The 71,259-nt window shown below is 50.2% G+C and overlaps 1 protein-coding gene across 7 annotated transcripts; it reads right to left on the minus strand.

Annotated features, from left to right (window-relative positions):
* Positions 1 to 389: 389 nt before the first annotated feature.
* On the minus strand, positions 390 to 40,487 carry CMKLR1 (chemerin chemokine-like receptor 1). 7 transcript variants are annotated; one of them, XM_057527420.1, is made up of 3 exons: positions 40,229 to 40,487; positions 4,794 to 4,869; positions 390 to 4,176 (listed from the first exon to the last, which is right to left on the minus strand). In XM_057527420.1, exon 3 carries the CDS (start codon positions 4,171 to 4,173, stop codon positions 3,076 to 3,078), a length of 1,098 nt encoding a protein of 365 aa, XP_057383403.1. In that variant the 5' UTR covers positions 4,174 to 4,176; positions 4,794 to 4,869; positions 40,229 to 40,487; the 3' UTR covers positions 390 to 3,075. The 7 variants fall into 7 exon arrangements, with proteins under 7 accessions (XP_057383403.1, XP_057383405.1, XP_057383409.1 ...); XM_057527422.1 differs by having other exon boundaries at positions 40,178 to 40,487; XM_057527426.1 differs by lacking the exon at positions 40,229 to 40,487 and adding an exon at positions 31,852 to 31,909.
* Between the last annotated feature and the right edge of the window lie 30,772 nt (positions 40,488 to 71,259).

Here is a 71,259-nt window from a genome sequence, read left to right on the forward strand (position 1 = left end):
CCTCCCCCTCCCCCCTCCCTCTCCATCCTCCCAAGGGCTGAAGAAGCTGGGAATTCAGGCAGCAGACCCAGTTCCGTTTACTACTGTGTGACCCTGAACAAGTGAGGTCCACAATCTGAACCTCCCTTTCTGCACCCCACAAGGTGAGTCTGATGGTCCTCTTCTCACAGGACCGTTTTTGAGGGTTTGATGAGATTTTGTGCCTGACACATGGTAGATGCTTGATAAATGCCAGATCTCTTTTCTTCGTTGTCGTTCTCTGTTTCCTTTGTGCTTCCCTCCTCCCTCCCTCTCCCCGACCCTCAAACAGCATCTTCTCCTCTTGTCCCTCTGCCCACAGCCCTGTGCCCCCTCCACCCACCCACCAAACCCAGGAGGCAGCACTGAGGCTCCACTGGCGGGTCCTGGCCCTGGAGGGAGGGCTCTCGGGCACAAAGCGTGTTGGCTGCCTGTGGAGTCATTCAGGTGAACGTGCTTTGTGAACTGCAGGGCCTTTGTGTGTGTGACCTGTGGGGTCGTCAGAAGAAGCTGTAGGGACAAGGTTGAAAAGGGTGTTATGGTGGCACTTAAGCATTTGATGGGGAACTACAATCGGAACAGGAAGACTTGGTGGGGCAGCCAGAAAGAGCGAGCCCTGGCTCCGAGGAGGAAAACAGCTGGTTTTTATTTTGCTCCTGTTCATCAGCTTTTCCAATGACAAAATGATTTCCTGGCTTCCCCAGCCTGGCCTGACCTGCACGCAGCCCGGAAGGAACAAGAAACTGAGCCCCAAGAAACAGCACGATCCTCCCCGAGTGGCTGGTGACTGTCTCTGGGGCCTGGAACACGTCCCACTCCATCTTGTGCCCTGGATGCTTCCCCTGTGAAGTTGGGAAGGGGGGTGACAGGGGCCGCTGGGCAATATTTAAAGCTCCCTTAGCTCAAGCTAAGTTCAGATTGCTCAAAACAATCGGAGGCCCCAGTGGGGTCAATTCAGAGCTGCCTCACAAACACAATGACCCAACAAGGGAAGGAACAGTTTGTCTCTTAATGAGGTGTGATTCCAAACAGCCCGTGGCCTCGGGAACTTGCCGTGCGGCTGTGTATACGTTACATCTGTTCACTGTATGTTGTTGAAGTGGCTTCGCAACAAAGAAACTTGGAAGAGAGCAGAATATGGACACTTGGAGGCCAAAGGGCCCTCCCGCCAGGCCTCTCTCCCTACTGCCCTCCCCCGGAGAGCTGGGGGGACACAGGAGGTGGGAGCCAGGGTGGGTAGCTGTGAATGGATGCCAAGGGAGCTGGGAGCCAAGTACATTTTCTTTGCCACGTTGGATCGTTTTTGAAAACTATTTGCAAAGCTGCCTTTAAAGCCCTTAAGATGTTTACATTAATCTGCTGAGAGATGCATATATATTTATGGTCAAAACCCCAAGCCTCTGCGGCCTTATTTGAGCCAGACAGACCTAGGTTCAAACCTAGCCAGACTCTAACAGAGACCTGCTGGGTGCCCTTGGACAAGTTACTTAAACTCTCTGAGCCCCAGATGCCTCATCCATAAAAGGGAAGTGATAACTGTACTTAACTCAGGGCTGCTGTGAGGGATAAATGAGATACACATGTAAAGTGCTTAACATAGAAGTGCTAAATAAATGTAGGTTACCAGGATAGTCTAGAATATTCTCAGTAGATACATTCTCCATAAAAGAACAGAGTTTCTGGGACCAGACGGAGCTGGGTTCAGACGGGTAACTGTGCCCCTGGCTAGCAGTGTGACGTTGGGTGTGTAACTTCCCTTCTCTGAGCCTCAGCTTTGTCGTTTGTAAATGGGACAATGACACTGCAGCAGAGGGAGGTGTGGATCCCAGAAGAGACAATGTGACTGCACACAGGAGGGGCCCTAGGCCTGTGGGCCCCCCTCGGCCCTGCGTCTCAGGAGCACAGTCTAGTGAGCCAGGCTCCAGATTCTGCTTCGAGCTCGGGGACTGAGCCCTCGGACTCAGATTCAGCCCGTGAGATGCTCCCAGGTTGCTTCCTGCAGCTGATTTTGGACTAGCCTCCAGCCAGGCTTTGAGGAAGTTGAGAAGGAGTAGATGTCCCCCACCGTCCTCCCATCTGCCTCCTGCCCTGGAGTGTTTTCTTCTGAGCATCTCCAGCCAGAACCAGTGGATCAGGGAAGAGGGAGGAATCCCTGTGATGGGGTGGAGGCTGCTGGTGAAGCTGCCCACCTCGAACCAGCCCAGGGTGACAAATGCAAAGTGAGAACAGGGCTTGGGGCAAGGGGCTGGCATCACCCCCACCCCCAAAGTAGCTACGGCCCAAAGCACCATCGCCCTGGGAGGTTCGAGGGTGAGTTGATTCATGTCACGCACCCTTTGAAAGGTCTTTTCTTTCTTCATTCCTTCCCCCAAACCCCGAGTCCTCATCATAGCCCTGCTTCTCTTGCCCTCACAAAGAGCCCCATGGCTCCTCAGGACCTGTTGTCTGTCTTTTCAGCTGATCTGAAAGTCAAATGCATGGTCCCGGGAATTCCTGTGCTCATATGTCACCTTCTCTTCCCAGGGAACCTGGAGAAGGTGTGTGCATTTCCACACGCCCTAACCCAGAGGAATGGCTTGAGTGGCAGGATTTCTGGCCAGCTATTGATAGAGGGATATGAGCGAGGCGTGACCTACATCACACTGGGTTTGCTCTGACCTCCTCTGCTCACACAAGGAATGGACCTTGAAAAGTGTTTGTGTCATTCCTGGGAAGCACTCAGGTAGGTAACTGATCCCTCTGTCTTATGCCCATCCCAGTTCATGGCAGTGCTTTTGAGAATTCTCCCTTTTTTTGCTTTGCATCAGTCAAGGCTGGTCTCCCAGGATGCACAGGATGCTGGTCCAAGGCTGAGCCCCGTGGCATGCTCTGTCCGCCGTGCCCCTGGAAGAAAGGAGTTCTGAGCCCTGGATTCCCAGTTCAAAACACAGTTCAGCCCCATGCAAAATACAGCAGGCATCTGTGGGTGCCCAAGATGTTCTTGCCGTGGTCTCGAGAAGGCATAGCTTTGAGCCTCCAAGGTTGGGAGTATCCACGGGGGGGTGTTCCAGGCGAGGCTCAGAGCATGCTGGTCTCCCTCTCGTTCATGGATGACATCTTGGTGAAACTTCTGTGGCTGGGATAGGAGGAGTGGCCTGTGTCCTCACTCAGAGCATTGACCAGACGGGAGAAGAGGGCCACCTTGAACTTCTTGAAGTCCTGACCCACGAAGACGTACAGAATGGGATTCATGCAGCTGTTGGCAATGGCGATGGCAGTGGCCAGGGGCACACCCAGGCTGAAGACGGAGCCAGGCATGGTGCTGTGATGGAGCTCCAGAAGGTACAGCGTGTGGTAGGGGCACCAGCAGAGGAAGAAGGTGATGATGATGGTCACGATGATCTTGAAGGGCTTCTTGGTCTTGGCCAGGCGGTTGCGCCGCAGCTTGTAGACGATGGTGAAGTAGCAGGCGGTGATGATGAGCACCGGCATCAGGAAGCCGCAGAGGAAGCGGGTGATGGTCACCGCCACGTGCCGGCCAAAGCCCACAGGGTCCGCCTGGGGATGAGTGGGCCACGAGGAAGAGCTGGTGGCGGACAGGCTGAAGTTGTTAAAGCAGGATATCTTCCCGTGCAGATGGGCTGTGTCCCGGAAGACGAGGGATGGGGAACTCAAGAAGAAAGCCAGGACCCAGATGACCATGCAGGCCATGTAAGCCAGCCGGACGCTGCGGTGGTTCTGGGACCAGACGGGGAGGAGCACGGAGATGCAGCGGTCGAAGCTGATGACAGTCAGCAGGAAGACGCTGGTGTACATGTTGTGGATGAGCAGGAAGTTGCTGATCTTGCACATGGCTGTCCCGAACACCCAGTGGTAGTCCATGGCAGCGTAGGTGATGTGGATTGGGAGGAAGACGTTGAACAGGAAATCCGCAACGGCCAGGTTGAGGAACCAGACGGTGTTCACCGTCTTCTTCATCTTGCAGGTGGCAATGATGATCACCAAGCCATTGCCCAGGATCCCGAGGAAACAGATGATGCTGTAGACCACCACCAGGAAGATCCTGACCACCCTGCCTTCCAGGGGAGATATCTCCTCCAAAACCACGATGGGGTCGAAATCATCAGAGTACACGTACTCGTAGGTGAGGGAGATATTGTTATCCTCGTCCTCCATGCTCTGCAAGTGGAGGCAGGGGTCATTAGGGGAACTTTGATTAGAACTGGCTTTAAGAGGTTGACCACTGCCAGCGCGACTGACAGTGCCCTCCCTGGCTGTGAGCAAGGCCAGTTGGGTGGCTTTGCTACTTTATTTACTTGACTAACACCTCTCAGGCACCTCCTATATATCGGGTACTATTCTAAAGGGTTGTTGTATGTAAACTCTTTTCATCCTCATAATAACTCAATGAGGCTGTTATAAACCCCATTTTACAGATGAGAAAACTGAGGGACAGAGAGCTTAAGTCACGTGCCCAAAGTCATACAGCTGGGAAGAGGCAGAGCCAGGAGTCAAGCCCCAGCTTCAGAGTCTATGGTCCCTCTGGACCACCATGTTTTTGCTGCCTCTCTGGCACCCTCCCCTTTCCCTTACAGTCTAGTGGGAGACAGATATTCATCAAAAAACTCCTCAAATCATGGAAAAATCGCAACAAAGGAGAGGTGCGTAGTGCTGTGAACTTGGTTCCGACCATATTTCCAAAACCCAGGGACAGCTGCACTGACAGTGCACCCACCTCGTCCTCGTCCCCCACTGATGCCCTTTGGAGAGATGAGTTCAGATCCCGTGTCCCTTACCGTTCACTGTTACGATGTCCAAAGCTCTCCAATGTGGGTCCTTGGCCAGTCAGTCCCCAAACACAGCTGGAAACACCTGCAGGGAAGAATGAGGAACAGCAGTTGGCTCTGGATCTAAGAACCAGAGGTTTGGGAGGACCCAGAGCCAGAGGTTGAATGTATCGCTGTTACTCCCACTTTCCAGAGGAGGAAGCAGAGGCTCAGAAAAGCTAAGTGATGTGCCCGAGGTAACCCAGCTGGGAAGTGGTGGAGCCCCCTGAACCCAGATAAACAGCTGAACCCTTCATCCCAACCCCCATCTCCACCGACCCCCCACCCCAGCACATCCAGAGATGAGAGCCCGATTCAGGGGTGGGTGCAGGGGAGAGAGTATGGATGGCTCGATACAAATCCACTGCCAGGGCAGGACCCAGAAAACACCATTTCAGGCAGTGTTGGGGACACAGGAGACAAGAAGAGGAACTGCCCAGAGCACCTACTATGTGCCAAGAACTATAATTCCCTCGTCACATTAAATCTTCCCAGAGGTTCTTCTAGGCAGGTGATACTACTCTTGTTTTGGAGCTGCGGAAACTGAGGCTCAGAGAGAAGCATCCTTCTCACTGGGCATCCTCTGGGCCCTTTGGTACCAAGAATTGGGCCCTGGTGTCACAACGGTCCAATGAGACAGACACAAATACATTCCCTGAGCATCTACTGTATGCCAGACTGCCAGACAGCTGAACTGGTACTTCATACAATCCCCATAACAACTTTGTTGGGTATTTTCCCAATTTATGGAAGAAGGAACAAAGATTGGAGAGTTCGCAAGCTTGGGAGGTCTTGGAGGAGGTGGTCTCATGCATCGTTCACACCCAACCTTGGCCACCTGCCAGCTCTGTGGCTTTGGACACACGACTTCTCCTCTCTGAGCCTCGGTTTCCTCATCAGTAAAATGGGAATACTCACTACTTCACAGAAAGGATGTAAGAATGACAGACAATCAGGAATTTGGAGCATTTGGCTCAGTGCTGGCACACAGTTAACCCTCGATAAATATTAGTGATTACATTGCAACCCAAGGGTAAACAGCTGAATTCCGAGCTAGAATTCAAACCCAGGGCGCTGACAACCCAGAGCCCATGCGCTTTCCACCACCCGTGTTTTCCCCATCTGACAAATGGGCTCTAAACCAGATGTTTCAGCCTGGCGAGACTGGCAATCAACGCTTTATTACAAATAAGTCCAACCCTCCTCCATATAAATTCATCATTGGTGCTTGATGTGCTTGAGGTGGTATTTTATTGCATAGAAGTCATCTTTCGCTTTCTGTTAAATAAAAGCCGCTTGGAAATTTCCATTGAGGACTCTGGTCTCAAAGGAGTGGGCACCATCCCACTCTGCAGCCTGGGAGAAGAATCCAGAGGTGTCCAACCGGGGGTCCCCAAGGACTTCCTGTGGGATGCGGAGAGAAGACGGGGAGGCAGCAGCTGCCCCCTCCCCCGACTCCCACAACTGGGGGAAACGTGACAGGTGTTCACGATAATAATGTATATGCTGAGCATGTAATTCAGATGGTCTCACTTTGACCCAGGAGGGGCCACAGCGAGGCTGAAGGAGATGAAGACCCTTGCCCAAGGCATCTGGGCAGGGGGTGGGAGAGCCTGGATTTGAACCAGGTCTGCAGAATGTGGGATCTTGCCCGCCACTCCACGCTGCGAAATCGTGATCTCATGACAGCCACCGAGTGTGTCCTTGAGGGAGGAAGGAGCATGTCCGCGTTCCCTATTCTGGGCTGTGCAGGATCCAGGGACGAGGACGTGGCTTCCCAGGGTCCCTTCCCACAGGGGCTCACGGTCAGTCACAAGGGACAAGACAGAGGTGGTGCTGTGTCCTGAGCAAGGCCAGGCTGCCCCCCAGGGAGCCCCGCGGAGGGGCATCCCCTAACCTGGGCATCGGAGGCTTCCTGGAGCAGGTGGGCTATGGGCTGAGTTTTAAAGGACAGTTGTGAGTTAAGACGGGAAGGAGGGAGGAGGGAGGGCATGCCAGGCCGTCTCCCCCGCCCCCCATCCCCCCTCATTAGCGGGCGGGGGGCGGTGTCTGAGCCCCCAGAGGAGGGTGAAGAGTAGCAGGGTCTCAGGACCCAGCAATTGGCACTGAAGCAGTTGCAGAAATGCGACGTCACGTCTGGCTCTCCCGCTGGGCTGGAAGCAGCTCGGGGTCAGAGGTCACAGGTCTTTTCATCTTTGAGCAGGGTGGAGGCCAGGCTGGGCCTTCACAGGGTGGTGCTGACATCCCCCGGCATGCCTGTCCGACTACTCCTCACCCCTCATCCCCCCAGGAATGTCAGTGTCCCCCATAGATGTGTGCCCTTCCCCTCCACTCCCCCCTGCCTGAGCCCCTGGGATCTCGCTGCAGGGGGGCGTCAGTCACAGGTTTGCCCTCAGCCTCGGCCTCTGCTCTATCCCGACGTACATCCCTCCTGTCCTGTACTGCCCCCAGCCTGGGCAGTACAGCAGAGCAGTCAAGGACACAGACCCTGGGGCCCAGCCTAGCTACCAGCGTCCAAATCCTCCTCCTTCATGAACACCCTGTGACCTTGAGCCACTCAGGTATCTTCTCTGCGCCTCAGTTGTCTTATCTATAAAATGGGTATGATCGTAATAGTTCAAATGGTTGAGAGGATTAAATGTCACATGCAAAGTACTGAGAACAGGGCCTCTTATGGGGTAAGCACTATGTTTTTACTGTCATTATTACTGTTGTTATTATTATCATCATTTTTCCCCCTCAGTCTTCTACTCTTAACTCCCTCCTGAAATGGCCTTTGCCATTCTAAAATGGCGGGAGGGGCCAGGAAGGGCAGAGGACCTGTGCATCCTGCCCGCTTGTCTCCCCAGCTCTGGGTTCAAGGGCAGGTCAAGGGCGATACAGGCAAGAATTTGCTTCTCTAAGCTCCAGTCTCCTCATCTCTCCAGTGGGGTAAGAACCCTTCCCTCATTGCTGTTGGAAGGGTCATAAGAAAGGACAATGACTCCTTTGCCAATTGTAAAGAGCTGTAAAATTCTCATTGTTCTTATTCCTTAAACTCTCTATAACCAGGAAGCTTAGGAAAAAAGTGGGTATAAGTATATATACATAATATGTGTATACTAACATTGTATACATAATGTTAGTATACATTATGTGTATACTAACATTGCATACATAATAGGTGTATGGCTAACATTTATTTGAGCACTCCCTATATGCTATTGTGCTCTGCAATAGCCTTACAAGGATACATTAGCTTGCAGGTAAGAAAACTGAGGTTCAGAGAGGTGAAGCAACTTGCCCGAAGCCACACAGCTGGGAAATCTGACTCCAGAGCCTGACTTCCAAAGATCCCAAGTGAAAAGTCTCTTGTGTTCCCCCTGCTTCCCTGAGAGATTAGGAGTCCCAATCCCACCTCTCTGAGCTCTCTAAGCCTTAGCTTTGAACCCTGAGAGCCCAGACCTTCATCACATTCTTGATCCTCCCATGGAGCTGCCTTCCCCGGTTTCCCTTTGCCTTGCCTTCAAGGTCCCTACAAGCAGCTGCCACAGGGAAATCACATCTATGATGCTGTATTAGTCCTGGACAATGATGCTACCCACTGCCTCTCTCAAGGTGCCCTTTACGAAGCTCCCTGCCCAGTGAGAAATGCCCTAAAAAACTCAAGGTAAGGGGCTTCCCAGGTGGCGCAGTGGTTGAGAATCTGCCTGCTAATGCAGGGGACACGGGTTCGAGCCCTGGCCTGGGAAGATCCCACATGCCGCAGAGCGGCTGGGCCCGTGAGCCACAACTGCTGAGCCTGCGCGTCTGGAGCCTGTGCTCCGCAACGAGAGAGGCCGCGACGGTGAGAGGCCCGCGCATCGCGATGAAGAGTGGCCCCCGCTTGCCACAACTGGAGAAAGCCCTCGCACAGAAACGAAGACCCAACACAGCCAAAATCAATCAATCAATCAATCAATCAAACATACGCATCTGATTCAAGATCCTCAATTTAAAAAAAAAAAAAAAAAAAAAAAAAGAGAAAAAAAAAAAAAAAAAAAACTCAAGGTAAGGAAAAACATTGTTTCCTCTGAGGAACTAGGCTGCTTCCTCAATCTTAATAAACAAAGTTCTACAGAGGATCACGTTTCCCTTTTTGATGTGGCCATAAGGAAGCTCAGAGTCACATCTGCAGGTCAAAGGCAGCAAGCCCATTCATCCTGCTGGTCTGCAGTTTCTGCGTTGGTTTGGGTTGGCTCTGATGTCTACATCTAGCTATACTTTATGTTGGTTTTAGTTCCTTGTGATAGATAAATCGGGGCACACTCTAGCCCAAACATTGTACCAAGCTTTTTAATGACATTCACTCATGCATCCCCAACAAACCCCAGCAGTAGTACTGCTATTACTCCCAATGTAAAGGTAAGGAAGTAAGGCTAAGGCACACAGTCAGCTAGCGGCCAGTTCACGCAGGTTGCTGTGACTCTGTGCCCTGCTCTTAACCATCTTGCTTTCCAGGAAGTGGAGCCCATCTTTCCATGTCTGTTCACACCCTTGCTGATGCCCCAGGATCCCCAGCTCCACCCTCCCGGGAAACCTCCTCTTTGCTCCCCTTTTTTAGCCCCTCAAGGAACCCATGTTCCCCAGTTTTCAGGACAATCTGGCTGAGGTCTGGGGCACAGATGGGAATCGTTTGCCAAAGCTGACATTGTCCGTCACAGCCCAGGCGGGCAAGCGAGCCTGTCCAGACTGTCCTTCTTTCTGCCCTCGGCTCCCCAGGGAGCCCAGGGGACAGATGAACTGTCCTGGCTCGGCTCCCAGATTCTTCCTGTGATCCCAAACTTACACCCATTTGGAACCGGGGCCTAGAGCTGGTCTGCTCTGAGGCTCCTGACACAGACTCCCCAAGCCCGTCTTGGCAGTCCTTTCTTTGGGACAGTTCCCATAGGTCCCCAGAAGGGGATGCCAGGGAGGAGGTGGTAGGGGAGGCAGGGGACCCGCTATGACAACGGAGCAAGTTGCTTCCCCATCTCTGAGCCTCGGTTGTGCCATCTGCAAAATGGGAATGATAATAACCCCTGCCCTGCTTACTTCTCAGGACCGCTGGGAGCACGTGTTAAGGCCCTTCAGCTTGTCCCAGGCTTGGTGAGGATGATGGAGAAAGACCCAGTCTGAGTCAAGGCCCTGGGAGGTCTGAGAGCTCCACTTTGTGGAGAGACAAAGCTTCCCGAAGTGAAGCAACACATTTGCTACGTGGCATCTGCCAAAAATCAAAAGCACTCTTTTTTTCAGAGCATCCCCGTATCTCAGGTCAGAGCAGAATGTGGGCACCAAGTGGGTCCTCAGGATATTGCTGTGTCCTCACGTGGTCTTCCCTGTGTGTGTCCTAATCACCTCTTCATATATGGACATCAGGCAGGTTGGATTAGGGCCCACCCTAATGGCCTCACTTTTCCCTAATCACCACTTAAAAACCCTGTCTCCAAATATAGTCACATTCCCAAAGTACTGGGATTTAGGACGTCAACATATGAATTTGGGGGAGGGGATACAATTCAGCCCACAACACCTACATAGTTGTCATTATTGTTAGAACTTAACATTGCTATTTGCTGTTCCTCCAGATCGCTCCCTCTGTACTGGGATTGCTATCTGGAATGTACAGGGAACGCCTTCCTGCAAATCCGAAAAGACAGCAACCCCAGCAGAAAAATGGGCTAAAGATATAAACAGGTAATTTACAGGAGGGCAACCTCCAAACCCAGGTATTAGACAAACTGATCATCAAAGACATGCGAATGAGAACTGTGGAAAGGTTCTAGAAAGCTGGGATGGAGACCCCCTGGGGCTGGCACGGGCTTCATGCCTTGCTGCGGGTACCCGTGAACCCCTGCGTGCCCCCCAGCCCCTGTGCGGTGTTTGGAGGGGCATGCCTTAGCTTTGGTTCTCCAGAAGCAAACCTCACATAAGCCTTCCTGCAAAGGTGATTATTAAGGAAGTGTTCCAGGAAAACCCAGTAAGGGAGTGGAGAAGTAGGGTTAGGAAAGGGAGGAGGTCCGACAAGGGGGCAATGCCAGGCAAAATCCTGGGGAAGGCGGCCTTGGTTCATGCTGGGGTCAGGGAACAATGGAGGTTGAATTCCAGGAGGCTATTTATATCCTTCCATCCTGTCCTAGGAGGGGCGCAGTCCCAGGCCCTCCCAGCGCCTGAGGGGCAGTCCTCTGACAAAGAGCCACAGGTGCGGGCTGTCTTAGCGAGAGAGCCCACCGGGAGGCTGTCTGTCCAAAAACAGTCAAAGATCCAGGGGTCTCAGGCAGTGCAGAGGCATCTGCTGACGGCTGGAAGCTGGAAGCTGCTTACGTCCGGTGTGGGAGAGGCAAAAAGCTACACAGCTGTTAGAGGCAACAGATTAGCAAGTGTACACACAGCAAAAGAACACAGCAATTTAAAACCACCTACCCAAATAGCACATAAGTACACTGAAAACAAGCATCCAAAAGCAGCAACACAGTAACACACGTTTTGCAAGAACAGGGCCAAATAATGAGATACACACTGAACAGATTAGAATGGCTCCTTGGGAGCAGGGGTGGGAGGGAGAGGGAGAAGGAAAAGGGGAAAAAGGAAATGAATGCAGAGAAGAATGAAAATAAGACAAATGCGGAGGCCTCTGAGACAGATGGGGATGGGTGGAGGGGTGTCATTATGTCAGCCTTCCCTCCCCTCCTGAGGTCCAGAAAAACCCAAAGCAAACAAATACACACCCCAAATTCCTGCCCGGGGTTCAGGCTTGGGCAGTGACCAGCCCAGGCCTGGGTCACTGAATCCCTCATAAAGCCACATTGGGCAGGGGAAGGACCAAACAAGCAGCCTTGTCCCTGCCCGGGGCCTTGAGAGCCCGGCCCTGCCAGCCCCCTCCATCAGGCTGGGAATGAAGGTGGACGAGCCCACAAAAGGAACAGCATCAACCCAGTCAGAGGTGGCTGTGCGGTGGCCAAGGCCCGATTCCTCCTGCCGGAGACCGGATGGACCAGGCAGAAGATACTGCGCAGATGGTCCTGCCCTGCCCACCTGGCCAGGGCAGACAGACCTCTGCTGGGGAAGCGGCGGGAGAGCTCAAGGCCACATCTGGTTCCTCCCACCACAGGGAGCAGAAACCTCAGGCAGGTGTTCTTTGCTTAGTTTTTATTAAGCAAACGTGTATAGAGCCCTCACCAAATTCCAGGCACGTTTCTAAGCACTATTACAGAAGAGGAAATTGTCCCAGAGAGGTTAAGTGCCCAAGGTCACACAGATAGCTCAGGTACGCAAGATAGGCCAAACTCGTCATTCCAGACAGAGGAGGAAGCTCAGAGCCTGATGAGCTGCCAAACCCACTCCCCTTCCTTGTCCACTGCCTCGCCTCCCCGGGACGTTCCAGAATCCTCTAGTCATTGCCCCAGGGGAACCTCCCAAGAGTCCCCACGAGGTCAGGGTGTGCGTTTTATAGGTGGGGCAAGACGAGGCTCCCCTGGGTTTCCCCCAAGCCTCGCTGCCTCTAGGTAATGGCCCTAAGGGGAGCATGTCACATCCCAGGTGCTGCCGGAAAAGCCCTTTGGCGGGCGGGCTCATTCATTCATCCATCCTTCAAGGATGTGTGGAGCCCGCTGCCCCCTGGCCCTGGAGAGGAGGCTAGGGTGCCATGGGCATGGCTCTTCTCACCTGGACCTCCCCCTAACCCTGCAAGGTCACTGTCATCAGTCCTGATTTACCGGGGGGATGTCTGAGGCCAGGGATCAGTGGGAGAAGGGTCATTTGCCTGCGGTCACACACCTGGTTAGTGGCAGTGCAGGGATTTGAACACGGGTCCTTAGGAATCCAGGGCCCCACCTCCTCCAGCTGCCACCTGCTGGCCTATGTCCCCTGGGCTCAGGGGACAGCAGGGCTGAGAGCCATCTGGGCGGCAGACGTGGCCTTCAGCTTCCTCTCCGTGTCGTTGCCACGCCCCTCTGCCAGAGTCTGCAGAGGACTCGCTCCCTTTCTGTCCGAGTCTGGTCTCTCCCTGCTTGCTTCTCCGTCAGCCTCTATCTTGGTCTCTCTCCCTTTGTCTCGTCTTGTATTCTCTGTCTGTCCCTGTCTCTGTGTCTCGCCCTGCCTCTCACCACTCTGTGCAGTCTCCTTGTCTTCTCTTTGTCTCCCTGTTCCCTCCCTCTCTCCCCACCCTCCCCCCTGAGAGGCCAAGCCACCCCTCACCTTCCGGCATCACTCACCTATGTGCCTCGCGGGCTACACCGCAGGCTGCCACCCTCTCTCCCAGCCCGCTGCCTTCCGGCTGCTGCCTTTCCAGCCTATGGCTAACCGTCTCCTGGCTGCAGGCCCCAGGCCGAGGGCAGGGGCTTTATCAGGGCCCGTGGGCGTGGGAGCCCATCGGGGAAACTGGAAACTCTTCCCCCCATGTTTGGCCTGGCTCCTGTCCCTGTCTCCCACCTCCCCCATGGCCCACCCTGACAGTCCGCGGGGCCGGGCGGCCCCAGATGCCTCTCCTCCAGCTTTCTGAGCCTCCAACAGGCTCTCGGGAGCTGGGAGGCCCCTCAGAGGGCATTCTGTTTTGTAGCCGGGGAAACAGAGGTCCAGGGGAGGGACTGACCCTCCCTGAGCCTCAGAGAAGAGGGCCTTAGCCTGTCTTGCACGTGATGTATCCCAGAGCCTAGAAGTCGGCCTGGCGCCTCACACACCTTATGCCTCACCACTCCGCGTCCCCCTCTCGGCATAGATTTGCAAACGAAGCCTCACTCAGAGAGGTGAAGGGACTCGCCCCCGCTCACACAGCCTTTCAGCATCAGCCCAGGGTTTGAACCAAGGACTCTCTGACCCCCAAACCTTGGCTATTTCTACTTGCCCAAGATCACAGCCTCAGCCAGCAGGTGAAACATAAGGGGGCCTTCCAGGCATCACTGTCCCCATCACAAATGGCCCTCCTCAGCGGCGTCCCCACCTCCCCCAGGCCCTGCCAACCAGCTTTGGTCCTGATAGCTTGGCCTCTGCCACAGTCCCCTGGCTGGTCCCATCCACCAGTCCCTCATCCTTCAGGGCAGAGAGAGGGGGGCCTCCCAGCCCCACAGCCGGCTCCAAGAGATACTCAGGGCTTACCATCCCTGGATCCCTAGCCCTGAGAGACTCAGGAATCTCGAAACCACACAGCAGCAGCCGTTCCAGCCACAGCCCTGGCTGCCAGCGCTGGGACAGAATTAGCTCTGTGTTGGGAGAAAATTTCCTCCCTGGTCCCACGCCCACACCCGGGAGCTCTGGCTGAGTCACCGTAGTGGGGATCGAAGGCACTGGCTGCCTAACAGCCTGCCCCATTTTCTCTGGGTTGGGATGGGGCTGCGCTTGGGCTTAGGACTCTGCAGCGGTGGGCAAAAGCAAGGAGCTTATGCCCTTCAACGTGGGCAACCTGCTTGCTCAGAGGCCCCAGGAAACCTCCAGTGCCTGATGGGAGCACAGAAACAGGAGACCGCCTCCCCCCCCGCCAAATGTCCACTCCGCTGCCTGGATCCCCCCCATTAGAATGATCCATGCCTTCTCCCCAATGTGCTCTGTCCTCAAATTCACTGCTCCCTGCTCTGTGCCCTGCAGGCTGAGCTGTAGGAATAATATTATTAACTACCTGCCCTCTGACCTCCAGTTGAGTTAATCCATGAAGGCCCAGCAGGGGCTGCAGGACAGGAAGAAAGCAGGTCGGGTGTTTATTGTCCCGGTGACCTCCCTGCAGGGTCTCCATGAGTCGGTCACAGCTACACAACCTGGGTCCCAGTAACCAGTCCCTCCCTGACCCCTCGGCCTAAGGGCAGGAAGGTCTCCTTGTAGCTTAGACCTGGGGTCTAAGATACAAGGATACATCATTTATGCTGTCCACACTTTCTAAGTCCTCCCTTGCCTAAGCACTCATCAAGTCCCCATTTGAGTGGGTCATCTGTTTCCCGCTGAGACCCTGACCCAGAATCCAGACTCTCCGTGTCTCCCCCTCCGACACCCACACGTCTGTTTCCTAAACAGCTCACAAATCTGTCCATCATTTCTGCCCGCCTGGGTGAGTGCTAGAGACCCCTAACCAGCATGTCACTTCCGCTATGATTTCATTTTCCACCTAGTAGCTGGAGAGACCGTTTCAAAATGCAAACCGCATCACAGCTCTGCCCGCTTAAAAGCCCCTGGCAGCTCCCCTTTGTTCTTAGAACAATGCTCACTCCTTACCAATGTCCCGGAGGCCCAAGCAGTCTGGCCCCTGCCTACCCTAGGACTGAGCCGAGGCTGGCCCCAGAGAGAATCCTGACTCGGAAGCAGATTCCTGGCCCAGGTAGAGTGCGGACTCTTCCTTGCAAACCCAGCCCCACTATTTTACTGCAGACCCAGCAGCTATTCCAGCCACAAAAGACCCCCAAGATTATTTGGATGTACGTCTCTCTTTGGACATATGTCCAAGATTGTTTGGACATATGTTGTTTGGACGTATGTCTCTCTTTGTTTGGACGTTTGTCTCTCTTTCCAGGCCAAAAAGCTATTCTGGCCCCCACCGTGGGTCCAATGCACAAACACTACGAATTCTCCCGGCCACTCAGCTTACATCCAAAGCGGTCAGGGAAATAGCCTGGGTGTCTCCCCCATAAACAGTGCCCCAGCCCCTGGAGGTGGCCTGTAAACAGATTTTCTCCCATGCTTATAACCCACTGGACTGGGAGGCCCAGCACCCCATTCGCTTAATCCCCTGAAGTCAGCCTTGAGTCCACTCACGCAAATAATCCCCGAGCTGTGTACACAGAGTATCTGGAAGGCAGCAGGCACAGGGGTTTTACGTGAGCCGCTCAGGATGTGGTTGGAGGAGGCTGCCAGTGGTGGTCGCCGTCTCCCCAGTGCTGGCAATGCCCTCAGTGTTCTGCTCATGGCGTGGGCTTGGAGCCCAGACTCTGAGTGGCTCCTGGGTGCCCTGCGAGTTGTCATAGTTCCAGCCCCTGTCCCCCTAAATCCAGGCCAGCACAGCCCACCTTCAGCCCTGAGGGCCAGGCTGCATCTGATACCGCCCCAGAGCATGGCTTCTCCTCCGGGTACCTTGGGACGCGTGGAAGGGAGCAGCCAAAGGAACTGTCCCCATCTTTAGTGCCCCAACCTGCTGCGGGAGAGAAGGGCAAGGAAGCTGAAGACTGGCCTCATCTGCTTCTGCAGCCCTTCTTTGCAGCCCCTCCCTCTCTCTCTGTTACTCTGAGAACCTTACCAGGCCCCTGAAAGTCACTCCTGGACATTCCGGTAAAGAGCTTTTGACCCTAGAATGCCAGGGTTAAATATTATAATAATCACCAAAATATCAATATTTTATTGAGCACCTACTATATATGCCAGGACATTGAGAAACACCTTATGTGTATCATCTCACACAAACCCAGGGGGATTATTATGGCCATTTTAGAGTTGAGGAAGCCAAGGCCAGAGAGGTTAAGAGTCTTACCCAAAGTCACGTGGCTAGTGAGAGGCAGAGGTAGGATTTGAACCCAGATTAAGAATACAGTGCTATTTCTTTTATACCTTACAGGATCTACTTGGCAAATGTCTTTAGATAAATCCCTGACCATTTGGGGCCTTGGTTTCCCCAACTATAAAACAAGGAGGTTGGAGTTGATGGTGTCAAAGGCTCTCTTCCAGCTTTAAAATATGCCATAATTGAATGGGCCAAGTGTCTGTCTATTCCCAGCCTTGTGCCCATAAGAAGATAGCATGGCTCAGCTCCACGCTGTGTGACCCCAGACAAGTTGCTTTACTTCTCTGAGCTATAGTTGGGTTGCCTATAAAATGGCAATAATAAAACCTTCCTTTCAGAAAATCCAGGGATCTGGATGAAGTGATCTCTTGGGACCCCTTGCAGGTCTAAGATCTCTGGGATGGAGGTTCAAGGTTAATTTACAAGCCTCCCCACCACCAAGACCCCAAGTCTGGGGTCCTTACTGACTGTGACAGTGTTGTCTCAGACTCGCCCCCCCTCCCCCTTCCCAGCTGCACAGTGGCTAAAAGCCCATACTTGAAAGTCAGCCAGACCAGGTTTAAAGGCCCTTCCTCATTCAGTGACTGTGGACATATTACCTCTCTTCTCCAAGCCTCAGTGTGCTCATTGGTAAAATGGGGCTGATATTATTACCTCCCTCCTAGGGTTACAGTGAGCATATCACGAAATGATGATGTGAACGTGGTATCTGGTGCACAGCAGGTGCTCAGCAAACGTTTGTATAGAAAAATCAGATGGTGACGTGTCTGTGAGATCCACTAGCATCCCTGTCTCATGGAGGGGAGAAAGCCAGGCCGGATATCCAGTTTGCAGATTCTGAACCAAAGCAAAGGGCTGTGTTACCAGGAAGCCCACGGAGCTCAAAGATGAGCCTGGATGGTGTCTGGAAGTAGAGGAGGGCTGGGAGCCAGCCAGCGGTTGCTCTCAGCCTCCTCCTTCCAGACCAGATGCCGCCCGGGGCCGGATGAGGAAACGGTGGCTACTGCCATTCCCTCCCCCTCTCGGCCCCGTCTCCCTTCCTGGCATCCCCACATCCTCTGCCAGAGCTTCTGCAAAGCATTTTTCAACTTGACTATAGTCCCTCGGTTAAAACAAGCATTGTCCCACTTCTGTCTGCACAGGGCATTAAAGCTTAACAAGGAAGTGCCTGGGCTATGTGGCCTCGGGCCCATTCTCCACATCTCCAACCTTCCGTTTCCAACCTGGCGCATAGAGATGGCCCAACATACTGTGAAGATGAAGGAAAATGATCTACATGAAGCACCTAGCAAAACAGCCAGCCGCTCATAGGGCCTCAGATGATGCCAATTCCCCCTTATGCCCATTTAACAGGTAAGAAAACTGAGATTCAAACAAGTTTCATGATCTTTCCCAAAGTTACCCAGAAAGTGAGCAATGGGTATAATCAGGAGCTCTAGGCTGGACTTTGGGCTTCTCCTCTCCTGGTTTTCCCTGGGATCATGTTCCATATCACTTAGAACTAGATTTCAATTCCAGCTCCAGCACTTAGAGACTGTGTGACTTTGTACAGGTTGCTTCACCTCTCTGAGCCTCAGGCTCCTCATCCATAGCATCTTTCTCTAGGAGTTGTGAGAATACAATAAAACAAGGCTGGTAAAGTGCTTGGCATTGTGCCTGCCAGGATCACAATTACCAATACTATTAATACCAGTAATTAGTAATATTACAGGAAAGGGGGGGGGATTTATCTCACAGTGGTGAAACTGGAAAATATGTTTCCACCCTCTTGGTGCGGTCCTTTATTTTAGGATCCAAGGAGAACTTGGCAGGACACAGCCTTTTCTGGAATCCCCAGAATGTCAGGGAATGTTGGGTAAATTGGAGACACCAGGAGGCTGCAGCGTCAGGTCACGGACCCCTTTCCAGCCTTCTCCCGTGTCCCATCTGCTCGTCGCCTGAGCAGCCCTGAGGCCCCAGCACATCTAGACAAGAGCAGCCCTGCCCAGGCCCCTCACTGTCTGCCCAACAGCCCTGTTCACTCCAGGCCACTTTGTTTCGGAGACTTCCTGCCTCTGGCCTGGAACGTTCTCCTCCATGGCCCTGTCACAGGAGGAAGTGTGCGCAGCATGGGCCTGGGGTTCCAGGAGTGCGGTTTGGCACCTTTGCCTGGGAGAGGTCAGAAAACAGAAGCCCTCTTGGAGGGTGAGAGAGGGGAAGGGAGGGCGAGGTGGGGTCCCTTCCAGACAGGCTGACTCAAACCCTCCAGGAGGCTGAGAAACTTCCGACAAGATGGTCTTGACATTGGGCTAATGGAAAGCTCAGAAGGCCAAGGATTCTTCCCTCCAATTCTCCAATCCTCCTCTCTCCCTTCCTCCATCCTTCCAAGAAATATTTATTAAACACCTATTGTGTGCCAAGCCCAGATCCAGATCAAGATCCAGGGGCTACAGCAGGGAATAAAATGGACACATCGCTTCCCTGGAGGGGCTGGCATTCTCAAGGGTGAGGATTGGGTAACAAACAGGTAAACAAATTTGTAATAAAGAAGACAATCACCTCTAGAGCCAAACTGCCTGGGTTTGAACCCCTGCCCTGCCACTCACCAGCTGTGTTACTGTGGGCAAGTCACCACACCTCTCTGTGCCTCAGTTTCCTCATCTGAAAAATGGGGGTGATAGCTCTTTCCTCATAGGGTTGTTATGAGGATTAAATGAGTTTATGTTGGTAATGTTTAGAAGCATGCCTGGTTCATTGGAAGCACCATGTAAGTGCTGGAAAAATGAAACGAATATAACAGGTGGTGGTATATTCTATGAACTAAAATATAAAGAGGAGTGGGGCATAGAGATGGGGGTGGGGTGCTATTTTAGGCAGAGTGTTCCGAGAAGGCCTCTCTGATACGGAGACCTTTGAGCAGACTTGAATACAGGGAGAGGGAGACATATCACTATCTGATGGAAGAGCACTTCAGGCAGTGCGAAGGGTAAGTGCAAAGGCCCTGAGGCAGGAGCAGGTTTAGCAGGTTCAAGAAACAGCATGGATCCATTCATTCAAACATCCATTCAATAAGCAGCTAGTGAATACCTTCTAAGTGTCACACTCCTTGTTGGAGACTGTGGGAGTCTATGCCCCCAAGTAGGGGAGGTGGGTGCGGGAACATGGCATAGTCAGTGCTCTGAGATGTCACCTAAAATCCAGACTTCCAGCAAACCAGACCTATTGGGCCTGCATCACAGACAGGATGGGGTTCTTGGCAGCCTCCCTATCAACCCCTTGACTCTGGGGCAATGAGTCTGCTGTGATTCACCATGGAGCCTGCCCTGGCTCTCTACTGTTGTCGAAACAAGAGCAAGATGAGAGAAAGATGAACAAAATCATTCTCACTTTCAGTTTTAATGGGAGAGTGTGGATTTCTTTGTGGGAGTGGAGGATGTTCCGATGTTAGTCAATCGTGTCTCCTGCCTGACCTTGTTGCTGGCTGAGTCTGTGGCCCTGGCTCTGTACAAAGCGAAGGGAAGGTAGCCAGGGAAATCAGGGGAGGCTTCTGGGAGGAAGTGACATTTGAGCTGAGGCTTGAGGGGTACGAAGCCTTTGCTTAATGGAGCAGTGGAGGGAGAAGGCATCTCCGCAGAGGAAACTGTGTGCAAAGGTACAGAGGCTGGGTAACGTGAGGTTAGATTGTGTGTGGGTGTCTGTGCGTGTGTGTCTGTGTGTATGTGGTGGGGATTTTGCGGGGATGGCAGGAGACATGGCTGAGAAAAGAAGAGGGGTTCAGATTATGAGACCTCCTGCAATCTACCAAATTTATCCTGTGGGCAATAGGGAGCCATGGGTGGTTTTTAAGCAGAGGGATGTCCATTTTTCTAAACAACCCCAGCTCTAACCCAGGTGGCTCATACAGAGACTGCATTGGAAGAGGGGAGACTGGAGGCAAGAGGCTAGCGAGAGACCTGATGAGCTGAGTGAGAATCCCCCACCAGCTCCAGGTCCACTCAGAAGTGGCAGTTTTTGGAGGCTTCAGAAATCAAGGGTCCCATCACAGAGCCGGGGAGTCTGGCAATCTCCCCATTTTCTTGAGGGAATTCTTCCTCAGCCGGCATGGGCACATTTGCCTCAAGAGCCGTTTCCATGGCAACTGCCAATTCTCCAAGAAAAATCTTGGATGAGCAGAGGAGTAGGGACAGGATACACCAAAATGAGTCTTCATGGAAGAAGCCAGGTCACACTGGCCAGTCCCAGGGGCTGAGACCCAACCCCAGCCACAGAATCCCGGATGCCACAGACGAAATCTGGTCACCATGGCAACACTGATTCCGCATCCTTGGGTATCACTGGGGATGGGGAGAGACAGGAGGGAGGAAATGCCAAGGGGCAGCCAGATCAGTAGCTTACAAGGTATGCTAATCCTAGGATGGGTGTGAGAGGCAGGTAAGTGAAGAACATGGGTGCAGATGAAAGAGCAGCCTCTGGGGTCTGATTTTTGGATTTAGAAAGGCATCCCCTACCCAAAAATTGATGCCTGGTAAACCCTGTTGCTAAGCCTTGAATTCCACCATTAGAGTTCTACTTTTAACTCCCCCACAATTAACTGCAGTAAAAGTAATAATGGCCTGGGGGCCAACACCCCCCCCCCCCACCGCCATTCACTGGCTCAGGCTGGTTGGGGGCAAGGCTGGAGCGGTTGTGGGTGTGGAGAGAAGCGAGGGAGAGAATAGTTTATGCTAAATGATGGGGGTGGCGGGACATCTCAAGGATGCAACCTGATCCCCCCCTCCCCATCTTCCACTCCAGCAAACCTGAGGAGTGCATTGAGGGCTGAGCTTAGAGACCAAACTGACAGAACCTCCCATTGTGTCCCTGGTTTGCTGTGTGACTTTAGGCAAGCACTTTCCCTCTCTGATCAGGCCTCAGTTTCCACATCTCTAAAATGGACAGGTTGGACTGAGAGAGGAAGACTTTGGAGTGGAGGAAAGAGAGAGTAGGAAAGCAAAGAAAGTTGGGGTGCAGTGTGGAGGAATTATGGGGGTTGCAGAGCTATGAAAGACAAAAGGCAGAAATGTTGCTATTATGTAACCATTAGCTATTCCTTGAAATAGGATTTGGGGGGAAGGTTAGACATCCAGCCCATCAAACTCAGGCTCTCACTGAGGCCAGACGGTGGAGGGGCTGAGTGCTCAGCTGGGGAGCCAGGCTGCCTGGGGTTAATCTCAGCAGTGGGACTAGGGGAGGATCATTTACCTGCCCTCTGCCTCAGTTTCCCTATTTGCAAAGTGGGGGAAATAGTAATACCTCTTGCACTGAACTATTCTGGGATTAAATAACTTGACATACGTAGAGCGCATAGCATAGGTCCTGGTTCTTGTTATCTCACTATTGATGAAACAAGGCTGAAAGGATCTACGTGTGTGCGCATGTGCCTGATCCTGACGTTACCAAGTTCCAGGGAAGGGATGTTAAGGGGAAAAGGCAGCCCAGATCAGGAGGCTGGGTGGAGATAAGCTGTAAAAAGAGGAAGGGAGGGCCCCTGGCTGTGAGCACTGAACTCTGTTCCCCTTAGCCAGCCCGAGGGAGGTCAGCGACATGCACACACCCACCCAGGACAGGGCGGCAGGGTTCATGGGAAGCTGCCGGCTGGGTTCAGGGAGGGGCCACAGGGGGAACCTTGGACCCCAAGTCCTTCCAAGACGACCCACTCCCTTGTGCCCCCAGGAGCCCAGTGTCCCTTGAACGCGTGGCGGTCAAGGCCTCTGGGCATTTGCTCTTACAGGTTCCTCTGCTGGGGGTTAGAGGAACCTTTTCTTGCCCTCTTGCTCCTCCCAGCCTCACTACACACTGGACAAAAAGACAGGCAGAACAGAGAGCAAGTGGTAAGAAGACAGAGAATGATCCTGCTGGCATGTGCCAGACGTCCGGCTGGATGCTTTGCCTTCCTTATCCCCCCATCGCCTGACCAGCTCCCCACCCAAGGCGGGGATGGTTATTATCCCCACTTAACAGGTGTTGAAACTGAGGCTCTGAAAGGAGCCTGGTCAGGATCACCAGACAGCCCTGGTGGAGCCAGGACTTGAACTTGGATCTGTGGTCTCCAGAGCCCGTGCTCCAGTGCACCCCGGCTGCAATCCACACAGCTGTTTACAGTGTTCTCCTGTCCTTATCGCAGTGCTTCTAAGCATCCTGGGTGGGCTGCTAGCCTCTTTCACTGCTAGGCCGTGACAAGCCTTCAGGCCGCATCCCTTCCTCTCCCTCCTTCGTCCCCGGGTTCCCAGGTGCAGCCCTGGTGGGGGAGGAATCTAAACCACTGAGAGGCGGGGGGTGGGAGGTGGTGGTAACAGTGGCCCTTACTTGTCAGGCGCCGACTGTGTACCCAGTGCCTCTACTCAGAACAAACCTTTAAGGTGGGTATTTTCATTGCCATTTTGCAGATGTGGAAACTGAGGCCCAGAAAAGCAAAGCCACTAGCCCAAGATCCCACACCTAGGAAGAGGCAGAGGTAAGATTTGAACCTGGGCTGTTCTGACACAGGGGCCCACACCTTCAATCACCGTGACTGCCCTCGATGTCCTGCGACTCGCCGGCTGGGGACTCCACTGTGTGCAAGGCCCTCTGTTTTTGCGCCCGCTGACTCCCCCGTGCACAGGGCAGGCAGGGAAGCCGTGTCGCACATAGCCACAACCCCACCTCAAAGAGCCCTCAGTGACCCGACTCACCCACCTCTGGCCAGTGCAGTCGCCACACGCCAGGCTCCAGGGCAGGCAGGGGGCTGCAGAGGCATGTCCAGCCAGGAGGAGCCCGGAGAGATCCTGCAGGGCTGAGCCGCCCCAGCCGCGCCCCACCCAGGCTGCCAGCACCAGGCACAGGGCCCCTGGGGCACTCAGGCAGGCTCTGGCCCCTTGGAATTGCCTGGCTCCAGCCCAGGCAGCTGACGGAAGGGCTGGCATTGGTGGAGTGTGTAGGAGATCCCCACCCTGTTCCCAGGCTTGGGGGGAGGAGGGACAGGCTGCCCTCCCCCTTGACCCTGTAACTGTGCTGTCACCTTTTCCCAAGGAGAAACTCAGCCTTGCCCCAGAAAGGGTCTCGCTGGGAAAACTGCCCCCCACCCTCAGTGGAAAAAACAAGACAGCTGAAGCCCAGAGGAAATGTCAGAATCCTTAAAAGCCACTGCTGGAGAGGCTATAGGATCGAGGGGTCTGCCACCCCCATGTTACAGAAAAAGGAAACTGGCTCAGAGCAGCAGAGGGCTTAAGCCTCACGTAGCTGCAGCAAAGCCAGGTGCCAAGGCCAGCCTGACCCCTGAGATCTCGGGCCATGACTCAGTCTCTTCATCTGCAAAGCGGGCCGTTGTAAAGCTTACGTGAGATCACAAATGCAGGGTATATAGGTTGACCAGTCATCCCAGTTTGGGGGTGTCCTGAGAAATAGGACTTTTGGTGCTAAAACCAGAACGTTCCAGGCAAATCAGGACAGGTAGGTGGCCCTGCCTATATAAAAATCCCAGGTCCAAAAAACACACCCCGTGGCTGTGATGTTTAAAGGAAGCTACTTCTGGAGTCGCATAACACTGAGTTTGTATTCTAGCTCTGTCATCATTTTAAAAAAAGCAACAACTTTGTTTTATTTTTTCATTCAGTTAAATTCGACAAATCTCTGCCAGGCACTGTGCTAGGTGTGGGGATGCTGTAGAGAGCAGAATGGGCAAAAACCAGTGCCTGGTAGAGCTTAGAAAGACACAAGACATCATCACACAGGCAGCAGGAAGGGGAGCCCTCCTGGTAAGCTGCTTGGTTTCTGAGGCTTGGTTTCACCTCGAAATGGGGGACCATCCACTTAGAACCTCCTGTCGGGCATCCCCTGGGCCCTCAAGTCATCACTCAGAAATAAAATCATCAGAAAAAAACCTCTCCCTGGGTTCTGCTATTTTCCAGAGAAGGTTGCCCTTCTCTCTCTTCCCCCATCCCCACAGCAGAACTTTTAGAAAAACCCATCAAGTCATTAGAAAGCTCTTCCTTTTTTTACTAAACTGAACTCCAGCAACCTGCCACATTCCCCTCAGCCTGGGTCAGCCCCCTGGAGTCACACAGGATAAGCCGGCCACCTCCTTCCCCTGGCAGCGGCCACTTCCTCACTTTAACCTTGGCCAGCACTTCCTCTGCATCATTCTTAACCCCTTACCTGCTGGTCCCTACAGCTGGGACCGCTCTTTCCCCGGGCAGGGAGAGGGGTGTTTGCAGGCTGCTTTTGCTTGCAGGTTTGTCAAATTTTTTGTTTGCTTATGTACCGGCTTGGTCCCAAGGGAGAGATAAAGCTCCAAAGAGGCTCATGTATCCAAGGGAACGTAAATTAAAAGTGAGAGTGGGGGCTTCCCTGGTGGCGCAGTGTTTGAGAATCTGCCTGCTAATGCAGGGGACACGGGTTCGAGCCCTGGTCTGGGAGGATCCCACATGCCGCGGAGCGACTAGGCCCGTGAGCCACAACTACTGAGCCTGTGCGTCTGGAGCCTGTGCTCCGCAACAAGAGAGGCCGCGATAGTGAGAGGCCCGCGCACCGCGATGAAGAGTGGCCCCCGCTTGCCGCAGCTGGAGAAAGCCCTCGCACAGAAACGAAGACCCAACACAGCCATAAATTAAAAAAAAAAAAAAAAAGTGAGAGTGAAAGGAGGAAGGGAAACATGGGTGGAGACAGAAAACGGAGCCAGGGCTGAGGGGAAAAATGCAGACAATAAGTAATGTCCTAAATACTTAGCCTGGGTGGGCCACACAGTGGACTCACAGACTCCTGGTCTGGAAAAGAAAAACCAATGACAGAAGTCACGTGCCCCTTGGCTCAAAACAGACCCACTTCGGGGAAGGCGAAACCTTCGGGGACCAGGAGCAGAGGGACCCTGCCCGGAGCTCCGTGTGGAGAGGACCCAGCGTGATGTGCAGGCCAGCATCCTCAGCGACATGCTGACGGCAGATGCAGGCTTGAGGTTCCGATGTTTCAGGAGAGGCTTCCAAACACTGGCTGCCTGAATACAATACCCCCTCCTGTAAGCTGGCAGCTCTGCCCCAAAAGGCCATTCAGTAGGAGCTGCTTTCCCCAGACGTGCCAAGGAAGGAGTGACTATTTGCTTTGGTCTAGACATCCAGGGTTATGCATTGCTTAATGGGAAGAAATTTCTAGAATGTCTGGGAAAGGGCCTGAAGTGTGTGGCCCTCAAGGCATTCTCACTGATGCCGTTTCTCTGAACTGATGTCTTGATACTATAAGCAGCGGAGAGCAGGACATTATTCTCTGTGACAAATGCTAGAACCCAGCCATGCTTTCCACCAGCCAGAGACGGGCCTGGGGTGTCATGATGCTCACTGCCCTGGGCTTGCTTGTCTGTTACCCTGTTCTATGGTAAAAGGATGCTGACAAGGACACTCACGACTCCTACAAGCATGGGTTTTCAGTCATTACCTTCTCCAGAGGATCTCTGTGTCCACTGAATATTAGCCCATGAGGACATATTTCTTTCCTACAAACACTTCATCGAGGGGTCAAGCATTCAAGGATTCTCTTGGAATGAGATGGCAAATCCACTGTGAGACATCAGCTGGACCGGCCGTGGCCACAGGGGCCACTGGGAGCACATGTCAGCCACCAGGATGACACGGATGCTGGAGGAAAGAGTGGGTCCTACATAAACCTCAAACATGACCCTCTCAGACCAGGTTCAAGGAGACCAGAAGGAACTTTCTCCTTGTGACATCGAGGAAGCTGGAGTCAGGTAGAGTAGGCTTAAAATCCCAAATATGTTCTTGTGATGGTCAAAGAGATAACGGTGATGAAAGCCACGGACATTAGCGTTTATAATATCTCTTCACAGTGGCACTTGCTTTAGCCTAATGGGCATCCAGTCACAATTCTAAGTTGGCTTTTTAAATTTAAATTTTTGACTAAGCTACACAACTCCATCTACTTGGTGATGTTCAAAATTATCTAAAATTATAAAAAGGTTAGAATGCAAATCCTCATTCTATCCTGCCACCATCTACCCAGTCCCCACTGTACCCAAATCCTTTTGTTTCTTATGTCTCCTTCCAGAGTGTCTTTAAACAAATACAAATATATATCCAAGTTCTTCCCTCTTTTGCATAAAAGTTGGTCTATTACACACACTATTTTACAACTTGTCTTTCTTACCTAACAATATAACTTGGAGATGATTTCATATCAGTGTGTAAAAAGCACCCATCCTTTTTGATGGCTGCATAGTATTCCATTATTGGATTTGCCTTCATTTACTTAACCAGTCTCCTGGGCACGGGCACTTGGCTTGTTTCCAGTCTCTTACTGTTAGAGTTCATCATCGTGTATGTGTTACAGTATTACATGAAATCATTGTGTGTGTGTGTGTGTGTCATTCCCCACTTATTCTTAATAGTGTCTGGGGCTCTCAAACCCTTTCTTTTATGATGAGCAAACAAGTCTTAAGCCCTTCCTTTGCACTGGCTATGCTGTGATTTAATCCATCAAAAAAAAAAAAAAGCTTCAGAGCCATGTAGACTGGGATCAGAAATGAATTCTGCAGTGTATGAAACTATCTGCAGAGTGTGGGAGACAAATTTAGGCCCGAGGCACCCTCAACAACCCCAAAGGGTAGATCTGGAGCCTGTAGGTTCCCAGAGAAGAAGGCACTCAGGCTGGAGGAGGCACAGAACAGGGTAGTGACAGACCAGTCAGCAGATTTCTGGGGTCGACCCCGAGCTCAGAGCCTGGAGCCTGAGCCCATGGGAAGCCATTTTCTGGAGCTGGCTTGGCCGCCTTGAGCAGCCCCCAGCAGCTGCCGACTTGAAGCTGTTTTCTGCTTTCATTCTGTTTTAAAATAAGGCCGTGATCGCATTCCTGGAGTGTGGAGAAACCTCTCCCCTCCATGAACGGGCCCTGGCCATCCCCGCCCCTCAGGAAAGGATCCAAAATAATTTTCCACCCATTTCTCATGAAGAACAAATCTTGGCGGGCAACAGAGTGCCCACCCCACGCCCAGGCACTCCTTGTCTCTCCCTTATAGGACTCACATCTTCCCAACTTGGGACGGGCCCCAAGTGGCTGACAGAAGAGCCTTTGTCTCCCTCATCCCTCTTCCTCACCCTCCTGCCAAGAATCCTGGCAATGTCTCACTGGTGTAGGTTTCCAAGGGCCCCCGCAGTTTGTAGCCACAAGTGGGGACCCTTGAAACCGCCGTGATGCTGAGCCGTGGGAACCATCACCGTGAGCCCTCAGGATCCTTCCCATCTCTCACTTTGCTCCAGCCTCCCAAGGGCCCTGATACTACCCTCACCTCACAACTGAGGAAACTAAAGCTCAGAGGGGGGTCAAGCAACTTGCCCAAGGTCACACAGTTAAAAAATGGAGGAACCAGGACTTGAACCCAAAGCCATGCTCAACGTGTGATAGTGAAGAGGGCAGGCTCTGGAGCTGGGCAATCCAAGTTCAAATCCCAGTTCTGCCACTTACGACTTGTGAGACTTCTTTGTTGCTTAAATTCTCTGTGCCTCACTTTCCCGATCTGCAAGACTGAACAGTAATACTACATACCTCACAGAGTTGGTATTAGAATTAAATAAGAGAAGGAATACAGAGCATCCAGAACAATGCCTGGTCCACGTTAAGTTCTCAGTAAATAATCTATCACTGTTTCTATTATTAGTGTTGTCAAGTATGATTACGATTCTTACGATTGCCTGGCATTGCCCCAGACATGAATGTGGTACAGTCATAAGGGAGTGTGAGTATACAAAACCTCGTCTCAGAGCTTCTTTCACACTGAGGTGTAAATATCTGCTCACAGATTACATATTTCTCATTCATACATTCAGGAAACCTCACGGAGCCCATATTATCTGCCAGGTAGCAGGCAAGCAGCTAGGAATACAAAGATATAATTCCAAGTCCTAAGAAACCCAAAGCCAGGTTCCTCCTCCCTCTGCTCCTCTTTCCATGGCCAGAATCATAGATACTTACTCCACTTTGGCCTTCCTCTCCCCAGCTCCCACCTTCTAAGGAAATGAACGAGCAACTTGAAATGAGCCCACCCCTCAGGTGAGGTCCACAGCCACACTAGCTCCGCCCACCATCCTGCTCCCCTCCCCCCAAGCCAGGACACCCTCCCTGCTGCGAGCATTCATTCATTCATCCATTCTATAACAGGAATAGAAGCTGCGCCCTAGAAGCTCTAGCACAGTCACATTCAAAGAAACAGTCCAGCAGCCATAAGCACTTATAAATAATTCAAATTTTACTGCCATCTCTCAAAGAACCACAAAGAATATTGTAGTAGGTGTTGGTAGCCCAGATCCCCTTTACCAGAGGGGGGCACCCATCCCACAGCTGCAGAGAACGCTAGATATCACAGCTCACCGTTGCCCCCTTCTCCTGAGAACTGCCCTCAGCCAAGCAGGAGCTGCTTCTCCCCGACTGCCATGGGGTACAATTCAGGCTCCAGAGTCCACCCACCCCCCTGGTAACAGGCTGAGGCTAGTCTCCACCTGAGACCATATTCTTGCTGACCTCCTCCCTGTGCCCGATCCCTGAATGCAAATTTAAGTGTGTGCCCCCCACAAACCCACTAATCAGGATAAATAATACTTTCATGCAGTATTGAAAAATCGAAGCTAATGCATAAAAGGCACGATGAGCAAAATATCAAAATGTTCAATAAAGATGAGATCCAACCCTGAAATGGCATGACCCTGCCTCCCTTCCCTCACCAAATCCCAGCCCTGCCTGAGACACACCCTCACCACCTCCCCTTCACCAAATCCTCACCTCAGGCTCTGCTTCTGGGGAGCCCCCGCCTAAGACAGATATCCAGCTCAGAAGCCACAACAAGCCTCTTGGGACTGTCTTTTACTCATTCCTCTCCTGTGTATCCACCACCTCGACAGAGGCCCTACGACCCCTTCTCAACTCCTCCCCACTCAGCCCCCTTCCCACCAAAATCTCGCCCTCTGTCCCAGCCAGAGCAGGCTCCCTTCACCCCTTCCCAGCCCCCTCCTGTGTCCTTCTGACCCACGATCAGCATCTCCCCCTTTCATTCTCTCTCCCCCAGTCCTCTCCCTCCCCGCCCACTGCCTGGCCTCTGAGTCATGACGGAGGCCTCACATGGCAACCGTGGCATCCTGTTGCCCCCGTAGGGAGCCCATGGTGTGCCAGGTACGTCCTCCTCTCTGAAGTCCAGCCCTGGCGCTGGCAGCCGGAGCCTTCATCTCCACGCCCAATTTCTCAGTTCTTTCTGGGCGCCCCACCTCAGCTGCACCCGTGCCCTCCCTCACCTCAAAGGAGCCCAAGAGACCCTCTGAGCTCAGGCGAACTCCTGAACCAGTTACATTTCCCAAATGCTTCTGAGACTGTCCTAGACTTACCACTTTTCTAGGTTTGCCAAGTAAGGGCACGGCAGAATTAAAACTGTCTTTGACCATCTTCACCATTTCAGAAAACAAACAGTATGTTAATACCGACAAAAATCGATGGGACATGGACTCATCCTTCTCAGCTGAAAATATTTCACTTTGTGAAAAAAACAATCACCCGATTGTCTGTGTTCTCTCTTTTCGTTTCTCTGCAGGCTGGTAAAAAGTTGGCCACAGACAGGTTCCAGTGGGCCGGGGTTCTCAACCCCCCTTTCGACATCAGGGGAAACTGAGACCCACAGAGCAGCTCTGTCTTTCCCGTCCAAACCCACGTCCTTGAATCTTCCCCGGAGGGAAACCATGCTGAGGTAGGAGCCCTGGGTTCCAGGCCCAACTCTACTCCTAATTTTCAAAGAATCTGCACAAATCTCTTCCCCTCTCTGAGCCTCGAACCTGTAGATATTTCAGATGACCCTGAAGATGCCCTCTGGTCCAGCATTGAGGACATGGGGCTCAGACCCTGCCCGAGCTCAGGAGCCAGCACGGCTGAAGAAATGGTCTGGACACCCAGGCTTCTTTCTCTGACATCACGTTTGGGCCTCAGTTTCCTCTAATGGGAATGCAAGTGTTGTGGTTAATGCTGTCTGGGTTCAAACTCTGGCTCTGCCTTTACCAGCTGTGTGACCTTGGGCAAGTCACTTAACCTCTCTGTGCCTCTGTTTCCTCACCTACACAGCAGAGAAGCAAGGGAAGGGGACTCAATTGTCTGTGAGTGTCCCCCCTCAGACCTGACGATCCATGCATTCTCTACCCCAAGTTTCTCCAAATGAACCACAGAGATAAGAATCAGGTGAGGGCCCTCTCCCTGGAGCTGAGCCAAAGATTTCCAAGGGACACAATTTTGGTCTTTAAACGGACGGGAATATTACGATGTTGAACACAAAAGTCCCATGCTTTTGTTTTTTTTTTACAAAGTGTATGTCCTCAAAAGAATTATGTGTGTTTTAAAAATAAGGCACATGACCTCAAAATAACTTTAGTCAGGGTTGGTTTTCCGTAAGGGAAAGAGGGGGCTTCAAGTGATGCCCCAGATCCTGTCCTCCAAAATATCAGGGGGTGGCCCTCTGCTGTTGGGGCTCATGTGTTCATTCCCTCACTAAGGGTTAATGAGGGCCCACGATTCAGGGTGCAGGTAAGTGCTTGGTTTTGCCCAAAGATGCTCCATCCGCTCCAGCTCTGGAAGATGTTGGTTGGCTCAGAGCACCGGCTGCCGAAGAAAGGAGGGGGGAGGGGAGAGGAGTGGAGGGAGAGCCAGAAGGGCTGGAGGGGTCCCGGGGGCAGGAGGTGCATTGAGAAGGCAGGGGCCAGGCAGCCAGCCTTCTACTCCGTTCCCCACAGTGGCCCTGCTCTGCACCCCATGAGCTTCAGAGCCCCCTAAGGAACCCGAGTGTCTGGGGTGCCCCCAGCATTTCCATACGACATCCTAGGGGAGAAAGCAGCCAACCACCGTCCCCCCACCCCGACCAGGGGAGCCAGAGGACGCCCAAAGAGGCCTTTCAGATGCTTCCAGAACTGATGGCTGCCCCAGGGCCAGGGCCGCCTTTGACGTCAGCCCTGCATCCTTACAACCACCAGAGATGGAGCTGACGCAGCCCCAGTTATCAAGAACACGGCTCTCAGCGAGGCACAGCGACTTGCCAAAGCGCCACAGCAAGAAAGCAGAGCTTCTCACTAAATCTGCCCCATTGCCAGGGACACGGACACCTAGAGACAAAGTTGTGAACGCCACATGCTTACCGAGCTCTGGGCCCCCAGCTAAGTGCATCCCCCACATGAACGCCCAATTCCAACTTCCCCAACCCCAGGTTCTTTCCTTTAAACAAATGGCACGGCAAATACCAAAATAACAAAGATAAAAAATAAAATAAAATGTGCCCTCCCCTAGACCCATGTCCCCCCCCCCAACCAAAGGCCCTGTGAGGCAGTGTCGTTCCCATTTCACAGATGAGGAAACCAAGGCTGCAGAACTAGGAAGGCGAGGAATTTGAAGCCAAGCAGTCGGATTCCAGAAGCTCCAACCACCATGCCATCCTGCCTCTCCAAACACACCTTGACGAGCTGTGCTTCTCCCCCTGGTCTCCCGGCACCGGCTCCAATGCCCACACAGGGAAGGAAGGATGCCCGAGTGAGGGAACAGTTTTACCAGTTCAGCAGAAGGTGACAGGGACCCCAGTCTCTTCTTCCAGGTCACAGGACACAGCCTTAACCACCCTCAATCACCACGGCCCGTGGTCTCTGGCAGAAAGCCGCAGGCAGGCAGGCAGGCAGGCAAGCAGTGTAGACATGGGTGTGCCAAGATTGCAACACTTACCCTCATGGCCTCCCAGCCCTGCTAGGTTTCTCTGAGCTCTGATGATGTGCAGCTTTGTCACATTAAAAAAAAAAAAAAGTCAACACAATTCTACAAGAAAAGGGAGGAACAGAGAGGTCCCAGTGGAGGTATGAGGAAGTGGTAACACAGACGTCCATGGAACTGACTCAGTCACTGCCTGTCATCAGGTCCTTGAAGCAGGGGAGGCTGCCGCTTACTAACCTCCAGGAAGATCCCGGGCCAAAGGCTCCCCTCACCTGTGTCCACAGAGCCTGAGGGTCCACCACTGTGGACACGCTGTGCTGGCTTAAGGCACCAGGCTCACAAACCCCTCTCCTGCGAGCTGTCATCAGCTGCAAACACCTCAGGGTGAAGGAGTGGATCCCTCTGGTTTTCAGTGGAACATCTGGATGAGAAGAGTCTTCTGAGGGATGGGGCATGAGATTCATAAGTTTTGATCGAGCTATCAAAGATAAATGAGATAACCCTGACTGGTGTAGGGAGAGTCTGTGGCATCAGTGGAAAGGCCTGGAAATCACAGAGGAGGAGGGTAGGTGAGCTCTGGAGAAGGGACCAGGAGAATAGGAACAGCCCTTGTGGTGTCCAGGTAAACGAAGGGCGAGGCATCAGGAGCCTGACTCCTTTCGTTGTGAGCTGTGTGGCCTTAGGGAGTCAATTAACCTCTCTGAGCCTCAATCTGAGCCTTATCCTTCACAGGAAAAAAATAGCTGCCAACAGTCTGGGGCTTGGAGCAGAAAGGGGTGATTAAAGAATTCAATCTCATTTCAGGAAGTATTTACCAAGGACCTGCCACGTACCCCATTTTCAGGGCCCAGAAGTCTTTGCAGGGACCCACTAAGTGTGGGACCGAGTGCTAAGCCCTTTACATGGATTATCTCCTTTAATTCTCACCACACAACTCAGGGCAGAACCTGCCAACACTCTCATTTACAAGTGGGGAAACCGAGGCTGAGAGAGAGGAACCGACCCGAGATCACCCAGCTGGTCATCAAGCGACTCAGGATTCGAACCCAGGTCTGCCTTACTCCAAACTGAATCATTACTCTGAGGGCCCCATCAAAGCACAAAAAGCCAGGGCCACTGGAGACGGGACGTGTTCCCAAGGCAGAGAGGGAGGCTGTGAATTAGGGAATGGAGGAGGGGTGAGCACACATGTTTTCTCCAGGCCTCAGTTTCCTCAGCTGTAAAATGGGACCGTTTGCCCCATCTCCCACATTTCTGACGGGTCTGTGTGATACCAGGAGAGGAACGACTGGCCCCCGAAGAGGATCTTGGAGGCGGGAAGCAGGATTGGGCAGAAGTCCGGCGTGGTCTCGGCGAATGAAAGCTACCTGTCCCTTCAGACAGTGGAAACAATACAAAAACTCTTGGAAGGAGAAATTTGGGGGCGCTGCTGGCTTCCCAGCCCCCTGGAAAGCGTGAGCTGCCAGAGCTGGGAGGGGGCCGAGAATATGGAGCAGACAGGATGTGTGGAGCCAGGGCCAGCCCAGTGGGACGGGGAGGAGGCCCCGGGCCCCAGCCTGATGAATCCCCTCCCCCCAGGCCCGCTAGGAGTCAGTGATGGGGAGATGAGCAGCACCGCCCAGCCAGGCTCAGGGAAGCTGCCCTACCCTTCTCCAGGGCCCTGGTGCTGATTTCCCTCGTGTCTGAGGTTTTTCACAGGAGGGCAGGGAAACACAGAAAAACAAAGGCCCGTTTAAGTCAGTCAGGCCCCACTGGTCCCAGGAAAAGAGAGACCTGTGATCTGGGGTCTCTACCCAGACCCTGCCGTGTTTTCAGGCCAAGCCGGGAAGTGGAGGGGAAGCTTGGGGTGAAGCTCCGACCCTGACACCATCCACACCTGCCATTTCTAGCCTCTCACAGCTCAGGACTTCCGGCCCCCGCTGCTCCGCCCACCACCTGAGCCAGCCCCTCATGCTCAGGCCGCATTTGGTCTTCAGCCCCAACTCTGTGCCACTCTGCATCTCACGTAAGCCAGCCAACACCCCCCCCCCATGAGGAAAACCCTTTAATCACCCCCAATTTACAGTGGAGGAAACAGGCTCAGAGAAGTTAAGTGTCCTCTCCAAGGTCTCACAGCCAGCGAGGGCAGAAGTGGGTTTCAAAACAGGTCCGTGAGCTGGCAGAGTCCCGCTTCTACCCCGGGTGGCCGTTTCTTTCTTACTCAAGGGATGTCGTTTTTCTTCCTGACCCAAATCCCTGACCATTGAAGAAGGCCCCCTGTGAGTTGCATCTGTCATAGAAGAGACTGAAAATTGCCTGAACTCCCCGAAGACCTGCTCTTGACGTCAGTCAGCTCTACCCCCCAGCGATGGCGGGGGCCAGCGGACCCTTCAATGCCCAGCCCGGTTCATCTGGCTCCGGTGGGCAGTGGCCAAGTCCCTCTCCCCGCAGTAAACATACCCCAGGCCGGCCACAGGTGCCACCCTAAGCCAACTCTCTTTAACCCTGAAGGAAACACCTCGTTTCTCCCAAGTTCCGCGCCTACAGCTGTCAGCAAGTCCTGGATGTGCTAGGAGAGGAGACCCAGCATTCAGCCAGGAAAGCCACCAATGCAAAGAAATATTCTCTCCTCCGAGCTGGTTTCTGGACCAGACAACCAAGGAGATGAAGCCACTAACCAACATGCCCTTCTGCCAAGTTGGAATTTCAAACTCAATTAACTTGAGATTGTCTGGAATCTTCACTCATCCAGATGTTCAAGTTTAAGCACCAAGTTTGGCGAGGGCAAGGTCTGGGGACAGCAAGATGCTGTTCCGGTGAGATGGGGCATACTGGACCACCCAGAAAGTTGCGTGGGACCTTCAAGGCCCTGCAGAACATCCGGGCTCCCTCCGGCTGTGCCCTGCTTCCATTCGCCTCATCAGATACTCCTCACTCGTCAAGCCTCCAAATCTCTGCTCACGTTGCTCTCCCAGCCAGAAATATGTTTTACTTCTGGCCAAGTTTTCCTCCAGGCACTCAAGGCCAACTCATCCTTGGAACCAGCTCAGATACATGCTCCCTTCTCCAGACACTATTTCCTGACTTCCCCGATCAAAGCTACCCCCTCTTTGCTCCCGGGGTAGTTTGGGCACTGAATGCACCAGGCAGGCACGGATGGGAGTGTCTTCAACAATCGAAAAGGCCTGGGTCGAAAAGGCCCAGGTGAAACTCCTTTGAGACTTCTGACCTCCAGAAAGGTATGATTATAAACGTGTATTGTTTTAAGCCACAGAGTTTGCAGCGGTTGTTATAGCAGCAGCGGGCTCATACACTGACTATCTGAGCAATTTGTTCATCCCACACCCCGGAATTCATAGGTTCTGACAACTGTTCAAACAAATTCTGATAACAAGGGATGGGCGTATTTTCAATGTTCCCTGGCCCTAACCACCACCCCCAGATCACTGATTGAACACTGCAGAACTCAACAACTCTGACACAAGCGGAAACTGAGGCTCAAAGAGGTCATGTGACTTGCTCACCCAGGTGGTTGGTTCCCAAGACCAGAACCCAGGTCTGCCTGGCTACGCCCCACCAGGCCTCCTGTGTCTCTGACCCCTGAGCTCCAGGAGGAAAAACTGAGCACGCTAGCCACTGTTTCTTGCACCAGTTGCCCCGCCACCCACCCAACCCGCCTCCTTGCACAAGAGCTGCTCTCAGCGGGATCCCAGGGCCAAGATCAGAGGACCCAAGTCACGTACCCCAAGAAAGCAGAACCGATTCTGACATTCTGCCTGGATAGCAGCTGACCCTTCTGCTGAGTCAGCTGCTGATACTTCCAAGGTTGCCAGAGTGTCTATGGTGGGTGGGACACCCCCCACTGCCCACAGAGCCCAGAACTCCCCCATGGGGCAAGCCATGAAGCCAGGAGACTGACCGAAATGACCTTTTCTATCCTGGGAACCCGAGGTCACAGGGCACAAGATGCCCACATCAGCCCCTGCGTACAAACGTGAATATCAGTGCCCACTTCCCCGGCAATAAAAATAGAAGCGCCTTCGTTGAGCTGGCCATGTGCTGTGCTCGTGTATATTTTTATGTATATTAACTCATTTAACCCCCAACAACCCTGTGAAGTAGTAGACCCTGAGAGTATCCGCCCCCCTTAGAGATGAGGACTCGGAGGAGGAAGGAGGTTAAAAGGCAGAGACGGGGTCTGAACCCTAGAGCAGGTGGCTGTGGAGTTCATGCCATGTCACGCTGTCAGCCGATGCCAGCCTGACATTAATGTTTCTTTCTTTGACAGCACTGTGTAGAATTAACATGGCCTCTGGCTTCCATCCAGCAGGGCAAGAAATTCTACTCTTCCTCTATCATGCTTGTGCCCAACGCTGCAAAAATATAGAGGTTCCAAAAGAGAAGTATTGTAAATTAACTGGTGTCCTAATTTTGCCTGAAAACAGCACGTCCTGGGAGCCAGAAGCCAACCCTGCATCCCAGGCCCAAGGCTAGGGCCTCACCCTCAGCCAGGGGCACATAAGGAGTCCTGACCTGGGAACCAGAGCCCCGGGTCTTAATCCTACCAACTGACCTTGGGAATGTCGCTCAACCAATCAGGGCCTCACTTTCCTCAGATCTAATACGGGGGCCAATGTAACTACCCTCACTGCCCCTCCACAGTCCCACGAGGGCAGGAATCCTGTCTTTTCCATCACCCTGCCTTGTGGAGTGCCAGACACAGAGCAGGTGGTAATAAATGTTTATTGAGTGACTGAATAAAAGTCTATGTGACAAGTTTGCCTCCCCTCCCCCAAAGGCCTTAAAAGCAGGGACTGGGCTGACCCATCTTAGGTTCTTGCACAGGTACAGCTTTCACTCCTCTGTGGGTTTATTCACACAGGAAATCATCCACAAGCACCTACTACGTGCCCGGCCCAGTCAAGGCCTCGGTGGCATCCAGGACCCACACACAACCTCAGCTGTGTCCTCACACGCCACCCCCTTCTCTTTTTTCTGGCCAGTGACTATGATACTTAGTCACAGTGGGCTTCCTCGGCCCAAGACAACGACCCGGCTGCCTTCTAAACAGCAAGCTTGGCCCATTCTGGGGACTTGGACAATGATTCCTTCACTTCCACTTCCTTATACCCCGCCCTAGGGAAATACAGCCCAAGGAAAACCGCTACCCTAACCCCATACATGCACTGACACACACATACACACGCATCCTTGTACACATGCACTCCAATGTGCAGTAGGACCCTAGGACAGAAGGTGGATTTTCTGAGTTCAAATCCCAGTTCTTTTGCTTATGAGCTGTGTGACTTTGGGCAAGTCCCTTCACCTCTCTGAGCCTCATTTTCTTCCTTTATAAAAAGGGAATTCTAATCATGAAGCCTTTCCATGTAGTGTTGTAGGGAGATTCAATGAGATAGTGGATACAAAAACCTTTGGTTCGTAAATGTGATTAGCTCAACAACATTGTTATTTTTGTTTCCTTTTTCCAGGAGGGAAAGAGAATGGCAGTTGCCTAGGTTTCAAGGAAATCCATGTTTAGGGGCCTGGAATGTGGGAATTTACTCAGTCTATTTGATGGGGATTATTTTGAGGATAGGAAAGTATTTGTGGGTCCAACATCACCATGTTATCTTTAAGATTAACTAATGAAAATTTAGAATTTAGAATCAGAGACTGGAAGAGACCCAAAGGTCACCGTATTTGTGGCAGAGACAGCTAGCTGTCCACAAAAATTCGTTCTCCCTTCCACAGTACACAGCCATAGATGGGAAAGAGCCACTCTTGCCAAGAGCTACATTTCACAGCCTCCTTTGCAACAAGATTGGTCACATGACTAGTTCTCATGTGTGGCAGAAAACAGTTAAGGAGCAAACACACCCCCTCCATGCTTTCTTTCCTCGGTAATGATGTCCGAGGGATAGTCGGAATGTGAGATGGCTCACTGAATCGCTATGTGCAAGAGGACAACCCTCCACTCACAAGTACCTGCCTTATAACAAATGTCTGTTTTGTTTGAGCCATTATACACGCTTGGGTCTATTTGTTACTGCAGCTACTACCCTAATACAACATTCAACCTCCTTATTTACAAATGAGATGATTAGGGCCAGAGAATGAGAGTACCTTGCCTAAGGTCACACAGCAAATTCAGCAGTGGTTAAGAACTTTGGTGTCTTAACAATTTGGAGTAGACTTTGCAGTTTTCAACCTGCCCCCGAGAGCCATGAGGATTCCGAGAGGCCCTTCGGCAGTGAGAGTGAGGTTCAGTGAGCTGCCATCTGGCGTCCTCCACTTCTGTTTCTACTAGAAAAACTTCACTTTTATCTGTCTTCAAATTGCACTTCTCCATATATTTTCATCGGAAGAAAGGGCTCTGTGGCTTAAACTAACGTCAAAGCCCGAATGCTGGATGATGTGGTCTGACTTTCTGTGGTACAAGACCAAGTTCTGCTTCTTCTCCACCATTGTCTCCTGGCCTCAGCTGCTGACACAGGGCGTGTAGACTCACAGAAGGGCATAGATATTTGCTTAGAAAGGAAAAAAAGAAGCCTCAGTGTGCAACAAAGAACCCAGAAACTTGGACAAAGGGCAAAAAGAAAAGACACTTAGCTCAGTGGTTCTCAAATTTTAGGGTGTGTCAAAATCACTGGGGGTGCTGGTTCAAAATGCAGACTCCTATACCCCACACTCAGAGATTCTGACTCAAAAAACTGATGCTCGTGGTCCCAGGATTGCCCTTTGAGAAGTCCTGAGTCTAATTCGACTCAGTGTAATTCAACAGCAAGAACTACAGGGAAGATTGGTCTTGAAAAGGAGGTCGGGGATGACAAAAAGGAAACTGGGGGCTGGGCCCTTGCACGGAGAGAGAAGGTAGACCCAAGGCTCAGCCACTTGCTCGCTGGCCTCTCTGAACCACATAGGTCTGAATGATCAGACTGACATCAAGTAACAGTTACTTGAGTATAATGATGTGCTATTTGCTCATAACTTTGCCAAACGCTGGTCCAAATGGCTCACCCATTTAAATTGTGCTAATTTGAAAGCAGAGAGGGGAGTGGAATATTTTCAACAGATACCACTGGCAAAGGGTTCATATCCTTCATATACAAAGAACTCTTAAATATCAATAAGAAAGGAGACAAACATGCCAGCAAGGAACAAATAGGAATAGACTTGAACAGGATAGTCATAAAATGAACAATAAGATTATAAAGGTTACTCAGCATGAATGAAGGAATGCAAAGTCAAGCAGCCAGATGTTATTCTCACCTTTCCCATCAGGGAAGTTTTAGGAGATGGGTAGCAACCAGTGTGTGTGAGTCTGTGAGAATATCACACCCCAATACTGTGCCAGGGGAGTGCAAGCCGGCACAACCTTCCAGGGCAATAGCCTCAAAAGACTTAAAAACACGCGAACATTTGAGCCAGCAATTTCACCTTAGGAAAGGTATCCACAGGCCCAAACACGCAAAGATGATGTACTAGGAGCAGCCTTTGCAGTGCTGTTTATAATAATGAAAAAAAAAAAAAAAAAGAGGAAGAAGAAGGAAGCAACCACATGGAGGAATGATTAATAAGTCCCAAGTCACCCTCTCTGCGCAGCCATTAAAATGTATATTGGAGGAACATAGAAAATACAGATGCAGGTTCATGATCCGTGGTTAAGGACAAGGTAAGGTACCAAACGAGATGTTGGAAAAGCATGTGTGTGTCCACATTTAGATACTCCTATGTGTCTGGTACATTGTAGGCACTCAACAAACATCATAGGTCAAGTAGTGAGAGGGTGAGTGAGAGTGCTACAGAGAGGCACCTGAAGGTTCACCTCTGGGTTAGGAACCCCTTCTTTCCTCTCCATAGCTGAGCGGTAGGACAGTCCAGCAGCTAAGAAGGTGGGCTATGCAGACTCTCATGTCATTTGGATCTCAGCACCCAGCCCCGCACCCCCCAATCTGACTCTCAGTTTCTTCACCTATAAGATGTGGACAAGGAAAGCATCTCCCTCGTAGGGTTGTTGCGAGCATTAACCGAAGGGAAGCACTGAGCTTACTGCTTTTATAACTATGGTGACCTCGCTGTTTTTTTTTACAATTAGCATGCATTACTTTGGAAATCTGAAAATCATAATAAAGCTATTTCCATTTTGACAAAAATTACATTTTACCAAGAACCAAAGAACTTCTCTCTCTATTACCATTTCCCCTTTCCTGGCGCCTCTGGGTGATGTCAGAGCCGAGCGTGATACCTTGTGGCTGGTCTCCGCCCAGGTCTTCCCAAGGGTTCCGTGACCTCAGGCCACTCGAGGTTGTGCAGGAGACCCGTGTTCCCCGACTTCTCTCTTGAAATCGCCCTGTCCTTTGGCTGTGGCCGTTTGCCCAGAAAGCGGTTCATCCATTCATTCAAGGGCCCCTCAAATAGCCCAGAGTTCAGCACCCCCTAGAACATTCTCATTCCCCTGGAGGCTCCCAGGGAGACCCCGGTCTGTCCTGCGCTCTTTGCTCACCAGGGCTGCTGTCCTGAATGGGACAGACCTCTGCCAGAGAAACAGCTGGAGGGAGGAGGGAGGGAGGGGCAGGAAGCCGGGCTGAGCCGAGGGCGGGGGCGGCCAGCTGCGTGGAGCGGGGCTGTCAGGGGAGCCTGCCTGTCGTGGGTGGTGGCTGGCGGCAAGGCCTGCTGGGGACGACCCGCCCCTCTGGGAGCTGGGAGCTGTGCCCACCGTCTGAGCACAAACCAGGAGCACATGTGGGCCCCGGGCAGCTGTGGGAAGCACGTCTGCTCCCAGCAAGGGCCTCCGGAGCTCCAGACAGACTACGTCCAAGCGAGACTAGCTGCCGGATATCCCACCACCTTGGGTCACCTCCTCACCCCAGGCGTTTGTGCGTGCTGTTCCTTCCACCTGGATGCCCTTCCTGCTTCCTGCCCCTATTCGTGGCCTGATGACCTCCTGCTTCCTTTTTTTGGGGGGGTGAGGTGTTAAATTAAAATAGCAATGTGTTTTTTTTTTTAAGTATCAAATGAACAAAGATTAAAATGTTCTGTAATATGTGATTTTAGTAAATGTTACAGGGAAGCAAAAATCTTATCCATCATTGGAATATACATACATTCATGTACCACTTCTAGAAAGCTAACTACATCAAACCTTTAACTAAGTTCAGAACTTGTGTTGTTTAAATATAAATTCGGTTTTCATCCTAAACCCAGCTCCCCAGAGATAAAGATCATTAACATGTTGGTATGAACACATGCACATATATATTTTATATATAAACGTAAAATGGCTCAGTCATGCTCTGTGTACCATATTGTAACCTGCTTTTGCATTCAATGATTATATATATAAAATATATGTGTGTATATATATATACCTTACCATATTTTATAATTTTTTAAAAAATTTTTATTTATTTATTTATGGCTGTATTGGGTCTTCGTTTCTGTGCGAGGGCTTTCTCTAATTGCGGCAAGTGGGGGCCACTCTTCATCGCGGTGCACGGGCCTCTCATTATCGCAGCCTCTCTTGTTGCAGAGCACAAGCTCCAGACGCGCAGGCTCAGTAATTGCGGCTCACGGGCCTAGTCGCTCCGCGGAATGTGGGATCTTCCCAGACCAGGGCTCGAACCCGTGTCCCCTGCATTGGCAGGCAGATTCTCAACCACTGCGCCACCAGGGAAGCCCCCTTACCATATTTTAAAAGTTGCTGATTACTTCATTTACTCAATGTACCGTAGTTTATTTAATCAATACAATACTTTGAGGGTGGATGATTAGGTTACTTTCAACTTTTCGACTATAGTGAGCACACCATTGCACACTTGTCCAATTACTTTATTATACAAATTTCCTACGAACATGTTTATTATTCAAAGAGTCGCCCACTCTCTCTTGATGTCTCAGCTTGGGGCCACCTCCCAGGTAAGACTTCCCTGCCCCTTGGGGGACTGCTCTGGGCTCCCCCCATCACAGCACTGATGCAGTGTTGTCCCAGCTTGTTAGGGTGTCTCTTTCCCTTGCACTAGGAACTACTTGGGGAAGAGTCTGTGTTTTGTCCCCTGCTCTATCCCCAGCGCTAAGCACGGTGCCTGGCAACATCACCATCATCACTGAATAATCTAAATAGCTAACAGCCAGGCAGTGTGCTAGAAACTTGGTACTTAATCCTTATGAAGGAAGGAAGCAGGCACTATTTCTGCCCCCATTTTGCGATGAGAAAATTGGGACACAGAAAGGTTAAGTCGCTTGCCCAAGGCCACACAGCTAGTAGGTGTCAAAGCTGGGATTCCAACCAGGCCATCTGGCTCCAGAGCCCCGCCTTTAGCCCCCAAACTAAAGAACAGAAGGGCCCACTGTGTGCATTGCCCTGTGCCAGGTGCTTTCCGTGGAGTAAGTAGTGAACCAACAACGCTGCAGGAGGTGAAACTGGCCCATTTTACAGATGAGGATTCTGGGGCCACGGAGGGAAAGTCATTTTGCCAAAGGCGCCCAGATCATGCCAACAGGGGCATGACTGAACCCAGGTCTGTCTGATTCCAAAGCTGGGGCTGCTGAAAATAACCTGTGAAAAAAGGAAAAGAGAAGGGGAGGGGTGGGGGAGGGGATGGGAAAAGGTAACAGAGAAAAAGGGAAGGAGGGGGCATAGGAAAGAAGGAAAGGAAAAAAGGAAGGAAGGGAGGGGAGGGAGGGAAAAAAGGAAGAAGGAAGGGGGAGGAAGGAAAGGAGGGAGGGAGTGGGAAGAAGGGACATCTGCTCTTCTTGGGCCTCCAGAAGTTTGGCAAGTGGGGAAACATGTCCTTCACCACATGACCAGCCCGAAAACCTCATCTTCTCTCCCCACCATCCTCAACCCTTAATTCAGTGAGATTTACACTTAGAAACTATCTGGTTTAATGCTTTCATTTCAGAGATAATAACTGGAAGCACAGAGAGGTTAAGTCACTTGCCCAAAGTCACACAGCTTCCTAGGGTCGGAAGTCAGACCCAGCCTGACTCCAAACTCCTCTCCTCCCCACTCTGCCAGGCTTGCCCATGCAAATCCTTACTGTACAGATGGGAACATTGGATCCAGAGAAGGTAAGGGACTCACCCAAGGTCACCCAACAGTTAGCAGTAGAGCAGCAGCCCCAAGTCTCCTGGTTCAAAGGAGAGGAATTTCCACCGTGCAAGGGGGATCCTATACATCACCATCTAAAGGTTTGTCACTAATACAGACCAGTGGTACTCAAAGCATGGATTCTGGACCAGCAGCAGCAGCCTTGCCTGGCAGCTTGTTAGAAATGCAGGCTCTTAACAAGCCACCAAGGGATTCTGATGCTGGCTCAAGTTTCAAAACCACTGATACAAACATTTCCATTAAGAACACATTCTGGATCCCAGGACAGGTCACCTTCTCAATCCACAGAATCGTAGTTAAGAACGGAGACCTTGGGATCAGACAGACCCGATTTGATTGAATCCCTGTCTCCACCACTGTTAGCTGTGTGGGCAAGTCCTTTCACCTCGCTGAGCCTCAGTTTCCTCATCTGCTCTGGATGAAGGAGCAGGGGACGGGGAGGGGGGCGCGGAGGAGGAAGGGGGAGGAAGTAGAGGATGGAGGGGAGAAGGAGAAGGAGGAAGCAGCCTTCCAGGAAGATGGAGCACACTGGGGCTGGGGGAGGGGAGATCCTGAAAGAGGAGCTGGGAGAATCCGGCCTCTGGATGGATTTATGGAAATTGCCTTTTCCTCCTTCCTTGAGTGCGGGCTACTGCAGGCCCCCAGGAGGCCTCTCACCTCCCGAGCCAACCCAAGGCTATAATAATGAGGCTCAGGTGTTATCAGCTGGGAGCCACGCCAGGCTGAGGGACGACGCTGGGTTCCCAGCCAGCTGGGCCTCGGAGGCCGGAGGCCAGAGGTGGAGGTCGGAGCTCACAGCCCCACCCGGCCCAGCGAGGAACAGGCGGAGTCGCGCTGCTCCGGCCAATCAGAAGCCACAGTCTTGGGCCACCATTCTGAACATGGCGGGGAAGTTTGGCTTTTTCTTCCTTGGAGTGATAAGCCTTAAGGTGAGTTTTTTCACTTTTTGTGTTGTTTTTTTTTTTAAGTAGGATTCTGAAATCTAAGGCCTGATATAGGGATACTGGGGCCTGAGAGAGACGTGGAGCTCTTCAAGGCCTGCAAAGACGCCTCTGTTTATTCCCATAGAAACTGTCGTTCCAAGGTGGCCGATCAGGCTTCATTCTTTTTTTTTTTTTAATTTACTTTATTGAAGTATAGTTGATTTACAATATTGTGTTAATTTATGCTGTACAGCTAAGTGATTCAGTTATACATACATATGCATTCTTTTTCATATTCTTTTCCATTACGGTTTATCACAGGATATTGAATATAGTTCCCTGTGCTATACAGTGGAACCTTGTTGTTTATCCATTCTATATATAATAGTTTGTATCTGCTAATCCCAAACTCCCAACACTTCCCGCCCCCAGCCCCCTCTGAACAACCCACGAGTCTGTTCCCTATGTCTGTGAGTCTGTTTCTGTTTCATAGATAAGTTCATTTGTGTCATATTTTAGATTTGACATATAAGTGATATCATATGGTATTTGTCTTTCTCTTTCTGACTTACTTCACTTTAATCTCTAGGTCCATCCATGTTGCTGCAAATGGCATTATTTCATTCTTTTTTATGGCTGATTACTATTCCCTTGTATATATACACCACATCTTCTTTATCCATTCATCTGTCAATGGACATTTAGGTTGTTTCTGTGCCTTGGCTATTGTGAATAGTGCTGCTATGAACATAGGGGTGCATGTATCTTTTTGAACTATAGTTTTGTCAGATCAGGCTTCATCTTGATGCCCAACTCCAGTTGGTTGGTTCTGGAATCCTGGAGCTCTCTGTTTAAGGGAATCTGAGGCCACATCCAGGCCTGGCTGGGAAGAGCACAGTGATTGATTAACAATGCCTGCCCTGGACGGGAGTGGGGTGAGGCCGTATTGGCTTTCTCATCCCACTCTGTCCTCCAACAAACGTCCATCCCATTGGACCAGAAGGCTCAGGGGCTGGTTCCAGCTCTGCCCCATTTGTTCCAGGAATTGTCAGATCCTAGTGTATATCTAATCTGTATCTCAATTCCCACACTCCTTGGTATTTATTTGTGATTGATCTTTACTGTTCATGGATCCCTAATATCCTAGTTAAAGCTAAATGATTCCTCTATCTTCCTGATCATCAGTTGCTAAAGCAGATTCACAAGAGAGGCTCTCAAACCAAAGGGAACCTTCAGAGATGCTTTCTGTGACATGCAGGATTCTCCATAAAACCAAACTGTGCCTATTTTGGACTTTCTTTTAAGGCATGAACAAGCCACACCGAATGAGAACTCCATTTCAGCCTTGGGCTGTGTAGCCTTGGGCAAGTCATTTATCCTCTCTGGTTCCTTCAGTGCTCGTGAGATTAAATTACGGATGTGATTAAGTTGTGAATCTGGAGATGGGAAGATTATTCTGGATTATCCAGGTGGGCCCAGTATAATCCAAGGGGCCTCAGAAGAGGAAGGCAGGAGATAAAAGGGAGGAGAAGGCAGTAGGGTGATGAAGGAAGCAGAGCTCTGAGATCACAAGCCAAGGAATGCAGGCAGCCTCTGTGCTGGAAGAGACAAGGAATGGATTCTACCCTGGAGCCTCCAGGAGGAACCAGCCCTGCCAACATCCTGATTCTAACCCCTTAATACTCATTTTGAACTTCTGACCTCCAGAACTGTGGGAGAATATGTACTGTTTTAAACCCCTAAATTTGTGGTAATTTGTAAAGTGGCAATAGGAAATGAATACAAGGGCTGTTCCAGAGAAGACCAGAACACTGCCCTAGGTGGCAGGCAGGTCTGGGCTTGAGTCCCTGCTCCACTTGCTAGCTGTGTGGCCTTGTGCAATTCCTAACCTCTCTGAATGTCAGCTTTCTACTCTGCACACGAGAGTAATAAAGAACCAACCTCAGACTGTAGGGAAAATGAAATCAGTTGATACATACCACATGCTTAGAACAGAGTCCGGCACACAGCACTCAATAAATGTTGGATTTTCCCCCTTCTGTTGGGCCTTAAGAGGCCTACATTCCCAAATACAGGCCCTCTAATCTCCCCTGGGATGCTGCTAGAGCCACCTTCCTGCTGCTCCATTTCATTCAGTGTCCCTCCACTGCTCAACAACATTCCATGGCTCCCCAGGACAATGTCTTTAATCTGGTTGATCAAAATCCCCCATAACTGGGCTCCTGCCAGCCTCATCTCCCAGGAAGGAGAAAACAAAGGGATGGCAAAGCTGAAAAGAGTTTGAGGAGCCAAACCTTCAGATGTCAATTGAAACGTCACTTTCTCCAGACCCCCTGAGACAGGTGAGCACCCCTGTTGTCCATTCTTGTAGCATCCTGACCTCCACAGCAGTACCAACCTCAGTCATAATGTGATGATCACTTGTGCTGGGAATATACCACCCATCTCCCCCTCCACAGGTAAACTCCATGGGGGCAGAGACTGATGCTAGGCATGTAGTCCCTTCTCAATAAGGATTTGTTAAATGAATGAAGAGATGGATGACCAGTCAGCAACCTCCCAGGCCAGCGGGGCTGAGGACCCAGAGTTTTTCCTGACAGCCAAGTTCTGGTTCTTAACCACTGAGAGGGCTGCAGAGTTATCAAGACAGGAGAGTTGAGCACTGGGCCAAGCATCACTAGACGCTTGTCAAACCCTCAGCCAAAAATTGTATTGCAAACTTGATTTGGGTTCAAGTAACAGCGAGAGTTCATTCTTCTCGGGTGAAGGCGGGTCCCTCGAGCTGTCGGAGATTGTCTGAGGTGAGATGTTGAATTGGGAGGGCTGAAAAGGAGGAAGAGATGGGAGGATGCTAGCAGCCCAGGTTTCTGTCCACTCAGCAAGCATCCAGGCCCTGGGCTTTCATCCGAGCTAGGAAGGGTTAACAGCGCTAAGCGGGGCCTGGGTGGGATAAGGAAGCCTCAACTCTGAGACCAGGGGAGGGGACTGTCCTGGTGAGGGGTCGATAAGGCCCACCGCTCCCCCGTGAGCCATGGAGACCCCACCCGCCCAGCTCCTCCTGCTGGAAGAGACAGTTTTCCTCTGGCAGTGGAGGTGGGGGACCACCCCGGATGCCTGGGAGGGCTGGGAGGGCCGGCAAGGTTGTTCCGGCCCATTTCTCCAGGATGGGGATGGGAGAAGCTTGGAACTCCCTTGCCTGCAGTTCCCCAGCTCTCAGGTGGTGCCTGACAGCATGTAGCTCGATTCTGGGAAAGCTTCCATTTTCCAGGGGGTAGAACAGAGGCCCAGAGAGGGTTAGCAGCTGCTCAGAGCCACACAGCAAGTCCTGAGCAGGCAAGCTTCCCAGTTCCCAGAGAACCCTCTCACCTCTGCTACACATGGCGCGTGCGCGCGCGCACACACACACACACACACACACACACAAACAGGTTTTCTATTACCTTGCCCCTGCCCATCTCCCCAGCCACATGACCCCACCTCTTCCCCTCCTTCTACTCTGACCCCATCGTGCAGTTTCAAGTCCTGGCACCTTTGCCTGAGCTGCCCCTTCTGCCAGTAATGCTCTCTCTCACCGCCCTGTGCCCAGCCACCTGGTAACCTGGTCATCTTTCAAAACCTAGCTCAATTGTCCCTTCCTTCAGTCAGCCTTCCAGGATTGTCCCTTCTCTTCCCACCTACCTGGGAAAGTTGATTACTCCTTCTGCCAGGTGGGTCTGTACTTGGCCAACACATCCATCCTTTCTCAAATCACACTGCTTTTTCATTCTGCCATGTGCACACCTGTCTCAGCCTCTGGACTTCTGTCGCTCCGGTTCCTGACACTAGACCTGACTCTTACTAGAAATGTTTGATGGATTGAGGTAGCCCCCATGCCTGCCCATCCCTCCCCAAGGCCAGCTGTTATGTGAGCTACTAGAAATGGATCAGATACACCAAAGCCACTGCATATTAGGGCAGTTCAGCCTAGTGTTCAGGAACACAGCCTTTTATTTATTTTTTTTAATTGAAGTATAGTTGATGTACAATGTTGTAGGAACACAGCCTTTTGAGGTCAGAAAGATATGGGTTTGAATCCCATCTCTGCTACTTTCTTGCTGTGTGACCTTGGGTAAGGCACTTGCCCTCTCTGGGCTTCCCTTGTCCTTTCTGTAAAATGGAGAACATAATCTCCACCTCATAGGGCTGGTTGGGAGAATTCTCTGAGATGATACATGTCATATATATGGCATGGGGCTCAGAGCAAGTACTTAAAACATAGTGTTGCCATAACTCTGTGGGTTATTTCTGGAAGCCCATTTCCCCCCATCCTCCCTCCTTGCTCTGGCCTTGCGTCATTCACCAAAGTCCCTGTTCTTGCTGTGTTCTTTTTTTTTTTTTTTAAAGGAACATTTATTTATTTTTTGGCTGTGTTGGGTCTTCGTTGCTGCCCGGGCTTTCTCTAGTTGCGGCAAGCGGGGGCTACTCTTTGTTGTGGTATGTGGGCTTCTCATTGTGGTGGCTTCTTTTTTTTTTTTAATTAATTAATTAATTTATTTATTTATTTATTTTTGGCTGTGTTGGGTCTTCATTTCTGTGCGAGGGCTTTCTCTAGTTGCGGCAAGCGGGGGCCACTCCTCATCGCGGTGTGCGGGCCTCTCACTATCGTGGCCTCTCTTATTGCGGAGCACAGGCTCCAGACGCGCAGGCTCAGTAGCTGTGGCTCATGGGCCCAGTTGCTCTGCGGCATGTGGGATCTTCCCAGACCAGGGTTCGAACCCGTGTCCCCTGCATTAGCAGGCAGACTCTCAACCACTGCGCCACCAGGGAAGCCCCTGTGGTGGCTTCTTGTTGCAGAGCACGGGCTCTAGGTGCATGGGCTTCAGTAGTTGTGGCACGCGGGCTCAGTAGTTGTGGCTCACGGGCTCTAGAGCACAGGCTCATCAGTTGTGGTGCACGGGCTTAGTTGCTTCGCGGTATGTGGGATCTTCCCAGACCAGGGCTCGAACCCGTGTCCCCTGCATTGGCAGGCAGATTCTTAACCACTGCGCCACCAGGGAAGTCCCTCTTGCTGTGTTCTTAACAGGGAAGAAGTAAAGCCACACTGGGTCTGCCACTGCCTGGCTGTGTGATCTTGAGGAAGTGACTTCACCTCTCTGAGCCTCAGTTTCCTCCTCTGTTACATAGGGATGGTAACAGTGCCTGCCTGGAAGGGTATTCTGAGAATCAAAGGGGTTAGTGCTTGTAAAGGACCTAGATTAGCACCTGGCACATACTGAGCCCTGGCTGGTAAAGACTCAAACTCACCATCGTCTTCCGCCACTTCTTCCTCCACGTGTTTCTCCTCCCGTTGCCCACCTCCTTCTCCTGCCTCACCCACAATCTACAGCCAGTGACTTGGCCTCTTTTTCCTTCACTGTTAGGAAAACCCAAGGCCTCCAAGATGGCTGGACAAGATCCTTCATGTCCTTAGACCTGCCTCCGTCCTCAAGCACTTCCACAGCCACTGGTATCTGGCTTTTTCTTTAGAGAACCCTCTTCTTCCAGAAGAATCTGGATCCCCAAAATATAAGGCACATGAAAATGGACGTGCTTGGCTAGAGGGGTCAGGGGACAGGGAGCCCCACCCCTCAATTCCCTGGTTGTCCCCAGGCTCCATCTGAGCACAGCCCCAAAGTTCCATGTAATCCATTGACCCTGCCCCCTCCCACCTTGGGTGGGGGGACGTCTTCATTTTTCATCTTGATATAATGTCGTTTCATTTTTCAAATTGAAGTATAGTTGATTTAGAATGTGTTAGTTTCAGGTATATAGCAAAGTGATTCAGTTACACATATATATATATTCTTTTTCAGATTCTTTTCCATTATAAGTTATTACAAGATATTGAATACAGTTCCCTGTGCTATACAGTAGGTCCTTGTTATTTATCTATTTTATATATAGTTGTTTGTTCCTGTTAATCCCAAACTCCTAATTTATCCCTACCTGCCCTTTCCCCTTTGGTAACCATACATTTGTTTTCTATGTCTATGAGTCTATTTCTGTTTTATAAATAAGTTCATTTGTATCTTTTTAGATGCCATGTATAAGTGATATGGTATGATATTTATCTTTGTCTGACTTACTTCACTTAGTATGATAATCTCTAGGTCCATCCATGTTGCTGCAAATGACATTATTTCATTCTTTTTTATGGCTGAATAATATTCCATTGTGTATACCACATCTTCTTTATGCATTCATCTATCAAGGGACACTTAGGTTGCTTCCATGTCTTGGCTACTGTAAATAGTGCTGCAGTGAACATTGGGGCGCCTGTATCTTTTCGGACTAGAGTTTGTGTCTTTTCCAGATACATGCCATCATTCTGATATCCTTTTAAACTTGCAGAAAAGTAGCAACAGTAGTGCAAGGAACTCCCTTATACCTTCACGCAGATTCTCCAATTATTTATATTTTGCCCCATTTGCTTTATCTTCCTCTCCCTCCCTCTCTCTCTCTCTCTCTCTCTCTCTCTCTCTCTGTGCACAACTTTTCCTGAACCACTCCCATTTTGCTTATGGGAAAACTGAGACCCAAGGAGTTGCTTCTGGCCTCTACCTCCATGGTCCCACATTAGAGGCCCAGAACCTTGAGATCTACAAACCTGTCAAGGGCCTACAGAGATATTGGAAACCTGAACTCACAAGCAAATCGACCCCAGAACACCAAAAGGCAACTGCAAACTCAAAATTAATAAATGTCTGATTAAATGTCTACAACATGTTAATGAGTCAGCTGCTATCCAACAGCACTTGTGTTTAGAAATAGAAAAGCACAAATCACAAGGACACGAAAAATAATTTATTCTTCATAAACCCCATATATATGAATTACTTTAACACCTTTTCAGATACTTTTGTCAAAAATGCGTATGTGTAATGGGATCCGTAGGGACATTTTGAGGTTTGCCATGGTGTGGGGTGTGGTCCCCATAACGTCAGAGGTCCCGGAAGCTTCAAAGGCCTTAAAACAAGCTCTCTTGGTCCATAGTCCCTTGAGTCTCACTCAAATTGGGCATAAGATGAAGATTTTTCCATGTATTTTTACAAAGAGGCTGTATGTACCTTTTTATGTGGGTCATAAAAAAATTTTTTTTTAATTTAAAAACATCGAGCAACACAAGAAATTCGTCATAGCAACGGGGCCGCCTCTCCTATTTTTAAAAAGTGAGCTGTTCCCTCCTCCTCTTAGTACAGAAAGTTTATTTTCCTGCTGGGGCCTCTGACTCAGAGGCAAGCCCAGAACTCAGTCTGCTGCCTCTGAGGGAGGGCTGGGGGTCCTGCTGACACTCAGGAGCCCCAGGCCGCAGGTCCCCTTCGACTGGCATGTCCTCCAGGCACCCAGATGCCCCTGACATTCCTGGTCACCACCCGGGCTTCCCTCCCTGTGTTCATCCACATACTCCCACCTAGGAATGCTTCTTCAGAACAGCCCACCTTGTAGGAGCACAACTGGACGACTTGAGCTGGTTCTGTAAATATCAGAATACTTCCTGGCCAGTTGGGAAACCCCAGCTTCACAGGACCCTCTCTTAGGACCACCCTCTGATCCAACAACTAAAGGGGTAACAACAGGCAAGTGGTGGGCCCAGAATCTTGACTCAGGGCTGCCTTCTAATTGGTCAGAGCCCACGTCCTCTCAGATGAGAGAGGGGATAACCCCGTAGCCTAAGGACTTTGAGACAGCAACTGAAGGAGGTTGAGAGCACAGTGTGAGTTTGAATCCTGCCCTACCATTGATGAGCTGTGTGACCTAAGGCAAGTGGATTAACCTCTCTGTGCCTCAGCTCCCTCTCACGGGTAATAATAGTGACAGTGAGTTGTGGTGGGGCTGACTTATGTTAACCCAAATAAGGTACTTAGCATAGCACCTGGCACATAGCAGACTCTCAATAAATGTTTATTATTATTATCATCAACATCATCATCATCTCCTACCTCCTATCCTTCATAACACTTTTTGTGACCATCTCTAAGGAACAAAGCAATAAAATCAGAATCTGTCTCCATCAGTTACCAGCCGAGTGACCTTGGGCAACTTGCAACACTAATTTCTCATCTGTAAAATAGGGATAATAATAGCCCATAATATATTATATTATTATAATATAATAAAACGTACTCAGATCTTGGCTTATGGTGAGTGTTCCTAAACACTGGCTGTTATTATTATCAGGGGTCAGAAAACTATTACCCATAAGCCAAATATGTAAATAAACATATTTTATTTTTGTTTATTTACAAAAACACTGCCTGTTTTTGTAAATAAACATTTACTGGAACACAGCCACACCCATTCATTTATGGATCATCTCTGGCTGCTTTGATGCTATAACCACAGGGCTGAGCAGTTGCAGCAGAGACTGAATGGCCCACAAAGCCTACAGTATTTACTATCTTGCCCTTTAAGAGAAAGTTTGCCTGATTTGTATCATTCATACCTTCTTCAACAGCAATAATTACAGTACATATACATTTTGCCTCCCTCAGTGGACGATGCATGTTAAGATTTGCTTTCCAGGGATCACATAGCAACCCACGGTTGGGTTCCAATGGTCCAAAACCCTCATCAAGTGATTCGCAGTAGTAACGTATGGAGAGAGGGTCCCATGGCTTTCATTGGCTACTCAAAGCCTGTGACCCGTGAGAAGGACACAATCACAGGATCATAAGCATTTGAGGAGCTGGCCCGGGTCTAAATCAACACCCTCCTTTATCTTCCCGGGTTTGCCTGTTCTCAGACAGTCCTGCTCCAGGGCACCAAGACATTGGGGCTTCGTTACTAAGGTTTCTCCCTGTGCTGCTTTATTGCCTGTTCTGAAGCAGCTGGCTGCCCCCTGGTTCAGAACCCTTCGTGTTCCTTTTGTGTGATGTTGGGGTGAAAGAAAGGGGAGCCCAAGAGCTCATTTGGAATTTGACAAAGGAAACCTGTGAATTATTCACCCCAGAAAGATGTCTTCCTATGTCTGACTGGATTCACTCCTTTGGAGGCAGATGGGAGAACCTGCCATTCTCATCGGTTTAACGGGATTTTGGTGATGTGGTATGGAAAACCGCACACAAAGTAATTTGTGGACTTCCCAGATCTGGAGGATCTTGGTGGCCACGCTCCTTGGCTTTGTTTCATGCCCACAGATGTAACGCATTGGTTTTAGTTTCCACTGTTTGAGGCGTGTTGGTTCCCAAAACCCTAACTGGGCTCTGATGTCCATCTAAAACACCAGGCAGGACTCAGCAACCCGCAGCCCCTGCCTTGACTGGAGGTCATCATACCTGGTGAAATCCAGGCACCCTGACACCACCGCCACCTGCATGTCCCCTCTTCAGTTCTGGCACCCTTGTTTCTTCCTGACATGCCATCAGTGAGAGCCAGAGGACAAACACCCTGCTGAGATTCAGCAAATGTCCCCAGGGTAGCCCAGGTCAAGTAAGGACAGAAGTTCCTCCCCCAGATTGCAGGCTCCATGAGGGCTGGGACCATGTCTGTCAAACTTTCTGCTAAAGCTGGAGCATCTCCAACAACCCCAGCAGAGAACCTAGGAACCGATGTTCAGATGGCAAAGTCTACAAATCCTGCAGTATGGGGAAGGAAATCCTTGATCCGGAGTCAAGCTTCAGGGTGTTACATAATTATAATAACACAAATATGACATGGCATCTTTTTTTTCTCATTTACTGGAATATAACAATGACTCTGAACTTGGGATCCATGGCCCCCCTAGGAAATCCATTGGTGGTCTCTGAGGTGGACATAAACACATAAAATCACATGTGTGTGGGCACAGGATTTTCTGGGGGGGGGGGGTGGTGGTTGTCCAACATTTTCATCAGATTTTCAAAAGAGTTCCAGAACCTGAAATGGTTGTAAATATGAGATCACAAATCTGATGCATAGCTCCGTCCCTACTGTCTCGTACTGTAGCCAGTGCATGATAGGTGCTCAAGACATGTTTGCTGAATGAATCATTCACTGAATGACCGTTTCAAACCACGGGTTGCCGAACTGTCTGATAATCAGATCTTTCCAGTTTTCCAATCTGGAATTTGGGAATCACTTGAATGGATTCTTTTTCTGTCCCAGGAAGGGAGAGGTACATTAATGATGCAAAGAAGAATGAACAGCGAGTGACATTAAAGGGTACCCACCGCCGGCCAGCAAAACGTTCTCAGAGCTGCCATTTCCTGCTCCAAGCGCTGAAGCAGCTCCCCAAGGAACTTTACAAAGAAGATGCTTTCTCATCCCAGACAGGTGTCTGCACACAAAAGTAATGAAACGGCATCTCTTAAAAGACAGTCTGGGATCTAATTAGCCATCTCTTCTACCTAGGCTTGCCTCTGATCAACCCCCAAATTTTTTCTCCAGACCAGCTAGAAAATACACATCTTAAAATTCAGTGAATTCGGTAAAGAAGTCTTCCTTTGTAAATAATAGTACCAGAGGCTGCATTGACTAGGCACTCGTATGCCCTACAGGGATGGGTGGTGGACAGAGGAAGGTGCACGGGACCATGAGTTTTTTGGAAAGCAATCTTGTAAGAGGCGTCAAAGCATTCACAATCTTAGGCAGAATAGTTGCCCTTCCAGGACTTTGTCCTAAGAAGAGCATCAGAATTGTGGCAAAGATTTCTTCACAGAGACACACAGCTTAACATGATTAAGAACAGCAAAGAAATTGAAAACAATGCAAGTCTTCAGCAGCAGGTGTTAGTTAAACAAATTGTAGCATACTAATATGAAACATTAAATCAAGTAAAGTCATGTCTTGAAAATACTCTTGAAACTTCATAAAAATTAAAAAATTTTTGTTCTTCAAAGGATATCATCAAGAATGTGAAGACAACCCACAGAATGGAAGAAAATATTTGCAAGTCATATCTGGTAAGGGACTTGTATCTAGAATATTAAAAGAACTTTTATAACTCAATATAAAAAGACAAATAACCCAATAACCCAAATTAAAGATGGGCAAGTGATTTAAATAGACATGTCTCCAAAGAAGATATACAAATGGCTAATAAGCACATGAAAAGATGTTCAATATCATTAGTCATTAGGGAAACGCAAATCAAAACCACAGTGAAATACCACTTCACACCCACTAGGATGACTGTAATAACAAGTGTTGCAGAGGATGTGGAGAAAAAGGAACCTTCACACACTGCTGATGGGAACATAAAATGATGCAACTACTTTGGGAAAATAGTCTAGCAGTTCCACAAAAGGAGAAACAGAGTTACCATAGAACCCAGCAATTCCACTCCTAGGGATACACCCAAGAGAAATGAAAATGTATGTCCACACAAAAACTTAGACACAGATGTTCATAGCAGCACTATTCATAATAGCCGAAAAGTAGAATAAACAAAATATGGTCTCTCCATACAATGGACTATTGTTTAACCGTAAAAAGGAAATGAAGTACTGATAACTGCTACAGTGAGGGTGAACTTTGAAGGTATTATGCTGAGTTAAAGACACCAGACACAAAGAGCCACATAGTGTAGGATTCCATTGATATGAAATATCAAGAAAAGGCAAATCTAGAGACAGAAAGTAGATTAGTGGTTGTCAGGGGTTGGAGGAAAACGGAGAATGACAGCAAATGCATACAATGTTTCTTTTTGAGGTAATGAACATGTTCTGGAATTGCCTCTGGTGATAGTTGCACCAAAATAGTATGTTTTGTGAACATACTAAAAACCAGTGAAATAAACATTTTGGGCGAATTGTATGTGAATTATATCTCAACAAAGCTATTTTATTTGTATTATTACACAATGAATATCATTTATTAAGTGTATTACATATAACTGTATATTGATAATATAAATATATATAAGTATAGATTAAGTTTATATATGTAATGTGTAAATATATATTAAGTAAATGATGCTTGGTGAATATTATATAAAAACACTCTCTTGAAATAGCAGACTGATACTTCTCAGACCTACCCATCAAATGGTAAAGAAGAATGAATGCACAGCTCTGAGGGTCTGGGGTAGAGCTTAAGCCACTGGAACATTTTTCTCGGAAGCTTCATATTTTAGTTACAAAATTCCAGCATATTTTGCCTTCCACTTCAAAATATGGCCATGTTAATTTTAATATAAAAAATTATTTTCTCCAAATCCATGGTAAAAGCAGATATAAAGCTGTGTGTACAGGATGGGAGTACACAAGGGGGTGGGGGAAACAGAAATGCATAGGTCTGGAGAGAAAAAAGACTAGAAGGAAATATGCCAACATGTTAGCAGTGGTTATCTCCAGGTTGTGGAATTGCAATTTTTTAAAACTTCCTGACACCTTTTTTCCTTTTCCATATTCACAATGGATGTTGCATAATATTAAAGAGTAAACATTTTTTTTTAGTCCAACAGATGACACCCGGGAGGGAAGACATCAGGCAATGTTTTTCTGGGGATGCTTGGCCTGGCCCTCCCTCTGGTGAGAGCACACTCACACCCCTGGGATCAGAGCTGGGCCAAGTGGAATAACACGTGCCCTCATGGAGGCTCCCAGCATCCCTTGCATTCTTCAGGTGCTGGTGGAGAATGTGGACTTCTTTCCAGAGGAGAGATGAGACCAGAAACTTTGCAAAGTTCTGGGAATAAAGACAAGCAAGATCATCGTTATGTGACAAGAGCTGGAGGAGGTAAATAAGGACTGGACCAGATGTCAGGGACAGAGCTTTGAACTGGGTGGTCACCAGGAGACAGATGTGAGTTCGAGCTCCTGCTCTGCTTCCAACAGGCTGGATGACCTTAGTCAAGCAAGTCACCATCTCTCTCCAGGCCTCAGTTTCCCCCTCTTTAAAATGAGGCCACTGGGTCCTAGTTCTGATGGTTTGTGATTCTCTGGTCTCACATCTGCCATCTTTCTTTCTACCATCCATGTAACAAACAACTGGAAGCTCTTCCTATTGACAGCCCAGTACAGCCCCTGCCCCAGGAATCTCAAGGGCCATTCTGCCCCCAAGGGCAATCTCTAAATTGAGTGACACTTTTCAATCCACCTAATTGAAGAAGACTTTCCAAAGAAGGCAGTGTGAGCAAATGGCATCCCCACCCTCTGCACCCCTGAACCTGGTCAAGCGTGAAGATATTTCTTGAGCATCAACCAGCACTGGTTCTGTGCCAGTGAGTAAGACAGACACTGTCCTGTTTTCTCGGAGCATATAGGATCAACCATAACTACCAATTACAGACCCCCCTCTCCTGCTCCAGAGGGGGATTCACGTACAATACTTTTTTTATACGTTTTCACATCAACACTTGGAGGCTGATACCATTATTCACATTGTACAGCTAAGAAAATTGAGGCCAGAGAAGTGAAGTGCTTTGCCCAAGGTCACAGATCAAACAAATGGTAAAACCAAGGTTCCAACCCTGGTCAGTTATACTTCCAAGGTACCTGTGATTTATCAGTGCTTCTTTTTCTTTTCTTTTTTTTTTTTAACTGAAGTATAGTTGATTTACAATGTTGTGTTAATTTCTGATGTACAGCAAGTGATTCAGTTATACATATATATATATTCTTTTTCATATTCTTTTCCATTATGGTTTGTCATAGGATATTGAATGTAGTTCCCTATGCTATACAGTAGGATTTGTTGTTTATCCATCCTATATATAATAGTTTGCATCTGCTAATCCCAAACTCCCAATCCATCCCTCCTCCAACCCCTCTCCAGATTTAGCAACCACAAGTCTGTTCCCTATATCTGTCAGTGGTTCTTAACTTTACTGTTTAGGCAGAACAAAAGACCCTAAGACCCACCTGATCTCAACCTTGGTAATGTCCTAAGAAAGACCTGGAGAAAAACAAAATCAGTTACAATAAACTTGACGCTGAAGCATCAGACTTGCTACTGACTTTATAAGAGCAAGCTATGAGCTCTTACAAATGAATTTACATGATAAAAAATACCCTATAATATGAAAAAGACACAAAATACATATGGAATCACAACATGAGGAAATTATTCTTTCCGATTCTCTTTCAACCCTTCTAATTACACCGAGGAAAAAGTCTCCATTTGGTGCTAACAGGTCTTCAACATCTTCTCCAACACTTGCCAATTTCCCTCTATAACAAACAAAGAGCAGGCTTCAGGCTCAGAGCCCACAGGCAACAGTATCCAGCTAACATTTAATAACATTGTTTTATTGTTTATGGGGGGGGCGTCGATATTTTATGGTTACCTCCTATTCGAGGAAAGTGATAACTGGTTTTCTATTTACTGTGGTCATATAAATTTTCCTTTTGAGCTACATTTACTGATTTTTTAATGAGTAACTTTACTTACATTTTTTAATGAGTAGATTTAAAGAAAAATATTAAATTCATGACACCATAGAGGTGGTATACAAGCAGGGCAAAAATAAAAAAGGTGGCATTGGAACAACTGAGGCTTGAGAAACACTGCCCCATGAAATTAAAAATAACCCAACCATGTAATTTTATTGTCCTGAAAGTATATTGCAAGTTACCTAAATAGCACAAATTCACAGTAGCCATCATGATTAAAGTAGATTTTTGAAGGCTTACGTATGCAGTTTCTGTAGCAACAGAGATATAACTGAATCATATTCAAACCACTAGACCTATGTGCCTGAAAGTCTAATTATTGGAAAATTATAGACCTAAGAAACACAGCTATGCCTCACCGCACACTGCAGGTTTGACCGAATACCTCATTGTAATTGGATAAACCCCATCTACATAGAAGCCATGTGGAAAGGAAGAACCCTTCCCCCCAACTGTGGCACCCTCAACCACCTGTGTATGTGGAATTACATTTATTCATTCACTCACTCATTCAGTCGTTCAACCATCCATTGCAATGTTTACCTAGCCCCTGTGATATGCACTGGAAATACAAGGCAGGACTGCAGCAAGCCTCCAGTCCAGAAGGGGGCGCCAGACATGAAGCCCAACTTCACACGCCTGAGCGCCTAACTGCCAAGTGGGCTCTGAAAAGAGCATCATCCTTTGAAAACAAGTAACAAAGGAACTTGCCTACCCTATGGGTAGTCAGGGAAGGCTTCCTGGAGGTAGTGACCATCAAGTTGCAACCTAAAGAAGGAATAGGAATTAACTACGGGAGGTGGGAGAAGAGAAGGATAAAAGGGCAGGTGTGTCCATGTACGTGGATGAGCTTTCAGGTCCCACGTGCCCCTCCCAAAGTGAGCATCTCACCCTGGTGCCATCACCCGAGTGTGATCCTTGGGTTCAAAGATACGTATTTCATGTCTTGAGCCTAAATGCAAGCCAGCAAGTGTATCTGTTCTTCAGTGGGGAAACGGCTATCCAATCCCAACACTGAGGAAAAACTGCGAGATGGTGAGTGGGTCTCCAACACCAGCCTCCCTGTGGGATTTGAAAGAGTGATTCTGACCACTCAGAACTTTTATCATAGGCAACAACATGGTGGATCTCAGCCAGGGCTACACTTGGAACTCTGGGAAGTTTTCAAGTCTGCAAGCCCAGGCCACGCTCAGGCACAACCAAGCCACGCCCAGGCTATTAAGTTAGACTCCCTGAGTGTGGGGTCTGGTGACCAGGAAAGTGCAAAGCTCCCCAGAGGAGTCCAACTTGTGGCCCAGGCTCAGAACCACATAGGGAACCTAGCCATATGGAGAATTCAAATCTAGAAGAACTTACTGAGCACCTACTACGCACCAGGCGCTGGGCAGGGGGCAGGGTGGAGGGTGGTGGATGGTGAGAATCAAATCCCCCGTCATTTAAGAATCACTACGGGGACTTCCCTGGTGGCGCAGTGGTTAAGAATCCGCCTGCCAATGCAGGGGACACGGGTTCGAGCCCTGGTCCGGGAAGATCCCACGTGCTGCGGAGCAACTAAGCCCGTGCACCACAACTACTGAGCCCGCGAGCCACAACTGCTGAAGCCCGCGTGCCTAGAGCCCGTGCTCTGAAACAAAAGAAGCCACCGCAATGAGAAGCCTGCACACCGCAACGGAGAGTAGCCCCCACTCGCCGCAACTAGGGAAAGCCTGTGTGCAGCAGTGAAGACCCAACGCAGCCAAAAGTAAATAAATAAATTTATTTTTAAAAAAACACCAGCCTTGGAGGCTCTCCTGCTGCGAGCCCTCGTTTCTAATTAATCACCCGTCCTTGGCAAATCAATTGTGCCTGTTTCACAAGCAGTACTCCAAGGGTGAGAGGTGGGGTGGGAGCTGGAGCAAGAGGTCATTGGAACTGACTCCCAGGGTAGTGAATTCGTGGGGAGGGGACAGTGGGGTCAGCCCTGACTCATTCAGCAGGGCCAGAACGGAATGGATCAGGGGACAGGAATGCTTGCAGAGGCCAGGCTGCTCATAGGACCCAGTGGACGGGAGGGGTGGGGGGATGGGGGGGTTAGTAGAGACCGCCCTGGGGACTAGGGCCAAGTGGACACTGTACCACCCAGTAGGTTGGCAGCTACTCAGTTCCACTGCCAAGCAGAAATGTAGACCCATGTCTGCATTTCTGGAAGATGTGCTAGGGCTTCCTTTTTGTTTTTGAAAATATGTTTTCTTTAAAGATGAAATCTCCTGGCTTATAGAAGTTGGCTCAAATTGTTTTGAAACATCCTGCCATCCATCCAAATATGTCTTGGAGTCACATACGGAGTGCAGACTGCCAGCGTGTAACCTCTGAGAGAGTGGACTGTAGGAATTACGTGGGAAATGAAATGGCCTGAGGGTGTGGACGTCCTCATGGGGCTCAGAGCAGGAGAACGTGGGTGGACAACTTCCAGAACACAAGGGAAGTACCCCGGAAGGCCTCCAGAAATCACTGGGAGAGACACTGAGGGGAAAGTGAGGTCCTGCAAGTAGGGACTGAATGCCCTTGTACTTTGGGAGTTATGGTCCCTGCAACCCCGTTTGCATTGCTCCACGTGCGTCTTAGCAACAATATTTATTGAGCACATACTATGTGCTGACACCACGCCAAGTGCTTTATGTGTATTCACTCATTTAATCCTCACAACCTCCCTGTGAGGTGGGTATGACTATTAGCCCCACTTTACAGATAAGGAAACTGAGGTTCCATTAAGTGACTTACCCAAGTCACACAGCTAGTAAGTGGTAGAGCCGGGATTCAGACCCAGGCAGTCTGGTTCTAGAATCCATTCTCTTAACTATAGGCAGCCCTGCCTATCCTAAGTCCCAAAGAGCCTTGGGCAGAGCGCAGCACACAGTAGGTGCTCAGAAAATGTCTGTTTCATTGAACAGAGTCTCTGGGAATTAGACCTACTAGAATCCAATGCTATTATTTAGACCGATTTTGTGTTCCTATTTCAAGAACTGGTTTGTGGTTTCTGCTGGGGCGGGGTCCTTGCCCAGGTGATGGTGTGAAATCACCCAGGCACGGTCTGTAAAGACAAGGAATACCCGTCCTCCCCTCCAACTGTCCACCCCTGACTCTGCAGCCTCTTGCTTCTAGTCTGTCTCCAGCCTGGCCACCCTACTCCAGCTCTCAGGCTCTGCCTCCCTCCTGGGCTACGACTTCAACTTCCAGATCCATTCCAGATGTATCCCTAGAAGTCTGTCTTAGCACTGGAGCCTTCCGAGTCACTTTTCTGGCAGTGGCATTTATCTAAAAGAGGAGGAGGGGGTCATCGGCACAAGGCTAAGCATTGTGGGGGCTGTTGAAGCCTTTTAAAATTTCCCTTTAGGACATTTAAAGCCCTTAGATGGAAATTTTCACTGTCTGGAAGGCAGAGTGTCCACCCGTGGGAATTCCAGTTCCCCACCTGCTGCTCATTACCGTATGGGAAACGCACAAAATAGGACAGGCTGCACAGCAATGCAGCTGCTGTTGCAGAAATTGGCCACTGAGCCCAAATGCAGGCTTTCCTTTTTAATTGAAGTGTAGTTGATTTACAATGTTGTGTTAATTACTGCTGTACAGCAAAGTGATTCAGTTATACATATGTGTGTGTATATATATATATATATTCTTTTCCATTATGATTTACCATAGGATATGGAATATAGTTCCCTGTGCTATACAGTAGGACCTTGGTGTTTACCCATCCTATATATAAAAGCTTAACATCTGCTAATCCCAACCTCCCACTCCAGCCCTCCCCCAACTCCCACCCCCTTGGTAACCACCAGTCTGTTCTCTATGTCTGTGATTCTGTTTCATAGATAGGTTCATTTGTCATATCTTTTATTTTATTTCTTTTTTTTTTCTTTTTTTTTTTTTTAGAGGTTGCTTGGCAGTGTGGTAAAGGCATGGGCTTTTTTTTTTTTTTAACTTTTTCGGGTTTTTATTTTATTTATTTATTTATTTATTTATTTATTTATGGCTGTGTTGGGTCTTCGTTTCTGTGCGAGGGCTTTCTCTAGTTGTGGCAAGTGGGGGCCACTCTTCATCGCGGTGCGCGGGCCTCTCACTATCGCGGCCTCTCTTGTTGCGGAGCACAGGCTCCAGACGCGCAGGCTCAGTAGTTGTGGCTCACGGGCCCAGTTGCTCCGCGGCATGTGGGATCTTCCCAGACCGGGGCTCGAACCCGTGTCCCCTGCCTTGGCAGGCAGATTCTCAACCGCTGCGCCACCAGGGAAGCCCTATATGCAGGCTTTTAAATCACATAGTTCTAGTTCCAGATCTGCTGATAAACGTTCATTCATTTATTCATTCACTCATTCATTCATTCAACAAATATTTATGGCCCCTGTTATATTCTAAGCACTGAGACGGTTGCTAAGGAAGCTGTGCAAAACCGACGGGTCTTGGAGAAATTTACAGTCAGGAGGTCAGATGTCTTCTCTGAACATCAGCTTCTTTTTCTGTAAGGTCGGGGTGCTGATGAAGATGTAAGTTCCCCTCAAAAGTCCTTTTCCTCCACGGTGCAGCTAATCCCTACCTCTAGGAGAAGGGTATCCTCGTGCCACAAAAGGAGCACTGGAAAAAGAGTCAGGATGCAGCCTTCTGGCTCAATGCTCCTGCTTAGGTCACGTCCCCACCCTGGCCCTCAGTTACTTCATCAGTAAAATGAGAGGGCTGGACTGTGTGGTTTTTAAGAGCTTGTCTTTCTCTAACCATCTGTGATTCTCTGATGCAAATATTCGTGATTCTAGCATGAGACTAGCCTGTGACTCCAGGAATGGACCTTCTCTTGTTCTGGGAGCAAATCTCCTCCTTACGGGATGCCTTTCATCATGACGGCGGCAGAAAGGGACTCATGAAGTGAGCATGAAGGGCCGTGGGGCCCCTCCTAGGAGCTGCTCTCCCAGGATCCCCAGAATCACTAAATTTATCTTCCCCATCATGCTCTTATTCTCTGAAAATTTAATGGCACAACCGTAAGCTGCCTGCAGACCATAGTTGACCCATCACCAATAAATCAGAAACTCCCGGTGATGCTTTTGAGTAAATGATAGCGCCTCTGATCAGTGGGCAGGCGAGCTGGGACTGTTTAACGTACCTTGGGAGAGAGCTCAACCCGCACTCTGCTGGGGTGGAAGGCTAAGAAGTCAGGGAGTGTGGTGAGCAGATCAAGAGGCCCCTGGAGTCATCCCTGGGTGTTTGGACAGAACCAGACCCAAGCTCTCTCAGTCACGGCTGGCTCTACCTTGCCTGAAAGGAAAACATCCCCCAGAGAGAGGGAAAAAATGTCCCAGGGTGTATGGTCAGGCCACTCAAGGTGGCTGTTCTCTTGCTCTCTGTACGTCGCCTGCTGGACCAGCCCCTGCTTCACCTGCACCTGCTCACGTGACCGTACCTGCCCCCCAGCCCCCAGCTAGTGATTTTCCTAATCCTTAGCCCAGAGCGGCTCCACCTGCTAGTTTATTAAAGAGAAACACCTGCCCGCCTGATGGTCATTAACCTGAGGGCCGTGAGGGGCGTGCCCAAGCTGCTGGTTTCCCTGGTAACTGATGAACCCATGTGATGGCGGTTCCCCCTATAAATGGCAGCCTCCCTCCCCCACCCCCCGCCCCGTGGTGAAAAGAGTGCCGCCATGTTCTGCTCGCTGTCTGCTGCACACGGTGGGGTGTCGCTCCAGGACCTTGCTTAAGACGTGTAAGACCCCCGTCCAACAAACCACTGACGTCTCTGTCACTGTCTCCAGGCTCTTTCTTCGGTTTCGAGACTGGGCCAAGGCTCGCGGGCCCACGGGGTGCAGCCCAACATGGGATTATGGAAAGAGACGTCAATTTAGAAACCTCAATTACAATCCCAGCTCCTCTCAGAATCCCCTGCTTGGCCAGTTTGTTCATCTAGAAACTGGGGGTCCCAGTAAACAAAGACGTGTGCTACTCTTGACCTTGCACGTCTCAGTGGTAACCACTGACCGGCCCCATTTTACACAGAAGAGGAAGTAGAGGCTCAGAAACATGAAGTCTCACAGCAAATTGGGATTCAGGCAAATGCCCGAGCCCCCGACGCCATGCATTCTCTCCCACCATGGGAGCCCTGGGAACTCTTCGGCTGCTTTTTCACTTTTGGGGGCTGAAGCCCCTGGGAAGTCCCAGCTGCACAGCCCAGCCTGGGGCCTCTGGGGGCCGGTTGCCGTGGGCTGCTGTGATGCACACCGTCTTCCTACACGCCCGGCTCTGCGTCCCTCCCACTGTGGCGACTCCGAGAGCCAGGCAGATGGGCAGCCGTGGATCCAGATCCTTTGGAGTCAGTTCCTAGTGGGTGGTGCGTCCAAGGACATCCCACGCCCTGCCACGGGCTGTTTGGAAATTGCAGCGGACCCTGGATCATGGGAAGCAGCTCTGCTTGGAAACAGGTGAGGAAATGCAGTTAGCCGTCGTTTATACTCAGCCCTTCACTGATATGTGGTCTCTGAATGCTTCTAAGTACATTGGGTTCCCAACGGCTCTGTCCCCGCACTCGGCAGTCCCGCTTCCTAGCGAGACCCATGCGGCCGCCTCTGTGCTTTCGCTGCATTCTTCTCGCTGGAAACTCCAGGTCTGGAGCCCAGGGTCTCCTTCGCGCCTCCCCCGACAACCACAGGGAAACGCTCGTTTCCCCCTTAGAGTTGAAAAGGTGACCGACCCAACGCAATGGTTTTTAAGACATCTAAGAGTTTCTTCAAATAAAGTCTTACTCAAAATCCCAACACACAAAATGGATAAAAGGAGAAAAAAGAGATGACAATCCAGGTCCCCGCCTACGTGGCTGCCTCTTGCCTCCCAAGGGAGTCCCAGGGCCCTTCCACAGAACCCCGGGCCCCAGGGAACCCAGTTGGCAAAGTTCTAGTCAGGCTCAGGGCTAATGCCTGGCCCAGGGTTACCCAGGGAGGTTAGTGCACAGGTGAGGCCCCTTAACCAGCAGGGCTGCTGAAAGCCCAGACGGGAGGCAGGCAGCCCTTGCCCTGGGCCAGAGTCTTGTTGTGTGTATTTGCCTGAAACTAGTAAATTTTGGTTGACTTGTTGGTTAGTAGTTATTTGGTTGTTTGGTTGTTTGGTTTGTGGGATTGGATGATTTATTAGTTGCTCATTGAATGGTTGAGTAGTTGGTTGGCTAGTTGGCTCGTTCACTGATCAGTTGGCTAGTTTGTTGATTACTTGATTGGTGAGTCAGTCGGTTGATGGTTGGTTGGTTCCATTATTTGGGTTGAGTGGTTAGTTAGCTAGTTAGATGGCCAGTTCATTGATAAGATGATTGATTAGATGGTTGGTTGGTTCACTGATGGGTTGAACAAATGAGGGTTTCACGTGGTAGTGCTTTGGAGAAGGCTCTGAGACGTGAAGTGGACATTTGAGGGAAGAGGCACCAAGCAGATGGCCTGCGACATGGAGGGGGAAGTGATATGTACTCGGAGTGAAGGCTGGAAAAGTAGCAAAGAGACATCAACAGATGCCTGTTTGCCTTTTTGGCTTGGGAGGTGAGCCGAGGAGCCAACGAATGCGCATCCTATAAAAGCTGTAAAGCCCGTTATGCGCGTCAGGGGTCCTCTCCCTCCCCCTCCCCGGGCTCCCAGCGCCTCCTGGTTTCCGCCCTCCCTTCCCCCGGACAACCTGCTCTTCAATCCTTTATCCACCCTGGGCTGTCAGTGATGGATCACAGCTCAGTGTGTTTGAATATATATCTTTGAGAGATGGAGCACGAAGGGGAATATTTCAGCCATCCTGAAACATAGTAGATGGGATTGGGGTTTAAAGGAAAGATTCTTCTAGAACCCAGTAGTCACATCCTAGGTCAGAGTAAATGCTGCTCACAACAATAATGGTAGCACTCACGTAACCCTCAGGGTAAATTTCTGTACTAAGCATTGGTATCATCTCCATTTCAAAGATGAAGAATCTGAGCCTCAGAGGGGGCAGTGACCGAGTTCTGACTAGTGGAGAGTGGGGCGCCCAGACTTGACCCCTGTCTCCCAAACCTCACACTCTCTCACAACCGCAAGGTCATTCCGTGAAACCACACTGTTCTCCAGCCTCACAGCCCCTTCTTCCTCCCCTTGGGCTCCTGGATACCAGTCCTGGTGCTGGTGGGGAGCCCCGAGCGTCACCCCACCCTAAGCCAGGGCCACGGCGGGCTGCACATGCCACGTGGTGACTACCACCTGCAAAAGCCCTGCCTAATGAGCTCTGACCTCGGTTCTGAAGCTACCATCAATTAATTGGAAAACTCCCAGCTGCGGCCACTTCATGCATTTATTTGCAAGATTAATGGTAGATACAAAATTGCTGCTTCACCTTGCAACTGTCAGGGAAATCTGGAGAACACCTGTGCCACAGCCTCATAGATATTCCTCAAGGCCACTCCTGCCTGTTGCCACACCCTTTGTTATCAGAAGGTAGTGTTTTTCTGTCCGCGCTTTGCAAGGCTGAGGGGAACATGCCAGGGAATGGGCCCCATTGGTAATTAAGAGAATTTCAGGCTCCCTCCTCCCTTTTCCATTTGCCCTTCCCAGGGATGTGGGAAGAGAAGCTGCTTCAGGGGGCCCACAAATGGCTCCCCATTCATGTATTCCTTCTTCAGAGGCCAGCTTGAAAAGTTTAATAAAATAATAATTAACTCACCCATATTGTGGGCTCGCCGTGAGCCAAGCACTTCATCTTGGCAACAGCCCTGTGAGCTTGGAACAGTTACTGTGCCCATTTTGCAGATGAGAAAACCAAGGCACAAGATCACAGCAATTTAGTGGAGGAGGCTGGACTTGAACCAGCACCTCCTGACACCAGAGCCAGAGCTCTTACCACAGTCCCTGTAACGTGGGCTCCACGAATCTGACTCATCCTTCTAAGGGGTGTTACAAGGTGGTCCCTGTTCAAGACTAAATGAGGGAAGTAGTTCCTGGGAGTCTCCAGGGCTGGACCCTTTGAAACATCGCCTGCCTTTGGAGTTTCCCCACTTCCCTTCAAATCTGCATCCCGGCTGCCTGGTGGTCAAGGGCTCAAGCTCTAGGTCAGACAGGAGGTTCCACCCTCAGCCCCTCCACTTACCAGCGCTGTGGCCTTAGACATTCTCTGAGCTTCATACTCTCCTCTACAAAGAGATTTGCTTAATGTGTTTTTTTGTTTTGCTAAGTAATAAGTGCTCATGATAAAAACAAATGTACAAAAAGAGGAAAGTCTTTCTCCCACCCCTGTCTCCACCATCTCCAGGTTCTCACCACACCAGATGTAACCACTAATACGAGCTTCTCATGTATCCTCTGAAGCAGCTCCATCCAAGAACCTTCCAGTGATGGAGATGTCCTACACCTGTGTTCTCTGAATCATGGGCTATTGAGCGCTTGAACTGTGGTTAATGTGATGAGGAACTAAGTTCTGAATTTTATTGGATTTTAATTCACTTAAATTAGCTGCATGTGGCTGGTGGCTGCCGTATTGGACAGCACGAGTCTGGAGACCCTGATGGTAACTGACATCTACCGAGCAGTGACCGTGTGGCAGGCCTTGTTCTAAGCACTTCCCGTGCATTAACTTCTAATTCTCATAAGAACCCCATGAGTAGGCGCTAGATCCTCGGTTCTCCCTCTGGAGAAGCTGAGGGGCAGCAAGGTTACATTCTAACAAGTTCAATCTACCAGGACGTCGGGGAGCTGTGCTCCGAGCCCAGGCTGTCTGACTCCAGAGCCTGGGATTTAGCTACATAAGCAGGGGTCATAAGACACATAAGCAGCTTAAATGAGAATGTGTGTAATGAGCTTGGCACCGTGTCTGGCACAGAACATGTGCTCGGTAACTTACCCCTGTAATCAGGTCCATCGCCTCCCTGCTCTGTTTAGGCCCTACTCATTCCCAGCCCTGGGCCCTTGCTCATGCTGTGCTCTCCGCAGTCCTTCAATTAACTAAATCCTCTGCAGTTGTCAGGCACCGGGATGGGCTAGAGGAGTCCAGAGGCCGGAGGTGGCCTGGGCAAGGGGAGAAAAAGTGGGAGGCGTGGGGGAAGCGGTGTAGAGCTCAGAGGACTGTGTAACAGAAGCCGTGGCCTTCTGGAGAGGGATGTAGCCAAGTCACAAGCCAGCAGGAGGATGAGAAGACGGGCATCGGTAGGATGCGAGCTGCACAGTGGGAAGCAGCGGGAAAGGAGGTTAGGTGGGGAGGACTGGGGCAAGACCTAGGAGCTTTGACTACCAGATATTAATTTAGATCTGACTGAATAAGGGGTAAGGGGCTGGCATTGATGTATTCATGCATTTAGCAAGCATTTATTCAGCCCCTACTTAATTGATCATTGACCGCTGGGGGCCACGTTAGTGGTTTTCCCATCACGTGTCTGTGCTAAAGACAAATTGGACTTTCCCGTGTACCTCCTCAATGTCACCTTTTTCTGAGCAGGAGAATGTGTAGGGGCAGAAACAAGCTTCTTTCCCTTCATCCTGTTGACAGGTACTTTCTTTGGACATGAATCCACTCAACATGCCATGAGAAATGTAATAAGAGTATCATGATCCTGTATTACAAGATGGCAAAGCAGAGACCGGGGGAGTTGAGATGCTTTGCCCAAGGTCATTTGACCTGTTGGTGGGTGGGCTGGATGAGCGGGCAGGCTGCAGTCTGGATTTCTTTTCTCCTCGGTCTAACTTCCCTTGCAGGGCACCGAGGTCTGTAGACTCCATCTGCCAGGGCGGGCCTTGCCAGCAGTGGCATCCGACATCCCTGGCACTGGTTCAAAGGACTGCCTTCCCGCTGCGGAGGGAAGGAATCATTTTGCTTAGCACCCCATCTGCCATTTTCCACCTGGGTAGGTTTTAATCTTGCAGACAACAGATACCTACGCAGCCCATCACCCCGGAGGAGGCAAAATTTCAAAGTGCCCCGGAAGAAGGGGCTCCAGATCATGCCCTGTGTCCGGGCAAAAGGGGCAGCTGTCACGCTCAGGATCTAAGTGATTGAGAAAGAGCATCCCGCACAGAGCCTTGGGGAGAAGAAAGCAGCGAAGAGGCTGATTCTTGGATCTGGTGTGGGTGTCCACTGGAAAAGGAGAGTGGGTCATCCCTAAGTACCTAAGAGGACCCCCGCCCACTTGCTTCCTTCTGGGTCTGGGCTAGTTTGCCCTGTAACCATGCCTCGTCCTTCCCTGGCTCAGCTCTGAATCTCAGGGTCCTGTCGCTGCAGGCTGCATTTCCCAGGCTCCTGGTTCATCTGGATTCTGTCTGGACTCCACTAATGCGAAGCTCGGGCAGGAGATTGGAGGGTGGGGGACAAAGGAGGAGCCACGGCCTTTCTCCCCTTCCTTCTCCGATTTGGGCGCGTGTCTGACAGTGCTGGACTCCTTGGAGGCATCGGTTTCCCCTGAAAAGGCCCCTGTTATTCCAGCTTCTGCCGGGGGTCCCCAGCCCTTGGGCACCAGTAACACCACCCCCTCCCTGTGCTCCTCCAGCTCCTGACCAGGGAGGTAACAGCCTCCTGCTTTTGCTAATCTCTGGGGTATCTGCCATCTGAGTTTGGGTTACCCTCAAAGCAGATCCCAAGACAAAGACTTGGGTACGTGCAGTTTACTTGGGAGGCAACCCCAGAAGAACAAGGGAGGGAGTGGGGAAGTGAGATGGGGAAGGAATAAAAGCTAATAGAGAGTATGTGAATTAGCCGGTGACCTTGATGGGCTACTGGGCTTGGTTCCACTGGGGCCCTTCTAAGAATCACTGGGAAGCATTCCTTAGAATCAGCCTGCTGGAGGGATGAGAGCTGTGTCATTTATCTATGAAATTCCATCTCTACTGTTTGAAGATTGCCCCTGGGGTGTTATGTCTCTCACATCTCCAGACTGCATTGCAAGCTCCCAGGTCCAGGAAGAAGACCTCATGCAGAGAAGCAGAGTTACATGGGTGGAGTTGAAAAGATACTGCACAAAAGAAGATATACAGGGAGTTCCCTGGTGGCCTAGCGGTTAGGATTCCAGGCTTTCACTGCCATGGCCCAGGTTCAATACCTGGTCGGGGAACTGAGATCCTGCAAGCCATGCAGCACAGCCAAAAAAAAAAAAGATATGCGAATGACCACTGAGTGCATGTAAAGTGGTTCACCAGCACTAGTCACATAAAAATAAAACCACAAGGAGATGATACTACATCCCCATCAGAATGGCTGAAATTGAAAAGACTGGTAATACCAAGTGTCGGTGAAGATGTGGAACAACCGAAACTCATGGCCTCCTGATGAGGGCTGTAAAATGGCACAACTTTGGAAAATCGTCTGGCTGTTTCTTTTAAAACTAAACAAGCACTTTGCTAAGGCACAGCCGTCTCTCTCTCAGGTATACACCCAAGAGAAGGAAAAACACACGTCCATACAAAGACTGGTACACAGGTGTTTATGCCAGCTTTATTTATAATAGACAGAGACTGGAGAATTCCAGACACCCATCAATAAGAGAATGGATAGAGAAGTAGTGGTATATTCATATAATGGGATACTACTCAATAATAAAAATGAACAAATGACTGAGACATGCAATGGCATGGATGAATCGCAAAAATATGCTAGTGAAAGAAGCTAGACACCAGCTATATGATTCCATTTGTATGAAACTCTAGAGAAGACAAAACTAATCTGACAGAGATCAGGATAGGCATTGTCTGGGAGCAGAGGTGTATTGGCTGGAAAGGAGAACGAGGGAAACTTCGAGAAGAATAGGAATGTTTCATATCTCAATCTGAGTGGGTAGTTACACCATGTTCACAAAGGTGAAAATTCATAGAGCTCAACACTTAAGATTTTGTGCCTTTTACATAAATTACCACTTCCTTTTTAAAATACAAACAACAAATGAAGGAAGAGCTCCATTCTTAAAAGGCCTCCTTTGA

Source organism: Balaenoptera acutorostrata, chromosome 13 (genome assembly GCF_949987535.1).
Source record: "Balaenoptera acutorostrata chromosome 13, mBalAcu1.1, whole genome shotgun sequence".
In the NCBI taxonomy this organism is placed as follows: Eukaryota; Metazoa; Chordata; class Mammalia; order Artiodactyla; family Balaenopteridae; genus Balaenoptera; species Balaenoptera acutorostrata.

What these genes read in the sequence shown, in the direction of transcription:
- CMKLR1 (XM_057527420.1), bottom strand. Translation starts at nt 4,173, where the DNA reads ATGGAGGACGAGGATAACAATATCTCCCTCACCTACGAGTACGTGTAC.